Below are 72089 nucleotides of genomic sequence, written 5' to 3'. Positions count from 1 at the left end.
GAAGATAGACTTTGGGGGGAGTGGCCGGTTCCCAGCAAGCTGTGGAGCAATGGAGCACAAAATTCGGACTTTTAAAAGTCTGCTCCACTGAGGGACATTGCTCCAAAGGCTAAGCGGGGGTGGAGCCCTCGCAGGGGCAGTGTGGTTTCAGGTCCTGCGGGACCACAGGAAGATCAGGGGTGTCTGAGTGTAGCAGAGCTCCTGTGTATCAGAACTGAGAAGCCGGTGGCAGAGACGAGCCAAGGAGTGAACTCTCAGCTCAGGGTTACCTTAAACTGTGATCCATGGCACAGTTGGGCCACTGCTCTTTGAGCTGGGCCCCCACAAATGGTAGATCCAGGGAGACTCACGTCCATTCACCAGAAGAGCAGAGCAGGAAGATCTGCCAGGTTTGGAGACTCCAGCAGGGCTGTGTGCCAGAGACAGAAATGTTCAGTGACAGGCCGGGTGAGCTTGGAGCACGGCCAGAGAACAGGAAGATGGGACTGATTGAGTGCTTTTCTCTAACGGCACCCTGAGGAGTGGGGCCCAAAGCTCTTGGCTCCTCTGGGTGGGAGATAGGGAGGCCGCCATTTTCATTCCCATCCTCCAGTGCTCTACGGAAAGCATTCAGGGAACAAAAGCCCCAGAGAGCAAACCTAAGCAGGTTACCTAGCCCGGCCCCTGGCAGGGGCAGCATAATTCTGCCTCCGACAAAGACATTTGAGAATCACTACAACAGGCCCCTCCCCACAGAAGATCAGCAAGAACATCCAACCAAGACCAAGGTCACTGATCAGGGAGAACAGCGGAATTCCAGAGGAGGGGAAAGCAAAGCATGGAATTTGTGGCTTTCTCCCCATGATTCTTTAGTCTTGCAAAGTTAATTAAATTTTTTTATTTTATTTTTTTCTTATTTTTTCTTTTATTTTTTCTTATTCTAATTTTTTTAACCTTTCTTCTTTCCTCTTTTAACATTTTTTAACTACTTTATCTTAACAATACCTTTCTAAAAATTTTTTTTAAAAGATTTTATTTATTTATTTGACAGACAGAAATCACAAGTAGGCAGAGAGACAGGCAGAGAGAGAGGAGGAAGCAGGCTCCCTGCTGAGCAGAGAGCCAGATGTGGGGCTCGATCCCAGGACGCTGAGACAATGACCCCAGCCAAAGGCAGAGGCTCAACCCACTGACCCACCCAGGTGCCCCTAAATTTTTTTTTTAAATCCATTATTATAGTTATATTTTATCCTTCATTGTATCTAACTTTATTTTTTGTATACATATAGGGTTTTTTCTTTCAAGAAATTTTGGGATACAATTTCTTCTAATAGATCAAAATATAACCTAAATCTAGCACAGGGCTTTGCTCTAGTCTCCAGCCTGAGCAAATTCTCTCCACTTTCTTTTTCTTTCTTTTTCCAACCAACTTATTTTATCAATTCCTTTTTTAGAATTTTTTAAAATTTTCATCATTACAGTCATATTCCATCCCTTCATTGTGTTTACCCTTATTTTGTGTGTGTGTGTATATATATATATTATATATTATATATATATTATATATTATATATATACACACATATATTTATATATATAAATATATATGTGTGTATATATATAAATATATATATTTATATATATTTATATATATTTATATATTTATATATATAAAATATATATAAATATGTATTTTTATATATTATATATTTATATATATTTATATATAAATATATATTTTTATATATTATATATTATTTTATAATATATATTATATATATGTATATATTATATATGTGTGTATATTATATATTATATTATATTATATTATATATGTATATTATATTATTATATTATATTATATATGTATATTATATTATATATAATATATATAATATATATATTATATTAATAATATAATATATATATTATATTATATATATTATTATATTATATATTATATATATACACATATATAAATATATAATATATACATTTATATATATTATATATAACACACACATATATAAATATATATAATATATATTTATATGTGTGTATGATATATATAATATATAAAAATATATATATTATATATATACACATATTTATATATGTGTATATATGTGTAAAATATAAAATATATATTTTATATATATTTTATATATATATTTGTGTATATATATAAGTTTTATATATATATTTGTATATATATACATATATATATTTGTATATATATAAGTTTTTCTTTCTAATATATATATATACACATATATATACATATATATGTATATATATGTGTATATATATATATTAGTTTTTTTACACTTCTTCTTACCCCTTTTCTTCTCCCCCCAATTTGGGGTCTCTTCTGATTTGGCTAGTGTACATTTTTCTGGGGTCTTTTCCTCACTTTTAGTATTTTATTCTCTTGTTCAGATACTTTTATCTGGATAAAATGACAAGGTGGAAAAACTCACCACAAAAAAAAAAAAAAAACAACAGGCAGCACCAAAGGCTAGGGACCTAATCAATACAGACATTGGTAATATGTCAGATCTAGAGTTCAGAATGATGATTCTCAAGGTGCTAGCTGGACTCAAAAAAGGCATGGAAGATATGAGAGAAATGCTGTCTGGAGAAATAAAAGCCCTTTCTGGAGAAATAAAAGAAATAAAATCTAACCAAACTGGAATCAAAAAAGCTATTAATGTGGTGCAATAAAAAAATGGAGGCTCTTACTGCTAAGATAAATGAGGCAGAAGAAAGAATTAGTGATATAGAGGACCAAATGATGGAGAATAAAGAAGCTGAGCAAAAGAGAGACAAACAACTACTGGACCATAAAGGGAGAATTCAAGAGATAAGTGATACATAAGATGAAAAAATATTTAAAAAATTAAGATTCCAGAAGAAGAAGAAGAGAGAGGGGGGCAGAAGGTATATTGGAGTGAATTATTATAGAGAATTTCCCTAATATGGCAAAGGGAACAAACATCAAAATCCAGGAGGCACAGAGAACCCCCCTCAAAATCCATAAAAATAGGTCCCCACCCTGTCATCTAATAGTAAAGCTTACAAGTCTTAGTGACAAAACGAAAATCCTGAAAGCAGCCTGGGACAAGAAGTCTGTAACATACAATGGTAAAAATATTAGCTTCGCAGCACACTTATCCACAGAAACCTGGCAGGCCAGAAAGAACTGGCATGATATATTCAGAGCACTAAATGAGAAAAAACATGCAGCCAAAATACTATATCCAGCTAGGCTATCATTGAAAATAGAAGGAGACAAAAAGCTTCCAGGACAAATAAAAACTAAAAGATTTTGTAAACACCAAATCAGCCCTACAGGAAATATTGAAAGGGTTCCTCTAAGCAGAGAGAGAGCCTAAAAGTAGTAGACCAGAGAGGAGCAGCGACAATATACAGTAACAGCCACCTTACAGGAAATATAATGGCACTAAATTCATATATTTCAATAGTTACCATGACTGTAAAAGGGCTAAATACCCCTGTCAAAAAACACAGGGTATCAGAATGGATAAAAAAACAAAACCCATCAATATGCTGTCTACAAGAAACTCATTTTAGACCCAAAGACACCTCCAGATTTAAAGTGAGGGGATGGAAAACAATGTACCATACTAATGGACATCAAAAGAAAGCTGGAGTGGCAACCTTTATATCAGATAAACTAGACTTTAAGCCAAAGACTATAATAAGAGATGAGGAAAGACACTATATCATACTCAAAGGGTCAGTCCAAAAAGAAGATCTAATAATTTTAAATATCTATGCCCCTAAGGTGGGAGCAGCCAACTATATAAACCAATTAATAACAAAATCAAAGAAACACATCAACAATAATACAATAACAGTAGGGGACTTTAACACCCCCCTCACTGAAATGGACAGATCATCTAAGAAAAAGATCAACAAGGAAATAAAGGCCTTAAATGACACACTTGACCAGATGGACATCACAGATATTTTCAGAACTTTCCATCCAAAAGCAACAAAATACACATTCTTCTCTAGTGCACATGGAACATTCTCTAGATTAGATCACACCCTGGGTCACAAATCAGGTCTCAACCAGTACCAAAAGATTGGGATCATTCCCTGCATATTTTCAGACCACAATGCTCTGAAGCTAGAACACAGTCACAAGAGGAAAATTGGAAAGAACCCAAATACACGGATGCTAAAGAGCATCCTACTAAAGAATGAATGGGTCAACCAGGAAATTAAAGAAGAATTGAAAAAAATCATGGAAACAAGTTATAATGAAAACACAAATGTTCAAAATCTGTGGGACACAGCAAAGGCAGTCCTGAGAAGAAATTGTATAATGAACAAGCCTTTCTCAAGAAACAAGAAAGGTCTTAAGCACACAACTTAACCCTACACCTAAAGGAACTGGAGAAAGACCAGCAAAAGCCTAAACCTAGCAGGAGAAGAGAAATAATAAAGATCAGAGCAGAAATCAATGAAATAGAAACCAAAAAAACAGTAGAACAAATCAATGAAACTAGAAGCTGGTTCTTTGAAAGAATTAATGAGATTGATAAACCCCTGGCCAGACTTATCAAAAAGAAAAGAGAAAGGACCCAAATTAATAAAATCATGAATGAAAGAGGAAAGATCACAGCCAACACCAAAGAAATACAAACAATTATAAGAACATATTATGAGCAACTATACACCAGCAAATTTGAAAATCTGGAAGAAATGGATGCATTCCTAGAGATGTATAAACTACCAAAACTGAACCAGGAAGAAATAGAACACTGAACAGACATATAACCAGTAAGGAGATTGAAGCAGTCATCAAAAATCTCCAAAAATAAGAGCCCAGGGCCAGACAGCTTCCCAGGGGAATTCTACCAAACATTTAAAGAAGAATTAATACCTATTCTCTTGAAAATGTTCCAAAAAATAGAAGTGGAAGGAAAACTTCCAAACTCATTTTATGAGGCCAGCATTACCTTAATCCCAAATCCAGACGAAGACCCCATCAAAAAAGAGAATTACAGACCAATGTCCTTGATGAACACAGGTGCAAAAATTCTCACCAAAATACTAGCCAATAGGATACAACAGTACTTTAAAAGGATTATCCACCACGACCAAGTGAGATTTATTCCTGGGCTCCAAGGTTGGTTCAACATCTGCAAATCAATCAATGTAATACAATACATTAATAAAAGAAAGGACAAGAACCATATGATACTCTCAATAGGTGCTGAAAAAGCATTTGACAAAGTACAGCATCCTTTCTTGATCAAAAGTCTTCAAAGTGTAGGGATAGAGGGTATATACCTCAATATCATCAAAGCCATCTATGAAAAACCCACAGCGAATATCATTCTCAATGGACAGAAACTGAGAGCTTTTCTGTTAAGGTCAGGAGCACAACAGGGCTGTCCACTATCACCACTGCTATTCAACATGGTACTAGAAGTCCTAACCTCAGCAATCAGACAGCAAAAAGAAATGAGGAGAACACAGGCTGCAACCTCTTTGACCTCAGCCACAGCAACTTCTTCCTAGAAACATCGCCAAAGGCAAGGGAAACAAGGCCAAAAATGAACTATTGGGATTTCATCAAGATCAAAAACTTTTGCACAGTAAAGGAAAAGTCAACAAAACCAAAAGACAACTGACAGAATGGGAGAAGATATTTGCAAACAACATATCAGATAAAGAGCTAGTACCCAAAATCTATAAAGAACTTATCAAACTCAACACCCAAAGAACAAATAATCCAGTCAAGAAATGGGCAGAGGACATGAACAGACATTTCTGCAAAGAAGACATCCAAATGGCCAACAGACACATGAAAAAGTGCTCCACATCACTCAGCATCAGGGAAATACAAATCAAAACCACAAATGAGATACCACCTCACACCTGTCAGAATGGCTAAAATTAACAAGTCAGGAAATGACATGCTGGCGAGGATGCGGAGAAAGGGGAACCCTCCTACATTGTTGGTGGGAATGCAAGCTGGTGCAACCACTCTGGAAAACAGCATGGAGGTTCCTCAAAACTTGAAAATAGAGCTACCCTATGACCCAGCAATCACACTACTGGGTATTTACCCTAAAGTTACAAATGTAGTGATCCAAAGGGGCACATGCACCCGAATGTGTATAGCAGCAATGCCCACAATAGCCAAACTATGGAAAGAACCCAGATGTCCGTCAAAGATAAATGGATAAAGAAGATGTGGTATATAAATACATTGGAATACTATGCAGCCATCAAAAGAAATGAAGTCTTGCCATTTGCAATGTCCTGGATGGAACTAGAGGGTTAAGCTGAGTGAAATAAGTCAATCAGAGAAAGATAATTATCATATGATCTCCCTGTTATGAGGAATTTGACAGGCAAAGTGGGGGTTTGGGTGTAGGGAAGGAAAAAATGAAACAAGATGGAATCAGGAGGGAGACAAACCATAAGAGACTCTTAATCTCACAAAACAAACTGAGGGTTGCGGGGGGTGGGGGGTAATGGAGAGGGTGGTTGGGTTATGGACATTGGGGAGGGTATGTGCTATGGTGAGTGCCAAGAAGTGTGTAAGCCTGATGATTAACAGACCTGTACCCCTGGGGCTAATAATGCATCATGTGTTAATTAAAAAATAAATAAACTTTAAAAAAATAAAAATATATTACTTATTTTAAAAAATCTTGCTTAACTAGAAACTTTTTGCTGCACTCCCCTTTTAGGATAATGAGGCAAAAGGAAGACAATAAGTTTGTAATATCAGGGACTTATTTAAAACAGGAAATTCCATTTCAATTTTCTGCCTCTAACAAAACTGCACAGAAATTATGTGTATTCTGAGAGCTACCCCAAGATATACCACATGATCCTGAATCAGCAAAATAAAGTTGATTTATGTTTGGCATTTTGTACTTTTTTACTGAGCCAAGAAATTGAAGTGGTTCGGTTTAGAAAGATTTTTCTGAATTAATGGTTAAAACAAGAAGAGTTCTCTTATAAATAGACAGTTAACCAAGAAAATGGAGCATTCTGTGAGTTTGTTATATATTGATACTTTATGGTTCTCTTAACCAGTTTGGTTCAGTATGGTTCTTCTTACTATTGAATTATTGAATTATAGTGTTTGGTGTTTGGATCATGTAGTAAGGACACTTTAAAACTCACCAGCTGTCTTTAAAGGGTTAATTTGTTTTTTTCCTTTGTTTTGTTTTGTTTTTCTTTGTTTTGTTTTTTTCACCACTATTTTGGATAAAGGGATGTTTACATCTTAATGTAAAAAATGAAAATAGGCATAAAGAATGTTTCATGTTTAAAAAAAAGGTACAAATGTATGGAAAGATATCCTGTGTTCATGAATTAGAACTAGCATCATTAAAACGTCCATACTACCTAAAGTTATCTACAGATTCAATGTAACTGCTATCAAAATTCCAATGGAATTTTTACAGAAATGTCAACAAAATCCTAAAGCTCATTTGGAACCCCAAATACTCCAAATAGCCAAACCAATCTTGAAAAAGAAGAACAAAGCTGAAGGCATCATTCTTCAAAATATGTTAAATATTCAATAATCAAAATGGTATGACACCAGCATAAAAATAGAGCAATAGAACAGAATAAAGAGCACAGAAATAAATCAACACATTTACAGTCAACTGACAAGGATGCCAAGAATACATATGGAAAAAGGATAGCCTCTTCAACTAATGGTGTTAGGAAAACTAGACAACCACATGCAAAAGAATGAGATTGGACCCTTATATTACACCACTCTCAAAAATTTACTCAAAATGGGGGTGCCTGAGTGGCTCAGTCAGTTAAGTGTCCATCTTGGCTCAGGTCATGAGTCCAAGGTCCTGGGATGGAGCACCATATTGGGCTCCCTGCTCAGTGGGGAACCTACCTCTCCATCTCCCTCTGCCCCTCCTCTCCTGCCCAAGCTCTCTCTGTCAAATAAATAAATAAATAAAATCTTTTAAAAAAAATTAACTCAAAATGAATTAAAGGTTTTAAACATAAGGCCAAACCATAAAAACTCCTGGAAGAAAGTAGAGGAAAAAATCTTCCTGACTTTGGCCTTGGCAATATGACCAAAAACAGACAACAAAAGCAAAAATGGACAAGTGGAATTACATCAAACTAAAAAGCTTCCACACAAAATGAAAAAGCAACCTACAGAGTGGGAGAAAACATTTGCAGGGCCTCTATCTGATTAAAAAGTTGTTTCCAAAGTATATAAGGAAGTCCTACAACTCAAGAGATTTAAAATAGGCAAGTACTGAATAGACATTTTTCCAAAGAAGACATAAAAGTGGCTGAGAGGTTAATGAAAATTTCTCAACACTAGTTATCATCAGAAAAATGCACATGAGAAAACGACAATGATCAATTCACACCTGTTAGAGTGGCTATTACCAAAACACAAAAGATAAAAAGTGTTGATATGGAGGAAAGGGAACACTTGTGCCCTGTTGGTGGGAATATAAATTGGTGCAGCCACAGTGGAAAACAATATAAAGTTTTCTCAAAAAATTAAGAATAGAATTACCATATGACCCATTAATCTCACTTCTGGAAATCCACCCAAAAGAAATGAAGCAATCTAAATATCCATTGACAGATGAGTGAATAAAGAAAATGTGGTATATTCATAGAATGGAATATTATTCAGTCTAAATAAAGGAAATTCTATAGTAAGTGATATTATGTTATATACTTAAAAGTTTGCTGAGGGTAAATGTTAAGTGTTCTTATCACAAGAAAATAAGAATAATAATAAATAAAGAGGACCAAGGAGGAGGGAATGGATATATTTACAGCATAAATTGTAGTATTTTATGGGTATGTGGTGCAGTGCTTTTATGGATATGGACTTACTTCCAAACTCATTAAGTTGTATACAGTAAATATGTACAACTTTTTATATGTCAGTTATACCTCAATAAAATGGCTTTTAAAAATAAAAACAATAGATAAAGTTAATATAACAAAAATTTGGTTCCTTGAGAATATCAACAAAATTAACAAAGGTTTAACTAGACTAAAGAAAAGAGAGAAGACTCAAATTACTAAAATTGGAAATGAAAGTAGGAATATTACTAAGACCTGATAGGAATAAAACTAATTAAAATAGAATGCTATGAACAACTGTACTGTACAAAATTATATAGCCCAGATGAAATAGACAAAATTCTAGAAACACACAAACTAACAAAACTGACTTAAAAATAAATAGAAAATCTGAATAGATTTATAACAAATAAGAGATTTAATCAATAACCAAAACTTTTCAATAAATAAACGGTCAAGGCCAGATGACATCACTGGTGAAGTGATTTCATTTTAAGTCAAACACTTAAAGAAGAAATAACACGATCTGCAGACTAACTTATAAGACGTTTATGAATATAAATGCAAAAGACTTTTGTAAAATACTAGCAGATTGAATTTAATAGCATATTAAAAGTATTATACATTATGGCCAAGTGACATTTATTCCAGGAATGTAAGTGTGGTTCAAAACAAGAAAGTAAATTAATGTAATACATCACAACACTATATGATGTATTCCATTGATAGATTACATCTATGACTGTGTCAACAAATGCAGGAAAAGAATTTGATAAGATTTGCCACACTTTCATGATAAAAACAATCAAATATGAATAGAAGATAATGTCCTCACCTGACAGTGTGTATTTATAAAAATGCTACAGCTAACATTATACTCAAATAGTGAAAGAATGAAAGATTTCCCCGTAAAATCAGAAACAAGCCAAAGATGCCTGCATTCACCACTTCTAGTCAACATTTTGCTGAAATGTCTAGCCAGAGCAATTATTCAATAAAAAAAGAAATAAAGGCATCTGATTCAGAAATGAAAAAGTAAAACTATCTCTATTTTCAGATAACATGATTTTATATGTAGAAAATCACAATACACAGGGAGGAAAAAAACACCTCAATTTGAGCTAAGAAACAAATTTACAATGTTGCTGGATACAAAATCAGCACACTAAAATTAGACATACAGATGGCCAACAGACACCTGAACAGATACTTAACATTACTGATTATCAGGGAAACACAAATCAAAATTATAATGAGATACCTCACACTTGTCAGAATGGCTAAAATAAGGAACACAAGAAACAACAGGTGTTGGCAAGGACGTGGAGAAAGGGGAACCCTCTTGCAATGTTGGTGAGAATGCAAACTGGTGCACCCACTCTGGAAAACAGTATGGAGGTTCCTCAAAAAAGTTGAAAATAGAGCTACCTTATGATCCAGCAATTGCACTACTAGGTATTTACCCAAAGGATATAAAAATATTGATTTGAAGGGACACATGCATCCCGATGTTTATAGTGGCATTATCTACACTAACAGCATAAATGTCCACTGACTGATGAATGGATAAAGAAGTTGTAGTATATATAGAATAGAATATTACTCAGCCATAAAAAAAATAAAATCCTGCCATTTGCAATAACATGGATGGAGCTAGAGAATATTATGCTGAGATAGTTAAGTCAGTCAGAGAGAGACAAATACCATATGATTTTAGTGACATGTGGAATTTAAGAAACAAAACAAATGAGCAAAGGGGAGAAAGAGAGAGGCAAACCAAGAAACAGATTCTTAACTATAGAGAACAAACTGATGATTACCAGAGGGGAGGGGAGGATGGGGGAAATAGGTGATGGGAATTAAGGAGGGCACTTGTGATGGACACCAGGTGGTGTTTGGATGTGTTGAGTCACTATACTGTACACCCAAAACTAATATTACACTGTATGCTAACTAGTTAGAATTTAAATAAAAATATTTTTAAAAATCTGTTGAGTTTCTATACATTAATATTGAAAAAGTCTAAAAACAAAATTAAGAAAACAATCTTATTGACATAACATCAAAAGAATATTTCCTGGAGTCAGCCTACTGTAGAAAGAGATCTATTAAGTTTTTCACTTAGCCCTAAATTTAATAATTTTCTATAAATTTTCTCTATCTCCTAAGAAAAATGAAAAAAAAAAGAGCCATAAACAGGGTTCTTGTTTCTTCTTCTTAGTCTATTGAGGAACTTCACCCAACATCTATAATTGAAACAGTCTTCAAGGTCTTTGAAACTTACAATTGTAAAGAAATAAATATACCAGAGACTATCTTAAAATATGTGGTAAGATAACGGGAAAAACTGGTTTGAGATGAGAACACAAAGAAGCAATAACTTACCATTATTGTTATTGACACAAATCCCCAGAATAAGGCAGTGATTGACCATGAGGGAAGTAGGATATAAAAAGTTCATGCAAGGATTATCTCCTTGTTTTTCACTGGGAAGTTTCTGTATTATTTTAAATAGCAGAAAAATGTTGCTGATCTCTATTTGAAGACGGGAACTAAATAAACACTATAGAATCTTCCCTTTTGCATCAAGACTTTCAGAATGACCAGGAAATTATTTTTTAAAAATCTATAATGGTGCTCAAATTAAGTGGAAACTCAATAGACCTAGATTTATATACAATTCTTGGGGAGAGATAACCTAAAGAATAAAATTAAATGAGGAAATCAATACCCCAAATGTATACTTAATACCATATATATTACTACTGAAACATATGAGTGGTAGTTCCAAGAATGCTTCAAATTTAGCACAAGGAGAAATCCAAGGGCAAATGGCAGGATAATCACATTCATATCCTAAAGTCAGGTTCACAGATAGTAACTCTAGGGTATCTAAAAGGCTTTAACATGAAAAATTATTGCAGGGTCATGAAAGACAAAACTTCTGAAGAAAATGAAAATTATGAGAGAGAGACAATAAACACAGCAAATTAAACACTTTATACCAAGGAAACACTTCAAGAAGATATACAAGATATATAAAATAACTAAAAGTAAGATATTCAAAGAGACATTAAAGGATATTTAATTAATTTAAAAAACCATAGACCATATAAAAATTTTCCTTGTTGAAATGGAAAACCCTTCAAAATAGTACTTGAAGGGCAAAATGAACACCTTAGAAAAAATATTCTTGACCTGAGAGACATAAAGAGATAATTCTTCCCAAGTACAGTAGATAGGGAGATAACAAAGATGAAGAATTTAAAAATAAACATGAGAGGTACTCATCTAATAGAATTTATAGAAATATTAAATGAGAGAACAGAAGATAAGCAGTAACAGTCATAATGACAACAGATGAGAAATGTCCAGAATTTATCAAAAACATAAATCCTCACTTAGCCTTCATAGCAGGAAAACAGATGATACTCGAAGGAAATAGAATCAAATTGACAGCAGACTTTTCACCACTAACATTGGCAAGAAGAAAATTAGACAAAAATCATTGTTACCTTGACCATACAAGGAGTTCTTAGATGTGACACCAAAAGTACAACAAATAACAAAACAGTCTGCTGGGATGCCTGGGTGGCTCTGTCAGTTAAGCATCTGCCTTTGGATCAGGTCATAATCTCGGGGTCCTGCTGGAGTCCCTCATTGGGCTCCCTGCTCAGCAGGGAGTCTTCTTGTCTCTCTCCCTCTGCCCCTCCACCCTGCTCATGCTCTCTCTCTCTCCCTTTCTCAAATAAATGAAGTCTTTAAAAAAAACAATAGAACAAAGTGCTAAGTTGGATCTCATAAAAATTAAAAACTTTAGTTCTTCAGAAGACACTGTTAAAGATTGAAAAACAATGATTTCTAGAAAATAATTGCACATCACATATCCAATAATAAACTTGTATCCAAGATACATAAAGAACTCTGATAACTCAATTTAAAAAAATTAAAAAGGGACAAAAAGATTTGGATAGCCACTTCCCCAAAGAAAATACAAATTTACAGATGGAAAATGAGCACATGAAGACAGATTTGACATCATTAGTCAGGGAAATGCAAACCACGATGAGGTATTAATACACACTGATAAGAGTGGCTAAAATTAAAAAAAAAAAACTTGACAATGCCACATGTTGACAAGAATGAAGAGCAACCAGAAATCAAAGGCAAAATGGCACCACCATTTGAAAAACAGTTTGACAGTTTCTTATAAACATAAACGAACCACACGACCTAAAGATCTCACTTCTAGATATTTACTCAAATGAAAAGAAAATTTACTATTCACACAAAAGCCTGTGCATTACTGTTTATAGTGGCTTTACATGTAACTATCCCCAATTGAAAGAATCCAAATATTCTTCAAATGACTAATGAATAAACAAGCCATAGTACAACCATACAATGAAATACTATGCAGCAACAAAAAGGAACAACTAATTACACATGCTAATATAGATGGATGAATCACAAATGTATCATGCCACATGAAAAGAAGTAAGACTCACAAGGTTGTATTTTGTATGAATCTACTTCCATGACATTCTGGGAAAGATAAAACCATAGAGACAGAAAACAGAAGGCATGGCAGAAGAGAAGTTAATTACCAAGGGCCATTTTTGTTGTGGTGAAACAGTTCTGTATCTTGATTTTGGTGGGGGTTATACAACTATATGCTTTTGTAAACACTTGCAGAGCTATCCACTAGAAAGGGAAGAATTTTACTGTATTTTGCCTTAGTACAGGTATTTTTTAAAAAAGTAAAACAATAAAGTTTTCAGTAAAAAAAGAGAGCATTTTTCATGATATTGGAGCAAGTTGTTTCTTAAATAGGACACACACACCACTAACTTGAAAAGAAATAAATATAAATTTCCACAATCTGTCCATTGAATGATTCTATTAAGAGAATGGAAAGGCATCCCTCAGAGTGGGAAAAAGTACTTATAATTCACATATCTATAAAGGACTCATATCCAGAACACATAAAGGACTCCTCTAATTCAAGAAAGAAAAGACACATAACTTACTAGAGAACAATGGACAAAAGACTTGGACAAGCACTTCACAAAAGACTGCTCAAATAGCCAATGAGCATCATTGAGGGAAATGCAAATTAAATCCATATGCAATACAACTTCGGACCTAACCAGAGCAGCTAAAATGAAAAACACCTGACACTGCCAAGTGTTGGGGCATATACAAAGGAAACAGATCTCTCATGTTGGGGGAGTATAACTAATATATCAAAATACATGTACAAAATCATCATAATGGCACCATTTATAAAAGCCCCAACTTGAAAATCACCAACACTAAAATGAATCAATAAAACATGACGTATTCAGATAGAGGAACACTCTATAGCAAAGAGAAGGAAAGAACCACAACTACAGTCAATGATACTATAGGTGGATCTCACAAAACAGTACATAAAACAAAAAAATCCAGGTTACAATGTTACAAAAATCAGATTACAAGATTACATACTTCATGATTCATTTACATGCATTTCTAGAACAAGCAAAATATATTGTTAGATATTCAGATGTTGGTTCCCAATGGAGAATGGTACCTGAATGAACATACAAATGGGGCTTCTGGGATGTTCATACTGGCCTCTTCTTGATCTGAATGATAATTACTTGAGTTTATTCATTCTGTGAAATTCATAGAACTGAACAATGGGACTTGTGTACTTGTGTATTTGATGTTAACATTACATTGAAAGTTCTATCTACCATTTGATAATTGTGTGTGCTTTTTGTATACATTATGCTTTAAAAATTAATTCAAGGTGTACTAAAAATCTACCCAAGCAATGAGAAAAATAATTTAAAGTAACCTAAGAAGTTAAGAGGGGGTGCTGGGAATATTTCAGTCTGAATGCATCCCATCCCCTGTCCATTTTTGTTGTTGTTGTTGTTATTATTATTATGTTTAGTTAGCCAACATATAGTAGTTAATCTTGATGTAGTGTTCAACAGCTCATTAATTGTGTATGACACCCAGTGCTCATCACGACACATGCCCTCTTTAATACCCATCAACCAGTTACCTCATCCCCTCTCCCTTCTGTAACCCTCAGTTTGTTTCCCAGAGTCTCTCTCCACTTTTAATTTCAGCACATTCCCTTCTCCTGACAACCCAGCAGGTCTTCACAGAACAGATCAGGCTCTGTAGTGAACCCCATAAAGGAAATTGATGCAAGCCTGTCACTTCTCCATGAGAGAGTTTTCTCAGAGAGTCCCAGGGTGAGGATTAAGTATAGTGTTTTCTACAGAATGCTTGGCTTTCCAGTAACTGTGACCCCACGGATGAAGAAAAGCTCCACTATCTGGCTTGTCTCTTGGGCTCCCAGAATCTGAAAAGGAGCATTGTTGGTTGGCTTTTCCAGAAGCAGACATTGAGACAGCATTGAGGGTGCAAAATATTTATTAAGGATTAATGTCTCTGAGAGGAAGCCAAGTGTCAGGGTTGTGAAAAACAAGATGGACTAAAGGAAGAAGTTGAGCTATGATGCAGGTCCCCCAAAATCTCAGTCATCTTGGTAGGGAAGGCTAGAGCAAGTGTGGACTGTTCGAGTATTATAATAATAATTTGTTCTGAAAATGTTTTCATAGGAGGGATAGAGAATTACAGAAACCACAGGTCCCAATAAACTTATTGGAAGAATGCACTCTTCACACCATCAGAATTTTATTTATTAAAGTGTATTTTTATTTTTAGTATTGAGGTATATATTCAATATCATTAATCACCAATGAAATGCAAATCAGATCAGTAATTAAAGGCAAGAATTTCCTCATTCATTTTTCTATACTCAGAATTGTTTGATGCTCCAAATATCTGTGAATCAATAAGAAGTTCAAATGAGCAGCAGAATATAATGCAGGTAAGAAATTTAAGCTGCTCTCCCATAAAAGGCAATCCATGCATCTTGCCTGGTTCATCAGAAACATATTTTGAAATTGGTAATGGGCTTTGGGAAAGTTGGCCTCAGGAAGAGCCTAAAATGATACTGGTGAGCTCAGTTAATCCAGCAGATAATTACATCTCAGGGAGAAATGACGAGGACTTACCTTTAAGCACTTACATGCAGATAACTGTGGGAGTTCTATGACAGTTGAAACTGTACTGTTGACACAGGTTGGTACACAGATTATAAAAAGAAGTAAATGCCACAGAGTTTATGATGAGAGCAAACAGGATAACTATACAGAGGATTTAATAAATTGTGGGAAGAGGTTGGGAAACGCAATGGGGTTGGGAAGAGAGATTGGTAAGGAAAAATGAGAAGAAGTTAGCAAATGAAAGAACAGGAAATATTATTAAGTGGGTATATTTATTTTGAATACTCTTTCTTTGGAGTTGTCCTCCCACCTAAGACCACTGAGTACCTTCACAGAGAGTACCTAATAAGAGAACAGCAGAGATTGTACAAAAGGAATAAAACACAGCCATTCCTTTCCCCTGATGCGACTTTGCTTTTGTCTTCCTAGATTCCAAGATGGCCGAGAGTACTAAATTTTGGGGTATGGCACCTATCATCCTGAAGATGAGCAAAGACCCCACCAACTTCTACATAGGCCGAGCACTGTGGTTCAGCATTACTTTTCTTTATATTTCAGTTGTGTATGTAGTGCAAAACACCTGGCTTCACCTGGATGTAGACTTCCAGTGCCATGGAAATATCTCCAAAACCTGTCTGGCAGAATGCTACGAGAATCACTTCACGAGGCCTGTATTAGGAGTTTGGTATGTGGTTGGCTTCGCCTTTTCCTCCATTTTTTTTGTGATGGAGTTTTTTGTCTCTCAGACTGTACATAAGCAAACCAAGATATTTAAGAAGGCATCTTTGGAAAAGGAGCCCCATGGCCCTGAGAGAAACACAGACCACGTAGACACAAAGGAAGACGAGATTTTTGACTTATCCCGGGAGAAGCCCCTCCTGATAATGTATCTTGTCTACTTTCTCATTCAGTGGTCTGTACAGGTGATCTTCTTGGTCATTCTCATTCACTATCACCTACCACTGATTAAAAAACCCATTCAGTGCAGTACCCACATGTGTCATGGACCTTATGCATGCGTGCTGTTGGGGACACAGGAAAAGATGATGTCCATCATACTTCTGGCTACACTCTCGGTGGTTATCATGATGCTTTGTATTATGTTTTTCCTGTATACCATTAACACATACATAGTCATGGGACATAAATCGACCTGAGACATACAGAGGCTCTGTAAAATCCTGACAGTAGCCTTGATGATCAGTACTGATGACAAAACACGGAATGATGGCAGAGGAGGCCTGCAGCAGTCTGATACCAAAAAACAGACATTCTGGATCCTTCTTTCACATTCCCAGAACATTCTCATCTTAGAAAAATAAACTCGGAGATGGGACAAGGCTGCTTTCTTCTCATCTGGGTAATCAATTCATTTCCAAAGGAAAAATTGGAATAGGTTTCAGGGTATTTCAAAGGCAGGAATGTGAGGGCATTTTACCCTAGCAGTTTGAAATCCTGTCTATGGTGAAATTTTAAGAACTATTCTTTTTTTTTTCTTTTTCATTTTCATGTGTTTATTAGTTGTTGTTACGTTTTCTTTGGTAAAATGTCTAAGTTTTTTCCCTGCTTTTATTTTTTTTATTAACATAGAATGTATTATTTGCTTCAGGGATACAGGTCTGTGAATCATCAGTTGTACACAATTCACAGCTCTCACCATAGCACATACCCTCCCCAATGTCCATCACCCAGCCACCCCAGCCCTCCCCTTTTTCTCCCTTTATGCCATGGTTCTCAACTTATTGGAGAGGGAAATACCTTGAGCAGAATAAAGTGGGAAAAGAATTCCTCCCTCCTTCTGTTCCAATTCATTTTTATCCCTTCCTGTCTCAGTGAAAGATTTATGGAATCAACACTACCATATTCTGGGAAAAAAGACCAATTTTCTGCTCCCTTAGCTCTGCTGGAAGCTGGAGGGTGCTAGGTCTCTGAGTAGTAGTACATAGAATTTTAGTTTTTTTGTTCCTCCTTCCTCTGTATTGGGCTCAGAGATTATACTTTGTCTCTATGTGAATATGGACAGTTAACATTTACCAACATGTACCTACCTACTTTATCTTATTTTAAAAAAAGAAGAAGACATTTATTTTATTATTTTAAAGATTTTATTTATTTATTTGACAGAGAGAGATCACAAGCAGGCAGAGAAGCAGGCAGAGAGAGAGAAAGGGAAGCAGGCTCCCAGCAGAGCAGAGAGCCCTATGTGGGCCTCTATCCCAGGACCTTGAGATCATGACCTGAGCTGAAGGCAGAGGCATTAACCCACTGAGCCACTCAGGTGCCCCCCCCCCAAAAAAAACTTTTAAAAATGGGGTTATGGTAGGCCAGCAAAGAATGATTCTGACATGTTTGGGTGGGTTAAGTGGCCATTTTGACAACATGGTTTTTCCTTTGGCATGTTTAATTGTGATGTTTAACAGACATCCTTACAGTTTAAGGTGACACTTTTAAACTCTGTCCTAATGATGACTTGAGCCCTGCCCCTTAATGGAAGAATCAGCAGGACCTATAGAATCATATTTGGAATTGACATTCTCTATTGTAATTTTGTTCCTGTTTATTTTTAAATTTTCTTTTTGTTTCACTGGAAAGGAAAGATGATGTTTAGTTTTAGACATTTGTATAAGTTGCTTTGTTATGGTAGAACTAAATGTGTAAAAAAAAAAAACAACCCAGTGGATTAAGAAGATGTGGTGTATATATATATAAATCCGGATACATATCTTGCCATTTGCAATGACGTGGATGGAACTAGAGGTATTATGCTAAGCAAAATAAGTCAATCAGAGAAAGACAATTATCATATGATCTCTCCGATGTGTGGAATTTAAGAAACAAGGCAGAGGATCATAGGGGAAGGGAGCAAAAAATGAAACAAGATGAAACCAGAGAGGGAGACAAACCATAAGAGACTCTTAATCTTAGGAAACAAACTGAGGGCTGCTGGGGAGGGGGGTGGGATGGGGTAACTGGTTGATGGACACTGGGGAGGGTATGTGTTGTGGTGAGTCCCGGGTGTTATAGAAGACTGATGATTCACTGTTATATAAGGTGATGAATCACCCAGAAACAAGTAATACATTACATGTTATATGTATTATTTGTTATATGTTAAATTTTAAACATTATGTGTTTAAAAAGTACATACATTTATACAAATAAAATGTACTAAAAAAAAAGGTACTATTCTACAGAACTACAATGTGCTCCTACAATCTCACTTTCAACTCAGAAGAATTGAAATCAGGATCTAAGATTTTATTTATTTATTTGAGAGAGAGAGAGAGATAGTGAGAGCACAACAGAGAGGAGAGGGAGAAGCAAGGAGCCAGATGTGCGGCTCCATCCCAGGACCCTGCGATCATGACTTGAGCTGAAGGTAGACACTTAATTGACTAAGTCACCCAGTTGCCTGTCATTGAAAGATTTTAAGCAATAGAGTGACATTATCTGAATTTATGTTTTCAAACTTTGCCTTTTGGAACATAAGGAGTCCAGAATGTAAATGTAAATGTAAATGTAAATGTAAATGTAAATGTAAATGTAAATTGAAAGACCTTTTAGAAGACAATTGGAATTTTCCAGGGAAGGTATGTTGATAGCTTGGACTAGGGTAGAGATAAGATATCTTTTCAGGTCTGAGTCAACTAGTCAGTGCTAAATTGGACTGGGAGGCCCAGGAAAGAGGGAATCAAAGATGACTCCTAGGTTTTGGCTTGAATAGCTGAGTATGTGATGGTATCCTTTGCTGAGATGGTGATGAATAGAAAGGAACATATCGAAATGGGAAAGGGAGAGAGAAAGGGAATGTTCCATTAGGGATATAGGAATTTTGAAATGCTCGATAGACAGCCAGTTGGGGGTGTTGAGTAGATAGTTTGGTCCATGAGACTGGAACTTGGATGAACGTCTGACCCAGAAATAAGTCAGTATCTGTATATGGTCTTCCAAGCTATGCAACTAGATGAAGTCACTTGCAGAGAGTTTGTATATGGAAGAGGACCAGAACTGAGCCCTGAAGCCCTGAAGCCCTGAAGCCCTGAAACATTCATTGTTTCAGCAGTGGGGAAGCCAGCCAAGGAGCCAGGGAGAAATTGTCCCAAAGGGAGGAGGAAACCAGGACTATGTGGTGGCAGAAAGACAGTGGGGTCAATATTGAATACAGTTGAGGCCAAGAAAGTCCCCATTGAATCTGGTAACCAGGAAGACAAAAGCAGTTTCCGTGGCTTGGTGGGGAAAGCTGGGGAGGGACAGGGAGATGAGGAAGAAGAGACAGTACGGTTGGAATGGAGGCCCGTGCCGCTCTCTTGTCCTTCAAGGCCCTTGCTGAAGAGGGAGGGCTGGTTTACTCATACAGTGGAGGGAAGGGAATTTCAAATTATTACCTCAACTGCTTTTCTTACTAGGTGATGGGGAGATGACTCGCTTTTTTTTTTTAAATCCATACATTGATAAATATTGGATTGGGCTGTGTACGTGCATATACGGCATGTTGTTCATCATGCTGAGTTCAATTTAGTTTGATCAAATATTCTTTTAACTTTAAAATTTATCTTTAAAGACTTCACCATGACAGTAAACATCTGTTTAGTGCCTGATGAGATTTCTTCTAGTTCAGCTAATGTTCTAAATTGAAAATCATCATAGCCCCATCTTGTGGACTTGTGAAGGTACAACTGTGTCCTCTATTCTCTACGACTCTCTCTGAAAGACACACAAGGCTTTTGTGAACTTACTGGCTATCTGGTAAATGAAGACAAATCCAAACATTTGGCCACTTTGCTTTATTTTTGTTTTGCTTATAATTTCAGAGATTCTATGTTAAACCCCATAACTTCCTGGGAGAAATAGAGGCTCCTGGGCTAGCGGTGATACAACTGTGAAATCCAGACTCATTTCAATGTCAGAAGGCTGCAGCAGTTTCTAGGAAGTGTCAGAATTCTAATCATCCCTTGGCTTCTGGAGGTGAAAGCAGGAAGTGTGGCCCTTCCATGACACAGAGGCAGTTAGGGAATTTTCTGATTGTGTAAATAATTGAAACTTTTATAGAAAAATTTTGGAGATTAAAGTTAGAAAATAAAAATCATTCACCATCCAATCACTTGAAGATAGTTGTTATTACCATTTTTGTATATTCCGTTTTGGAGCATAGGATTTTGGTGCTTATTTTTAAAGCCATTGAGATCATTATATAGAAAGAGCTTTGTGTTTGGTTAAGGTTTGAGGGCTTTGGGGTTATGTAGGAAGTTACAGATAATTTATCCATTTCTGTTTGTGAATCAGGAACACAATGATATTCAGACTGGTTTCTCTAGAGCCAGGCCATGAGGATTCATGTCCTTAGGAGTTTGCAGCAGCCTATTTTGTGCCGTGAGATTGTAATAATATTTTTCTTTCTAACTTCTCATGGCTGCTGGCAAACACTTAAAAGTCTTAGGCAATCAGAGATTTTGACTTTGGTGAGTCACTGTAATTTATGGCCGCTCTGACCACAGGGAAGTGGTTGTTTTAGATGTTGGTCTTGAACTAATGGTGTGTGGTCATGCTGCCTAGCAGGGGCTGGCTTTAGAAGTTGAATTACAGGAAACAACATGTGTTGGAGAGGATGTGGAGAAAGGGGAACTCTCTTACACTGTTGGTGGGAATGCAAGTTGGTGCAGCCACTTTGGAAAACAGTGTGGAGATTCCTTAAGAAATTAAAAATGGAGCTTCCCTATGACCCTGCAATTGCCCTACTGGGTATTTACCCCAAAGATACAGATGTAGTGAAAAGAAGGGCCATCTGTACCCCAATGTTCATAGCAACAATGGCAATGGCCACGGTCGCCAAACTGTGGAAAGAACCAAGATGCCCTTCAGCGGAGGAATGGATAAGGAAGATGTGGTCCATATACACTATGGAGTATTATGCCTCCATCAGAAAGGATGAATACCCAACTTTTGTATCAACATGGATGGGACTGGAAGAGATTATGCTGAGTGAAATAAGTCAAGCAGAGAGAGTCAATATCCTATGGTTTCATTTATTTGTGGAGCATAACAAATAACCTGGAGGACAAGGGGAGATGGAGAGGAGAAGGGAGTTGAGAGAAATTGGAAGGGGAGATGAACCATGAGAGACTATGGACTCTGAAAAACAATCTGAGGGTTTTGAAGGGGCGGGCAGTGGGAGGTTGAGGGAGCCAGGTGGTGGGTATTATGGAGGGCACGTATTGTATGGAACACTGGGTGTGGTGCATAAACAATGAATTCTGTTACATTGAAAAGAAATTTAAAAAAATTTGAATTTCGACAGTTTTATTTTGAATGACACTGGTATTTAATAGCTTTACAGCGTCTCACTGCCTGCAGACAGGGGGCCATCAGAACCTTAGTAACAAGTGCATCTGAGGCAAGGATTCACTCAAAAGGACAAGAGCATCTTGATGGGGGATAATTAAGTGCTGCTTTTACAATTTGATTTTCTTTTTTTTTTTTTTAAAGACTTTATTTATTTGACAGAGAGAGAGAGCACAAGCAGGGGGAGCAGCAGACGAGACAGAGAGAGAAGCAGACTCCTCACTGAGCAGGGAGCCCGATGTGAGGCTCGATCCCAGACCCTGAGATCATGACCCGAGCCGAAGGCAGATGCTTAACAAACTGAGACACCCAAGTACCCCTACAATTTGATTTTCAACCAGATCTGCAGGCCAAGAATTTAATGCAGCTAATTCATGTGGGTGAGCTTGATAACTAGCGTGCAAGTAAAGGGCTTGTGCAGGTGTGGGTTGGCTGCTCTCTTTTTGTGCTTTTTAAAAAGATTTTATTTATTTAACAGAGGGAGAGCACAAGCAGGTAGAGCAGCAGGCAGAGGGGAAGGGAGGGGGAGAAGCTGGCTCTCAGCTGAGCAGGGACTCAATCCCAGGACCCTGGGATCCTGACCTGAGCCAAAGGCAAATGCACAACCAACTTACCCACCCGGGTGCCCCTTTTAATACTGTTTGAACTAAATTCAGAGCCAAGGGAGGAATCTATGGAAGGACTAAGCCATGGATATGCATGGTTTATAAACAGCCTTTAAGATTCATTCCCCACTTTGACATCCAGAGCCTGTAACATCTCAAACCCTAGGATGCATGGTCTCCAGTAGAAATGACATGGGGATTTGTCCCACAAGGCCTCCAGAGGCTCACTTCACCAAAAGCCCCTTTATTTCAGGAACTTGCTGAAAGTGGTTCTGCTGAAATAGTTCTGGGGATGAACATTCCCTGGGAAGCTGGGTTCACAGACCTAAGATGTTCCACAACAAGGAGCAGTCTCCATTGTGGCTCGGGACCAAAAACACCGGTTCCTGGGAGAGAGTGCAGGCCCTGTCACCACGTGGGAGCCCACAACGACACAGAAAGGTGGCCCTCGAGGGGAAGTGGAAACTGAACGGGAAGAGCTGCTTCTCAGGGTCTGATGCCGACTGCTTCCCTTGCCAGTTTGAAGGAAAAAAGAGAGAGAGAGAGACAGGAATATCTCAAATGACAATCCCTGAGAAAAGAAATGAATGACTCCTAGCCCCTACCACATCCTCGTCCCACAAAAGTGGCATATCTCATATTATCAAATTCAACCTCTTTTGAGATGTTCTCCCAAGGGTTTTAAAAATTGAGATATAAAAGGACTCATTTACAAAAACCAGGCTCTGAACTATAGAGAGCAATCAGATGGTTACCAGAGGGGAGATGGGTGCGGGGATGGGTGAAATAGGTGAAGGGGATTAAAAGTGCACTTATAAAATTAAAAAAAAAAAGAAAAGAAAGAGTGCACTTATGATGAGCACTGAGTAATGTATAGAAGTGTTGAATCACTATCTTATACACCTGAAACTAATTTAACTCTATGTTAATTACACTGGCATTAAAATTAAAAAAATAAAATTATTGAAATTAAAAATGAGCCACCCAGGAGCCCGATTGAGAATGAATGAATGACTAAATATATATATATATATATATATGAATAAAATTTATGGTTTAAAAATGTACATATCAGTAATTTTTAGTATATTAACTATCACTATTGCTTGTTTACCATTAACTAAAACCAGTAACAAATTCCAGAATATTTTCATCACACCAAAAAGAAACCCCACATCTATTAGCAGTCAGTCGCATTTCTCTCCACCCCCACCACCTGGTAATCACTAATCTACTTTTTATCTCTACAGATTTGCCAATTCTAGATAGTTCATATAAATGGAATCATACCATGTGTAGCCTTTGTGACTGACTTCTTTCACTTCAGGATAATATTTTCAAGGTTCATCCATATCATAGCATGTAGCAACTCCCATTAGTTTTTAGCAGAATAATTTTTCATTGCATAGATGTGCCACATTTGTTTATCCACTCATCAGTTGATGGTATTGGATTGTTTACATTTATTTTTAGACATTTATTTATTTATTTATTTATTTATTTAAGAAAGAGAGAGACAGCAGTGGGAGGGGCAGTGGGCGAGGGGGAAGGAGAGAAGCAAACTCCCTGCTGAGTGCATAGCCTAGCAGAACTCAGTGTAGTGACCCTGAGACCAGGACCTTAGCTGAAAGCAAGAGTTGGGTACTCAACTGAGCAACCCAGGCACCCCTGGATTGTTTGCATTTTTTTTTGGCTGTTATGCATACTGTTATGATCATTTTTTTTTCAAAGATTTCATTTATTTATTTGAGAGAGAGAGAGAGCATGAGAGGAAAGAGGTCAGTGGGAGAAGCAGACTCCCTACCAAGCAGAGAGCCTGATGCGGGACTCAGTCCTGGGGTTCCAGGATCATGACCTGAGCCGAACGCAGTCGCCCAACAAACTGAGCTACCCAGGTGCCCTACTATGGACATCCTTGTGCAATTCTAATTGGTTTTTGGGGTCATGATCATGGGCCCCAGACAAGCAACATAGGTTGACTAGTAAAGTTGAAAGAAATATTTTTCAGATACTTTTGAGTTTCTATTATGACTTTTGATGACACTAAGTGCTGAGATTTGGAACATAATTATGTTTGGATTAGCTATCCTAAGATTTGGGGATAGTTTTATTTTTGTTAATGTGTAGGTGTGAAAAACAATTGCTGTGTAATTTTATATGCTTTAGATCTTTCATAGTGAGGCTGCTGAGCTGTGTAGTAAGGAAACAGACACAAAATCTGAGGTCCTGAACTGCAGCCACTCTAGAGAAAGACAGTACAGGCTGCAGCTGCTTAAAGAATGAAGACATGGAAAACTCATCTAACTGAAATTGAGCAGAATGAGCAGTTGAGGAGAATGATTATTTAGACTTTAAACTGAAATTTGGGACTTTAATTTCTTGGATTTGTAATGCACAGGGACAGCAGAATTTTTTTTACACTTTAGCCCTTTGGGGCTTCAACTAAAAGATTTTGGATTTTAATTTTTTAAGATTTATATCCTTTAATTATATCACTGGGAAATTAACAATGGGAGGGTTTTTTTAATTGAATTTAGGAGTATCACAGTATGTTGATATATGATTTTTGGAATATTTTAATTTAATTTGGAATATTTGATTTCATTTTAATATTTTATTGTTGTTATTTAACCTCATTGCAGAAACTCTGAGAGGCTATGTTGGGCAATATAGCTAGGCAAAATTTGGAATAGGAAATAGAACAGAAGTGAACGTTCATCTTTAAATTCAGAATGGCCACTGAAATCATTCAATTAATATACCATTCTGTCCCATTTCAGAGCCTAGAGCAAAATCTAATTCTATTAGCAGTAAGAAAGGTCCTAGAAAGTCCCAGAGATCCACAAATGAGTATGGAAGGACAGTTATTTTCTTATAACAAATATTTTCTTCACTATGGTAAATGTATATTAGTTCTATGCTAATAATGCCTCATGGACTAATTTTTAGAAGGTCTAAAAAAACTCAGAGACCTACATTTAGAATAAAATTTTTTAAAAATGCAGCACAAGATAAGTCTTCTATTCAAAGGTAAAGAAAAAATACAAGGAATGATGGTTGTATTATCACTTACTCTTCCATCTGGGGGATGGAAAATTTCTTTTGCTATAGATTTTTTAAGCAGTTAGATTACAGAGACATTCAAATGTGAAAAAAAATAGTTCTGGATTTTCCTCTCCTAGCTGAATCACTGCTACTTCCACTGGCAGGGGTGTAAAAATGGTGATTGGACTTTGGCCCTTCAGTTTTTTTCTCCTTGGGCCAAAGTGGAAGATAAATTTGGCCATTCTTCCAAGTGTGGGCCTTGAGCCCTTTCCTGCCAGCATGGGAAAGAGGCTGGAAACCAGCTATGCTCTTTCTGCCCCTGACCTGTCAGCACTGCGGGTTTTCCAGAATTTTCCCACTGGCTGCTACTTTGCATACTCTTCTCTGGAAAGGGAGTCACTTTTCCATTCCTGGCGTTGTATCTTAATTTGGTGCAAGGTTGTGGTATAAGATTGGACCTTTTGTTTGTTTGTTTCATCATGGAAGACCTGTTCTTTACTGTTTTTATCTTTTAAGTTCATGTCATTCACTTTTAAGAGTGATTTCAAAAGGGATTTCAAGAAGGGCTTCTGGGTGGCTCAGCTGGTTAAGCATCTGACTCTTGATTTCGGCTCAGGTGGTCATCGTATAGGTCGTGATCTCATGAGTTGTGGAATTGGGCCCCATGTCAGGCTCCACGCTCAGTGGGAAGTCTGCTTGAGATTCTCTCTTTCCTTCCCTCTCCTTCTGCCCCTCCTCCTGCTTGCACACACACTCTCTCTCTCTAAAATAAATAAATAAATCTTTAAAGAAAGAGAGAGATTTCAAAAATTTGTGCGTACATGGCCATTTTATCCTATCTTTAGAACATTTAAAAATGTTTCAGTGTCTCCTTTTAAAAAAGTCTGGCATATTTGTTTTGTTTAGTTAATGTACAGACACCATGCAAGGTTCTGAAGCAGAATGTCATATACATTAAAAGCCATCTCTGGAATTTTGAAGTTAGAGAAAAATTCTGCAAAAAATCCCATCTAGCTGTCTAATTCTAGTAGTGTTAGGAAGCTCACCTACTTTTTTTTTTCTTTTTCAAAGATGATTAAATATTACACAGTCAGAATTTCATATTCTACCTGGCATATGGTAAGTGTTCAACAAATGTTGGCTTTTATTGTTACTACTCTTTAATTTGCTCAGCCACATGTGATCACCACACAACGATTTTACCCTATGCTTATGTAATACCTTTTTGCTCTCCTTCTCTCTGCCCTCCCTGGCTCTTTCATCCTTCACTTTTTTTCTTTTCTTCCTGCTGTGGTCAGCTCCACAATCATCCTCTAAATCTGCTACTATTTCTATTCTCATTGTTTCTATCAATAACTCCATCAGGCAAATAGTGCAAATTTGTATGTTTACTTTAAAAAAAGATTTTATTTATTTATTTGAGAGAAAGAAAGAGAGCACATGAGTGGTGGGAGTTGGGCTGAGGGAGAGGAAGAAGCAGGCTCCTGGTTGAGCAGGGAGCCTGATGTGGGGCTAGATCCTAGGACCCTGAGATCATGACCTGAGCTAAAAAGGCAGATGCTTAACTAACTGAGTGACCCAGGCACCACTGTATATTTATTTCCTAGTCTTATAAAGTACAAATGTGTATCTTCTTCTTCTTTATTTTTTTAAGATTTTATTTATTTATTTATTTATTTGACTGAGAGAGACAGCAAGAGCAGGAACACAAGCAGGCAAAGTGGGAGAGGGAGAAGCAGACTTCTTATTTTCTTATTGAGGTATATTATTAAATTTAAACATAAACTATTTAAATTACTATATCAACTTCCACTAGGAGGTCCTATATGTTAGTATAAATGCAGACCACCCAAATATTATTGCTTATGGGGCTATGCCTTTAGTCTTTCATGGACTGATGTGAAGTACCAGATTGCATTTATAATGCAGGAGAAGGCCTGCTTCTGCTTTCCATGGCACCATTTTGTATTCAAAGTAAGGCTGCTTGTTAGTTAGCTCATGGCATTTTCCTTTGGTCTAGTCTATAAGATGTGGGGCATTTGGGATGACATTTTGGCTCATGCTCATTTTATTTCTTTGGTCACTCCAGACATTTCTGGGAAGAAGGATTTTAACACTTCTTATAGCATTATGTTTTCTGGAAGTCAACCTATACTATCATGGACTCTTCAAAAATCAAGTCATATGTTGTTTCTAATGCTTGGAATCATCTCTCAAAGGCATTTGTTGATTACCATGTTAATGCCTAAAAAATGTTTTGAAGCTCTTTTCCATGAATGCATTACCTTAGCATTCAGAATTAAGATGTGTCTCTGATTCAAAAATCAAAGTATAATCATGGAAGCTACTTTTTCAGGAAATTAGATTTTCCTGGCTGAGATAGCAATAAGTCTGATTGTCAAGGAAAACTCTCCACATGAACAATATTCTAAAGGAAGAATAAAGAGGTTTTATCTGGGAACTTCAGAACACTGAAGGAAACAATTGTTTAAGGGGGGCCTGATTTTGGCAATGATTCTTTAATATATTGAAAAAGTGCGATAAAATTTTTATTTTTACTTCTTTGTAACCACAAGATGGCACGAGTTCCCTATTTTTAAAAGTTTGACAATGCTGTTTTTCATTTTTTATGGTTTTTTAAAAAGATTACAAGCTGTTTGGGGACATTTGTTTATAACTTTCCCTCAAATACGGGCTCGTAGACTATAAGGCTAGAGTTACGGCATTAAATGAGAATTTGTAGGTGGAATAAGATTTATAATATACATCACTTATAACAAAGCTTCAATGTGGAGAGAGTAACTCATGAATAAGGAGGGGTACTGCAGTAACTTTGTCCACAAATGTTAATTTATGGAGTAAGTTTCAAACTCAAAACCTCATACTGGCAATTTTATGAGCATTTTCTCATACAAAGTCACATAAATGAGTATAAACCAGCAACTAAAATGCAATAAATACCAGAAATCTATATACATGCTTTGAGATCTGGCTATGTATAGGTCTTGTCTTCGTTACCAGAATTATAATGCATTTGTGAGTTTGAATGGCCAAGACCAAGAATCAAAACAGATTGTATCTGATTGCTACCCCCTAGTTTTTTCTAGATTACCCTATAAATAGAATTTAGATTTCTCAAAATGACTACAGAATAGATTTTGGCTAAACATCCCATGGTCACACATTTTTTGTGATGTCGCCTTGAAATAACTTGAAGTTGAACTTGTGAGACTCTAAGCCCTGGCGAGTCTGGGATAGGTCCCAGGAATGATGAGATGACATTGATGATGCGTGTCTGTTATAATCGCTTTCCACATTAGTTTACAAGTGTTAGAACTGTTCCAAAGGACTTAAGGCTAAGTTTATTTTATAAAGGGTCAATCCATTATATTAACATGATGACTGTGCTTTTCTTGTGGAAAACTTGGAAACAGACTAATAATAAAATGTCCCCCTGCCCCCCACTATGAAAACTAGATTGCTTTAATTTGAGAGAATTGATCATAGTCTTACAATGACAGTTTCTACACTATTTTACACAGAATTCTCAGTGTATTTAACATTTACTTTGACAGCAAAGCTGTGGAAAGAAAGGTTCTGACTGAGTGGTTATGAACGAAAAACCAGGTAAGAAGCCTGACTTTAAGGAATAATTTCTACCCTGTTGATTGTCCTATGGGTCTTAAGGAAATGAGATAGACAATAATCCACTCTTAGTGGGCTAATGAGGCACAATGTCTGAAAAGTTAGCACGTATATTGGAACTTCCTTGATGATGAATGATGTCCAACATCTTTTCAAGTACCTGTTGGCCATCTGTATGTCTTCTTTGGAAAAATGTCTATTCAGAGCCTCTACTCATTGTAAAATCAGATTGTGTTTTGTTTTGTTTAGCTATTGAGTTATATGAGACCTTCATGTATTTTTTTTTAATTTTCTTTATTTATTTGACAGACAGAGATCACAAGTAGGCAGAGAGACAGGCACAGAGAGAGGAAGGGAAGCAGGCTCCAGGCCAAGCAGAGAGCCCAACGCAGGGCTCGATCCCAGGACCCTGGGATCATGACCTGAGCTGAAGGCAGAGGCCTCAACCCACTGAGCCACCCAGGTGCCCCTCTTCATGTATTTTTGATATCTGCTCTACTCTACTCTACTCTACTCTAAAAAGTCCTATTTCCATGTTCCCTTTTCCTTGACTAGCACCACCACTCATTTGGACAGGCTAGTTTATCTCTCATCCTATCAACCACTGAATTCTGAAATTTTTACCTTCAAAACATCTTTTGAATTCTTCTATCAGTTTCCACCAGAGTCTGAACATTTTTTTAAATGTGGAATACTGCATTATTAGCCTTAAAAATGGCTTTCTTGTATGCAATCTGACCTTCACTCTGGCAGAATAACCCTTTCAAATATGAATCTGTTGATACCATTGCTTAGACAAGACACTTCAGAAATTCCCCTTTACGTTGAGGATAAAGACTCTATTTCTAAACATAAGTCACCAGTGCCTGTATGATCTGGCCCCTCCCTCAGACTCTGGCTTTCTCCTGCACCACCTCCCTCACTCCTCTATGCTCCAACCTCTCTGGCCATGTTCTCTCTTGCCACAGAATCTTCTCACATGAAGCTCCTTCTGTCTGGATCACTCTTCTACCTCTCCACTACTTACCAAGTTGTCTCCTATCTTCCCGCAATATAAGCTCAAGCTTTAGCTCCTCAAGTCTGCCTTTGTGGACCTGCTTTGCAACTCTTTCTTTGCGCTTATCACTGATAATTTTACATTTGCTTCTATTATTATTCTTAGCCAATAATGCCTGTCTTCCCTACTGAGCTCAAGCTCTACAAGGTCATGACTTATGTCTGCCAATCATTAATTCCGTAATCCCAGGTAAGAGAATGTAATAGGAGCTCAATAAATAGTTGTTAGATGAAAGATTGCTTATATTGCTTTACAACTTACTTTTCTATCTAAAAGAAAGCGGTGTGTGATTACTGTTAGGTTTGGGCTGTCTTGAGCATTGTTGTGAAGTGGCCAGCAGAACCTTCAATGGCATACATGAAAGGGATGTAGCATGCTACTGTGTATTTTCTTTCAGAGGAGGTGGATAGAGTAGCCCAATTTCTCAGAAGAAATAGATGTTGCTTCCACCTTATTTCCTCTCTAGCCACGTAAAAAGCAAACTAAATGGAGCAAGTTAATTTAGCACAGTTTCAGATGAAGTCTCACACTATTCCTGGGATGGGATAGCATTATAGGATAGTCAAGGTGGTCTGAGATTGGCTGTGGACCGTTGCAATTGGTGTTCTTCCATACACGTTGGGAAGCATGTCGAAGTTTCCAGAAGTGTTACCCTAAATAAAAATCTTGTTTGCCTACCTAAAAGCTGTTCCCACCTTTTCTTGGGATGTAGAGCCTTTATTGCATTCCAGTGTGTAACCCTAACTCATGCACCTTGAGAAAGATACAGTATCCAGACCCCAGCAAGAAATTCTAATGGATCTAAGCCGGTCATTGTGACCCAGTTCCCTTGTCAGTTATTGAATCTGATGCAGACATGCCACTGCATATGAGAGGCCTTCGTGTTCTTGGAGAAAAGGCTTTTCTCTTGTTATCAGAGGCACATGGATAATCAGTCCCCCTCCTTCTGCTCAATGCTGTTGTGTCTGAATGGGGTGCTGAGAAGGCTGCAGCCACCTTGTGACATGGGAACTAGTCTACAGATGAGAGACACGCTAAGCATGGCAGAGAGGCAAGGTAGAAAGCTCTGAGCTGCAGGCTAGTTCTCCAGACTCCGGCCTCCAGACTGCCACCAACCCACCATCTGTCTAAAATGTTTTAATGTAATAATTGTATTCCCCTGCTTTCTTGTCAGTTTCCTGCTGTAATATCCATTTGGCCTCTGCCAACCATTTTTCTGTTCTCATCTTTAAATATGGCACCCCCGGGACGCCTGGGTGGCTCAGTTGGTTAAGAAGCTGCCTTCGGCTCAGGTCATGATCCCAGCGTCCTGGGATCAAGTCCCACATCGGGCTCCTTGCTTGGCAGGAAGCCTGCTTCTCCCTCTGCCTATGCTCGCTCACTCTCTCTCCCTCTCTCTCTCTGACAAATAAATAAATAAAATCTTAAAAAAAAAAAACTGCACTGTAAATATGGCACCCCCTCTGAACCTCTACTCCGCTTGTTTCTTGGCATTTAAAGTCCTGTCATACAAGATGGCTTGCAGTTTCTGAGTGCTAAAACCTGTTATTTCATGGCTCTGTCAGATTGTTTATGCTTTATGTTCCCTGTGGTTTAGAAGTCCTATTCTCTGTGATGCCTCTCTTGACTTCTGAGGTAGCAGAATGACCTAGACCTAGACCTGACCTAGACCTAGACCTGGTAGCAGACCTAGAACCTCCTTTTTCCCCTTTTTTTAAAGATCTTCTTTATTTGAGAGAGGGAATGCATGTGACCAGAGGAGGAGCAGAGTGGGGGAAGGAAAGAGAGGGGAAAGAATCTTCAGCAGACTCCTTGCTGAGCTCAAGCCTGATGTTGGGCTTGATCCCATGACTCTGAGATGATGACCTGACCTAAAACCAAAAGTCGGATGCTTAACCGACTGAGCCACCCAGGTGCTCCCAGACCTAGAACTTCTAACATAATATCAAAATGATTTCAAAAAATTAGTTATTTATTTATCTCTCCCCAGTAGACTAAGAACATTCTGATCATTGGTTATTTATCTTTACATTTTCACAACCTATACAAGTCCAAGTTTGTAAAAGGTACTCAGTAAACATTTAATAAATTAATGAGGTTTTTCCTCTAGTAGAGATAAAGGAGTGTGAACATCAAACCATTGGAACTCTAAGTCCACATGCGACCGACTGTTTTCCATATAGTGTTCTTACAGAGAGTTTCTTTATTAATCAATGGATGGAAGTGTAAGTTCCAGAGTTAGTTTCCTTGCCATTGATTAAGTAATTTATTTTTGAGTCTTAGTGTAACTCTTCTGATGGTCAACAAAAACTAGAAATTCTAGAATTTTTGAAAGGATTTTTTTGTAAGTGATCATTATATTATTGGGCAGTGTTATCTATATAGCAAGTCAGTACTGATGCCTTGTTTGTGTATTTAGGAGTTCCTGTTGCGGGACAGGGGATCAGATGTTGAGAGTTTGGACAAACTCATGAAAACCAAAAATATACCTGAAACTCACCAAGATGCATTTAAAACTGGTTTTGCGGAGGGTTTTCTGAAAGCTCAAGCCCTAATGCAAAAAAACAATGGTAAGTTGATTAGACACCATCCATATTTGGGAAGAATAAAAAGGAAGTCATAGTCCTACCTTGAAGTGGTTACACATACTTTTTCTAACACATATGCACCTTTTCATTGGTTATATTCCATTATATTTGTAAGTTAAGCTGTGTCAGAATGGAAATACCTGTTGACACTCTCCCTTTTCTCAAATGAGAACCTAAGTCAAGGACAGAAGCATGAGTGCCTTCATGAGGTTTTTGATAATAGGGTGCTGAAAGGAAATCATGGCAATTATACAAAAGAATGCCAGGTTCCAAAATTGCATTTGATGGAATATGATTACCGTCAATAACCTAATTCTTGCTTTTCATCAAGGTGTCATTTGTCATTGTTGTTATTCGATTTAAGTTTTTTTTTCTTTTCCTCCTCCAGATTCTCTGAGACGAACTCATCTGATTTTCTTCATTCTGCTGCTGTTTGGCATTTATGGACTCTTAAAAAATCCATTTTTTTCTGGTAAAGGCTCTTTTTATTTATCTGACTTTTATTTTTAATCTTTTAAATACTCGGCTTTTTTTCATAGTCTGCCTTAGACCGGAGAGAAGAAGCATTTCCTGTTTTGTTTTTGTTTTTTAAAGATTTTATTTAGTTGACAGAGAGAGAGAGATCACAAGTAGGCAGAGAGGCAGGCAGAGAGAGAGGGGAAAGCAGGCTCCCTGCCGAGCAGAAAGCCTGATGTGGGGCTCAATCCCAGGACCCCGAGACCATGACTTGAGCCGAAGGCAAAGGCTTAATCCACTGAGCCACCCAGGTGCCCCAGCATTTGCTATTCTGGTGTCTAGGCCTTTCTTTCCTAAATCAACACTTCACAGATGGGGTCAATTTGAGGTGGTTTTTTGCATTGAAGTAGAAAAGTTTTAATCTGTTATGGTTACATGCCATCTGCATTATCAGGGCTCATTATATTTACTTTGTTTTGTGGGTTACAAGAAAAGTTCCTTCAGACACTGTACGAATTTCAAGTTTTATTTTGAGAAAATAATTAATATTTTGTTAATGTTCCAAGGATTATGTTATAGCAAAAATGTTAGCTTAGCTTCTGTTAATGGTTGGTTTTCCAGATTTTTAGAAAGTTACACCTGTCCAATTATAAAATTTAAAAACAGGTAGGATAATATTATTTACAATAACAATACAAAGTGAAATAGTCCCCATTTCAAAGACACACTAATAAATTTATGGAAAATTTGTATATAATACATAAATATATAAAAATTTGGGGTTCCTGGGTGGCTCACTTGGCTAAGCAACTGCCTTTAGTTCACATCATGATCTCAGGGTCCTGGGATCGAGGCATCTGCACCTTCCCCCACTTGTGTGCTTTCTCTCTTCCCCTCTCAAATAAAGAAAATCTTTAAAAATATATGTATATATATATATGTATATATATATATATACACACATATATAAATTTAGCATGCAATTAAGAATTGCCTCAAGTCATTCTCATAGTTCTCAGTTTGCCAGTCTAAAATGAAGTAATAATGCCCCTCCTATGTAGTTCCTGTTGCTTTCTCAGCTATTCAGTTTTTACCTCGTGTTTTCTATGTTCTTTATGATTGGTTACCTTGAGAGAAAATACTGATAACAATGAAAAAATAACAGTTGGTCTGGATCAGGACTTCATCCCAGAACTTGCATGTAACCCCAGATATTTTAAGTTTTTTGTGTCATCAAACCATAGATGAGATTTTAACATCTAGGAATATTCTTTTCTTTTTTTTCTTAAGATTTTATTTATTTGACAGAGAATGAGTGCAAACATGGGGAGCAGCAGGCAGAGGGAGAAGCAGGCTCCCCGTTGAGCAGGGAGACGGATGTGGGGCTCAGTTTCAGGACCCTGAGATCATGACCTGAGTGGAAGGCAGGTGCTTAACTCATTGAGCCATCCAGGTGCCCCCAGAATATTCTTTTTATAGTTAAAGTCACCTTCTTTTGTCTCCTCATTTTCAAAACACAACCAGTGTAGGGACACCATATGATTGATATTGGAGGGGTGGGATTAGTTCTGGCTATTATTTTATGTTTCTTAATTTCTTATATTAAACAAAAATATATATCAAAATATGAAGTGCATTGCCTTATAATTTCTTATAAGGTTCAAGTGGTTTGGCTATAAATTTAATTTGCATAATTTATAAAGTCCCTCTGTGTAGATCCTTAAATAAACAATTTAGTGGGCTAAAACTGTTAGTGTCCAATGTAGAATTACTATACTACATTTACTCTTCCAACTTGTATATTCTTGGTATGTTAAGTGTTTTCAACAAAACTCTAGTTTTGCTTACTCATTTTATTTTTTGCATCTAAATTTCTGTCTTAAAGACACTATTTTTGTCTTCTTCTGAGGAGATTAGAAATTGCTCTATTTACTCACTTACATCTGTTCAGTAGGGAAGTTTAACCAAAGGGGAGAGATTTTAAGAAAGTTTTGTAATAGTTCCCTATAGCTGATCTGAAATATTTTACTGTCTCCAAGCTTTCACTGTCTTTCTTAATGATGTCATTACCGATATATATCATCTGAGGGCAAGTAATAACAGTTGCTAGAGGAGGAAGCAGCATGAAAAGTGAAATAATCTCTTTTAAGGTTTACCCTTTTTAAAAAAAAATGTTAGTGCCAGTTTTTATGCTAGGTTTAAGGCAGTGTATTTTGTGGTGTGCATCCCTGACCAGTTGCATCAGGATAATTTAGGGTGATGGTAAAAAATGCAAACTGTCCTGGGCCTTTTTCTAAAACTACAAACCAGAAGCTCTGGGCCATGGCCTGGGAACTTGCATTAATACCTTTCTCAAGTGATTTTTATGCAGAGTTGAGTCTGAGAATGATTGGTTTAAATTTCTCTTGTTAGATATTATAGGGGAAGAAGGAAATAATTTTTCATTTTAAAACATTTATTTATTTGACAGAGAGAGAGAGATCACAAGTAGTCAGAGAGGCAGGCAGAGAGGGAGGGGAAAGCAGGCTCCCTTTCTGAGCAGAGAGCCTGATGCGGGGCTCGATTCCAGGCCCCTGAGATCATGACCTGAGCCAAAGGCAGAGGCTTAACCCACTGAGCTACCCAGGTGCCCCAATTTTTTATTTTAATTGGAAGGTGTAAAGATGTTATTTTAGGGGCACCTGGGTGGCTCAGTCGCTAAGCGTCTGCCTTCAGCTCAGGTCATGATCCCAGAGTCCTGGGATCGAGCCCGCATCAGATGCCCTACTCGGGGGAAGCCTGTTCCTCCTCTCCCACTCCCCCTATTTGTATTCTCTCTCTCGCTGTGTCTCTCTCAGTCAAATAAATAAAATCTTTTTTTTAAATTTATTTATTTGACGGACAGAGATCACAAGTAGGCAGAGAGACAGACAGAGAGAGAGGGGGAAGCAGGCTCCCTGCCGAGCAGAGAACCCGATGTGGGGCTCGATCCCAGGACCCTAGGATCATGACCTGAGCCGAAAGCAGAGGCTTTAACCCACTGAGCCACCCAGGCGCCCCAATAAAATCTTTTAAAAAAATAAAGATGTCATTTTAATGTGAGTCATTTATTCCTTGAACATGGTCTAGGAATCTGGAAGATGTAGTTTCTATACTTCACTATGAATTAATATATGTAAATGTAAATATAATTTTCTGTACTTTCTTACATCTGAATAATAGGGTGGTTGAAATTTTATGAAACTATCAAATATATAGACAATAGTTTTTTTCTCTTTAGTCCGCTTCTGAACAACAACAGGGCTTGACTTTGCAGTAGATCCCATCCAGATGAAAAATGTCACCTTTGAACATGTTAAAGGAGTAAGTTAAAAAGTTTACCCTGCACTCTTCAAATATTATCTAATTATATAAGGCCAATATTTGATTTTAAAAGTATAAAATAGAAAATATATATATTGGTCTCTACCTCCAGTTCCAGGTGTTAAAACTCTTGTAATTCCCTAAATGACAAGAGTACTAAGTACATCTTTGCTTCTGCAGTTTGGTCTTTGATGCTGATGTCTGACACAGGGCTTCTAAATCCCTAGGAATTTCCTGGGTGATAGCACTGTCATTTGTATGAGGCCACTCTGGTGGGCTCTTGGGTGGGGCTGGACACTAGAGAAAACGAAGCCATGATTAGAACCTTGGAAGTTTTAGCTTCACTGCATTTTCTCCAGCCCTCTTTTAGGTATTGGGACAGAAGAAATAAATCTCTGCTGTCATTTCTAACAGAAACTAAACCATGATATTGCATATAAGGAAATAATAGAGTATGTTCAAATGTGATGAAGTATTATGGGAAAAATATGGAGCAGCATGAAGAAGATTGAGAGTTTTGAGAGAAAGATCACAATTTTAAATGGGGATATTCAGTGTCTGATTGAGAAGGTGACATTTGAGTGAAGATTTGAAGATGATGGAGTAAACCATGCATGTTGTTGTTGTTGTTTTAAGATTTTATTTTTAAGTAATCTCTACACCCAACATGGGGCTCAGACTTGCAACCCTGAGATCAAGAATCACATGCTCTACTGACTGAGCCAGCCAGGTGTGCCTAAACCATGTATGTATTTGAGCAAAGGACACTTCTAGCCAGAGGAAGAGAGAGAGCAAAGATCCTGAGAATTAATGTGCCTGACTTGTTTGCTGACCAGTCAAAGGCCACTTTAATATGGAGTAGAATGAGAGCTCTTACTCTTTCCACACTCTGTTCCCTATCTATGCATAAATATTTTTCACAGCCTCGAGTATTAGGGAATAATTAGTAATTAGGGAATAATTAGAATCAGGAGTCACTATGATAATTTTATACCAAGTAGTCCTTCCCTTCCCTTGGCAATTTTTAAAAAAGATTTTGTTTGTTTATTTGATGAGAGAGAGATCACAGTAGGTAGAGAGGCAGGCAGAGAGAGAGGGGGAAGTAGGCTCCCCGCTGAACAGAGAGCCTGATGCGGGGTTCGATCCCAGGACCCTGGGATCATGACCTGAGCCAAAAGCAGAGGCTTAACCCACTGAGCCACCCAGGCTCCCCTCCCTTGGCAATTTAAATAGCTGTGAACCCTGTCAGAATTGCGAAAAGAGAATAATTGAGGAAGAGGTTGGTGCGGTGAGTATTTGAAACTTATTAGAGCAGAGGGCCCTGCCCATTTTAAGATGCGCAGTCAGCCTGCTCTACATTGAACCTGTTCCGAGATTATGGTCAGCAAGGCATTCTTACTTTCTCCCTGCAGTGTATATACTTCACTACTCAATATACTACACTTCTTTTGGAATGAGTCCAATTCTGATTATGAAGCTAAAGAAGACATATTGATAATACTAGAAAGGGGTCATCACAAATTTGTAGATTATCACAAAGTTTTCTGAGCTAATCTAAACAAATATTATAATTACTGTTACAATTTTATATTGCCATCATCATTATAGAATCTAAATTTATATAGACCAATGTAATTTACAACATTTACCAAAATAGATGGGTCAGTAGGTGGTACCTGTGATCAGTTTTACATACTCTCAAAGAGCTAATATAGGAATTTCATTTCCTTGCCTAGAATTTCTGGTTCTGTAGGAATAATTTTACATATAGTTGCCATAAAAATACTAGTAAGGGCTTTTATAACTTCATTCATTGTCTTGATCCCTCAACTCTATTCTATATAGATTTTATATACATTAGTTGGGAATTTTCTTGACCCAGAGTCTGGGTAGAGGAAATGTAGCTTTAGTAGTAGATGAAATCTAATCTGTTTCCCTTTTTCCTACAATTTAAAGTTATTGATTACCTTGACCAAATGTCTTTTGGCCTTCCTACAGTATATGGATATCTTTGAATATTTAAAAAATGTATTTTAATAGATAAAGGGCTAGATCTATTTTTATATACATAATTTTTTTTTATTTTGGGGGGGATGCTATTTTTTTAAAGATTTTATTTATTTATTCAAGAGAGAGAGCATGTGAGAGAGCACAAGCAGAGGGAGAGGGAGGAGCAGGCTCCCCGCTGAGCAGAGAGCCTGATGTAGAACTTGATCCCAGGATCCTGAGATCATGACCTGAGCCAAAGGTAGCTGTTTTACTGACTGAGCCCCCCAGGTGCCCCCAGATCTCTTTATAAACGTAAATTTTGAAGTTTAGCATTCACACAAAACTGTACAAATCACAAAGCTGTACCTTAGTAAGTTTTCACACAGTGAACTCAGTATATTATTGGCACCCAGCTCAAGAAATGAAATATTACCAGAAACTTCCTAGTGTTCCCCTCTTCCCACCGCGAGCATACTGTTGTTCTGACTCATAACATACATTAATTGGCCTATGTTTGAATTTTACATAAACATAATACATGTAGTGTATATGGCTTCTTTCATTCAACGTGATGTTTATGAGATCCATCCACGTTTTTGCACGAAGTTTTTCTTCATTCATCCCCATTGCAGATTATTCTATGAATCACAATATTGTGTATTCTCCATTAGGTAGACACTGGGTTGTTTCTAGTTTTGGCCTAAAGAGTGCTCTTGTGAATATCTCTTATGTTTCTTGGTGAACATATGTATGAATTTCTCCTTAGGGGTGGACAGAACTTTACTTACAACTGTTAACTTCACAAACATTTTATTAAGTTTTAATAATTTAATCAGTAACTTTCGAAAACCATTCTAAGCCTAATAAAAAAAAACTCGTTTACTCTTTAACGATTGTATACTTCCTAGAGAAAGTCCTAGAAAATGATCTAGGAATCTAAGAGAGTCATGAGTTTAATTCTAGATTTTCATAATGCCCTTCAGCCCAGAGATGTTTCATGTTTGAGTACACTTCTTGTCAGGTAGTTTCTTTTTAACCCTGACCAATGTACTTGAGTTCTTTTTTTCCCCAGTGAGAACTATTTAACCACTGAGCCACCCAGGCGCCCCCCCCCCCCACTGAGAACTATTTAAAGTTGTCTAATACAGGGTTGCAAATTGGCTATAAACATATTATTAGGCCAGTGTAATTTAAAATAAATACATGAAAGTACACACATAAATGTGCTTTTAATTTAAATTGATAGCTAACATTTTTAATGATGTCTGTTGAATTCTTGACAAATCCACAAAAATTTCCTGTGCTTGGAGGTAAATTTCCAAAAGGTAAGGTACCTTCTCTTTACCATGACTTGACATTAAAAAAAAAAAAATACAGTAATCCATTGCTAATTTAATTTTTACTGATTTAAAAGCTTAAGGTTTAGTTCTTAATGGCTATTTTACAAATAAGTCTTCATTCTGAACATACCATTGTATAACCTTTTTTTGAGAGGAAGAGGATTTTGAATTTTATTACAATTTCAGATTTTAAAATGTGAGAATAGTGCAGAGAACTCTCTGTACTCTTAACCAAACTCAGTAGTTTTTTAGCACTTTGTCCCATTTGCTCATTTTCTTTACATAAATGTATTTTTTAACTGTTTAAGAGTAAATTGTGGATATCATGCTCCTTTAACCCCAAATACCTCGTTATGTATCTCCTAAAAAATAATATTCTATTACATAACTCCAGTATAGTTATTAAAGTCAGGAAATTTCACCCGGTTCCAGAACTAATTATGAAATTTAGTTATATTCAAATTTCTGCATTTCTCTTATTAATACCTTTTGTAGTGAGGTCCTCTCATCCCCCACCCCAAATCCAGGTTTAGGACTCAATCCAGGTTTACACATTTAGATTTTTCTTTAATCTTTTTTTAAAAATTATTTTAGAGAGAGAGAGGGGAGAGCAGGCAGTGGGGAAGGGCAGAGGGAGAGAGAGAATGAGAATCTTCAAGCAGATGGATCATGACCTGAACCAGAATCAAGAGTTGCTGCCTAACTGACTGAGCCACCCAGGCACCCTTAGATTTTTCTTCAATCTGAAAAAGTTCTTTAGCCTATTTATTTATTTATCTATTTATTTATGTATTTGAGAGCAAGAGAGAGTGAGCACACATGCAAGTGCAGGAGCCGGTCAGCGGGAAGGCAGAGGGAGAGAATCTGAAGCAGACTCTGTACTGAGTGTAGAGCCCCATGCAGGGATCAGTCTCACCACCCTATCATGAAGTGAGCCGAAGTCTAATGTTTAACTGACTGAGCCACCCAGGCTCCGCTCCTCACTCTGTTATTATGAGAGAGGGTGTGGATCTTTCATGACCTTAAAATTTGTGCAGTATACACACTAATTTGTGGAATAGTCCTGTTTGTCTTTGACGTTTTCTCTTTTAATGACTGTTGTGATTTATAATTAGAAATACATATTTAGGGGCACCTGGGTGGCTCAGTGGGTTAAAGCCTCTGCCTTCGGCTCAGGTCATGATCCCAGAGTCCTGGGATCGAGCCCCACATGGGCTCTCTGCTCAGCGGGGAGCCTGCTTCCCTTCCTCTCTCTCTGCCTACTTGTGATCTCTGTCTGTCAAATAAATAAATAAAATCTTTAAAAAAAAGAGAGAGAAATACATATTTAGTCTTAGTCCCATTTCTTGTAGTTTTATAGTGATGACAGGAATAGATTTGTCTTCTGTTAATGAGTCAACTTTTGGGGCACACCTAAGGTTAGCAGCTGGTTGCCAGGAGAATCAACCATGTGATAAGAGGGCTGGAACTTTCCACAAGTTAGTGTGTATTGTGCAGTCTTTTGGGACGAAGTCCTTAACTTACGGTATTTGATGCTATCTCCAGGTGGGTAGCATCAGAATTGATTTGAATGTTAGGGTGCCCAACTGGTGTTGGAGAATTGTTTGTTGGTGTGAGGGAAAACCATCTGCTAGAATTGGGTACAAGATTATAATGACTTTGTGGTGTCCTTGGACCAAATGATCATGCTATGCTGTAATCACTTACATTAAACTTTTATGGTTTCCAATATTTTGTGGTTAAAATTAGCAGTGTGAGGGCTGGGCAAAATGTATGAAGAGGAAAGAGAGAAACATGCTTTCAGTTGTCGAATGAGTAAGTCAGAGGAGTAAAAGGCATAGGAAATACAGTCAGTGATGCTGTAATAGTGTTGTATGGTGACAGAGGGTAGCTACACTTGCGAGCACAGCATAATGTTTAAACTTGTCAAATCACTATGTTGTACACCTGAAACTAATGTAACTGTGTGTCAACTATACTCAGACATTTTTAATTAAAATAATAAAATCAGCCCTGTGATGATCATCTTATTATCTCAAGGCTTTGCCTACATCCTTAATTATCTCTTTAGAATAAATTCTAGATTTACTCATTTATTTATTCATTATTCTGGGTTCTAATTCTAGAAATGGAATTGGTCAGTTAAATGGGGCACTCATATTTAAGGTTTGTTTCTATACTGCCCACTATCTCTACTGACAGTGCTCAGCAGTATATAAAAGTGTTGGTATGAATCTCTGCTAATTTAGGATTCATTTATTAAAATCAGTACTATAACATCAGAAAGTTTAAAGTTTAAAGTCATAGAATAGTTAAACACTTTTCTTTCTAATCACAAGAGATATTTTACAAAATTGTGGGAAAATTCTCAGTTACAAAAATACATTCTACCTTTTATTTTTTTTTAAGATTTTATTTATTTATTTGACAGACAGAGATCACAAGTAGGCAGAGAGGCAAGAAGAGAGAGAGAGGAGGAAGCAGGCTCCCTGCTGAGCAGAGAGCCTGATGCAGGGCTGGATCCCAGGACCCTGGGATCATGACCTGAGCCGAAGGCAGAGGCTTTAACCCACTGAGCCGCCCAGGCGCCCCCATTCTACCACTTAAACCAGTTAAGAATAACAATAACATGGCAATACAAGGGGTAGTCTTAAGGGTATTCTTCAACAACTTTCCTTTAAAAATAGTTTTTTATGTTAAAATATAGCATTAATAAAGGGTTTTTTTGCCTTTTTAAATGAAAAATGAAAAGTTGTGGAAACCAGAGAAATCTGTTATTCCAACTTATGAAAAGGTACTGCTGTTATGAAAGTTTTCTAACATAGAAAAAGTTACAAAGCTGGAGACATGAACTGCTTTACCTCTACATACTTTGTTATGTGTCACCTAAGACTAAGGACATTATCCTAAAGAGAATAATTTATTCTACCAAATAAAATGAAATACTGTTTCCTTAATATCTTGTATTCCGGAATTTTTTCAAATTTTCATCAGCTGTCCAAATCAAATTTTCATCAGAGTTTCTGAAATATGTTTTTTATGGAAGAACATGAAGTCAAGGGTTCATGTGTCACATTTGGTTGTTTAATCTTTTAATCTGTGCTTATGTGAATTTTATCTTACTTGTTTAATGACAGACAAGTTTATTATGTTCCATTCTCTCAAGATATGAATGGTAGAGGGAAATTAGTTTTAAAGAAGCTCCTGAAGTGAATCATTACTAGAGACATATGTTTTGCTTTGTTTCAAAATAATACTCATGTGCTTTCAACCTCAAAACTATGTATGCATTAATTAAAACTATTTGTTTCATAGGTTCACATCAGGTTTTATTTTTATTTTTTAAGTTGAATCAGTGAATTTGTTTCTCTTTTAGGAATACTTTTAGGAATACTTTTCTCTTTTAGGAATACTTTTAGTTTACTTTTAGAATACTTCTGGATCAGAATTTGATGAAATGTTTGTGGGTGTGGGAGCCAGCCGTATCAGAAATCTATTTAGTACATTTTAATGTATCTTTCATACAATACGAAATTTTGTTAATTTTAGGGGAAGAGGGATTCTTACCCTTTATTTCCTATTCAATTATGACTGATAGCTGACCTCACCATTGTGGGGTTTTGGTTTTAGGTAATTTAATGTGTGACCTAAAACAGAACTGTACTTTCCCAAATAGAGGAGCTGGAAGTGTTAGGTGAGGTTGGGGCCTTTTGAAAAGCTGGGTTTTCTGTTGTTGTTGTCCTTTTTATCTTATTCATTAATTCAGTAGTATGTAATTAAGAAATAGCCTCAAATCTGACTGTGGCTTGTACAGTCAGAAGAATGAATACTTGGTTGTTTTTATTATATATCATTTTGTATGGTACAGTTTTTTTCCTGGGGCTACCGTTCTTAAATCAATTTTAAAGAAAGAAAGAGATCTCATTTTATGTACTTTCTCCTTAATGAATGTCTTTTGTTGCCTTTGACAGTCTTACAGGTTTTTAATACTTACATGATTTTGTTAAAAAAACATTGATTTCGTTAAACTTATTTGTATCTTTTCTCTTTTCCTAGGGGAAGCAAAAGCAAATGCTCCCTGTGTTATATTTATTGATGAATTAGATTCTGTTGGTGGGAAGCGAATTGAGTCTCTAGTGCATCCATATTCAAGGCAGACTATAAATCAGCTTCTTGCTGAAATGGATGGGTAATTGAATCTTCGTCTGTCTTTGGGATATGGTAACATATTTGGGAACATTCGAGAAATAGCGGGGCATCTGGCTGAGTCAGTGGAGCATGCGGCTCTTCCTCTCGGAGTTGTGCATTTGAGCCCCACGTGGATATAGAGATTACTTAAAAATAAAATCTTAAAAAAAAAATAGAAAGAAAGAGGAAAAAATGTAGGCAACAGAGTAGTCCCTGTGCATGAAGTCAAGACAAGCTGCATTCTCTGCATTGTGTTCTTTCCATTACTAATGGGGTGACTGAGGTATCAACTCTTAATTGGTGATCTCTATACCTTTTTTCATTGATTGTATCATGACAGGAAAGTGATGATTCCCATTGAGAATACTAGTCTGTTTGGAGACGTAAAGAGTGTTTGCTGGTTCCTGCACAATTTGTGACTTGCTTTTAGCGTTGTGGTAAATTAAAAGTTTGCATCAGTTTTTATAATATAAAGAGCAAGAAGTGGGGTTGCTTTGGAAGAAGGAAGGACTTCTTAAAACCATGTATGACTTTTTGGAACCAAACAGGAAGTCTAGGAGCAAATAATTTGAATTGGTAAGCTTGAGAATAATTTTTCACAAATTAGGTTCCGTAGCCTTTTCTGTTAGGTCATGTCTTCCTAAGTAGAACAAATACCATGAAGGCATGTAATCATAGATGACTTTGTGATGTATTGTTAGCAGTTTTATTGAAGTGTACTGGCCTAGTAACATTTGTTCTTTTTAAAAAATAATAGGGATGTCTTATCACTTTGGGTATAAAAAGGATCAGTCCCTTTTCTTTACTGTTACTAAATTTAATGATAGTTTCGTGTAGAGCATTTCTATATGTGTATTGTTTTAATTTTCAGTGAAATGTTACTTTCCTTCTTTTTAACTAGCTTTAAACCCAGTGCAGGAGTTATCATAGGAGCCACGAGTTTCCCAGAGGCATTAGATAAGTACGTATTAAAAGACTGTTTTTACAAGTACTGATACATACTGAAATGTGGATGAACTTTAAAAGAGAAGGAAGCCCATCACCAAACATCACATATGATTCTGTTTATGTGAAATGTCCAGAATAAGCAAATCGGTGGCAACAGAGAGTAGATAAGTGTCTGGCAGAAGGAGGGAAGAATGGAGAGTGACTGTTGGTGGCTATGGGGTTTCTTTTTGGAGTGGGGGAATAAAAATATTCTTAAGTTAGATTGTTGGTAATTGCACAACTCTAGCTATATTAAAAACCACTGGATTATCTACTTTGAAATCTGTGATGTGTGAATTGAGTTTCAGTAAAGTTGTTAAAAGAACCTTCTGACAACTTTATCTCACAAAATTTTGGGGAGGGTGGAGAGCATGTTTAAAATAAAATTTATTACAGTTTTAAATTTTTTATTTTATCAAAGAAGCTATTCATCTTTTAATTTGATCTAATAGTTTTTTTTAAATCTTTGCCTAAGTCTGTGGTTTAACATTCTGTACTTAGAGCAGTTGTGATAGGAAGCTATCACAGTGTGGCTTTCATAATAGACTACTGTAGAATTATTGTTCCTAGAGTGATTAGCTTGCGTGTTTTTGTTTATGAGGGTTGCCTACTATCTATCTCTATCAACCTTTGTTCTGCCTTCTGGTTATCGAAACTGTTACTTGAGCCATGTTTTACAAGGAGTTCTCTGAATATTTATATTCAGAATTCCAGTGTAGGGTGGAATAGGTGATGGGGATTAAGGAGCGCACTTGTGATGAGCGGTGGGTGACGTGTGGAATTGTCGAATCACTGTACTATACACCTGAAACTAACATAGCACTGTATGTTGGCTGTCCTGGATTTGAAATAAGAAACAAAACTCCATCCAAGATAATAATCCTTCACAAATATTTAATGTTAATGGATATGAGAGGCATTAACTTGCAACATTTAATCACATTTACTCTTCCAAACATGAAAATATCTATCAAATAATACTAGAACTTTTATTTTTTTTTAATTTTTTATTTTTTTAATTGCTTTTCAGTGTACTAGAGTTCATTGTTTATGCACCACACCCAGTGCTCCATGCAATACGTGCCCTCCATAATACCCACCACCAGGCTGGCCCAACTTCCCACCCCCCACCCCTTCAAAACCCTCAGATTGTTTTTCAGTGTCCACAGTCTCTCATGGTTCATCTCCCCCTTCAATTTCCCTCAACTCCCTTCTCCTCTCTATCTCCCATGTCCTCCGTGTTATTTCTTATGCTCCACAAATAAGTGAAACCATATGATAATTGACTCTCTCTGCTTGACTTATTTCACTCAGCATAATCTCTTCCAGTCCCGTCCATGTTGATACAAAAGTTGGGTATTCATCCTTTCTGATGGAGGCATAATACTCCATAGTGTATACGGACCACATCTTCCTTATCCATTCGTCCGCTGAAGGGCATCTTGGTTCTTTCCACAGTTTGGCAAACGTGGCCATTTCTGCTATACACATTGGGGTACATATGGCCCTTCTTTTCACTCCATCTGTATCTTTGGGGTAAATACCCAGTAGTGCAATAGCAGGGTCATAGGGAAGCTCTATTTTAATTTCTTAAGGCATCTCCACACTGTTCTCCAAATTGGCTGCACCAACTTACATTCCCCTTTCTCCACACCCTCTCCAACACATGTTGTTTCCTGTCTTGTTAATTTTGGCCATTCTAACTGGTGTAAGGTGGTATCTCAATGTGTTTTTAATTTGAATCTCCCTGATGGCTAGTGATGATGAACATTTTTTCATGTGTCTTAAAGCAAAAGTATTTTTGTTCTAACAAACATATTTTTCAGCATTAGGCACTTACAATTTCATAGTGTCAGTAGATAACATAATACTAATTTAAAAACCATGAGAGACTCTTAACTATAGGAAATAAACCAGGGGTTTCTGGAAAGGAGGTGGTTCGGGGATGGGGATTAAGGCAGGCACTTGACATGATGAGCACTGGGTGTTATACACAGCTGATGAATTATTGAACTCTACATCTGAAGCTAATGATATATTGGTATGTTGGTTAATTGAATTTAAATTAAGAAAACAAAATAGGTAGAAGTATTAAATATATGTATATATACTGAACTAAAGGAAGATCTATAATCTTAGTAAAAATTTAAAAGCAAAGTTCAAATTAATGGATATAGTATGATCCAATTCTTACAAAAGTAACATAATCTATATATATATTACATATCCTACTTTATGTATTATCTACAAATCTGTATAGCTATAGATGATATATGTTTGTACATATAGAAATCAAAGTTGTGGCTATCCAAGTGCGTGTTCGGAATCTTAACGTTTTTTATATGCCCCCTTATGGTTATACTTGTCACTGAAAACATGTAATACCTTTGTGATTTAAAAAAGTAATAAAGAAAATAAAAACAATTATAAGACAGAGAACAAAAAAGTGAAAAAACAAAAACAAACCTCCATCCAACTTCTGGTTGTCGTTATCTTTCCATCTTGTCTTCAGAGTGTCAGTCCTATTTAACTTGACTTTCTGTACTCGGATTATTAACTTATATTTTCTTCTCATATTCTCCCTTTAGTGACTTAATATGTCCTGGTCATTTTGACATGCAAGTTACAGTTCCAAGACCAGATGTAAAGGGTCGAGCAGAAATTTTGAAATGGTATCTCAATAAAATAAAGTTTGATTAGTGTAAGTCTAATTCTAGTAACAAACTTTATTATTATCTCTATGTAATGGTAATATTTTATTCCGCCCTATTTGTGGTCCTTACTTGATAAATGTCTCAGAAGACCAGTTTTTTCTATGTCCTTTTTTCTCTCCATTTGTATTTCCTTTTAAAAAAGTTTATTACTTGATAATTCCATATGTAGAACATTCTGTCATTTGAATCCCCATTCTAAAGGATGTTTTCTTGGGGTTCCTGGGTGGCCCAGTTGGTTGAGTGGTTGCCTTTGGCTCAGGTTGTGAGGGTCCTGGGATCAAGTCCCACCATCAGGCTTCCTGCTCAGCAAGAGAATCTGTTTCTCCTTCTCCCTCTGCTCCTGCTCATGTGCTCTTTCTCACTCACTCTCTCAAAAAAGTTTACAAATTTAGAAATAAGTTTAATTAATAGATTAAATAAATAATAAATTAAAATGATTAAATATAAATAAATTATTATAAATATAAATGAACTAAATAATTAAATATAAAATAAGTTAAACATAATTAAAAATAATAAATTAAATTTAGTAAATTTAGTTAATAAATCTAAATTTTTATTTATTTATTTATTTTTAAAATTTTTTCATAAACATATAATGTATGTTTATCCCCAGGGCTACAGGTCTGTGAATCACCAGGTTTACACATTTCACAGCACTCACCATAGCACATACCCTCCAAAATATCCATAACCCCATCACCCTCTCCTGCCCCCCCCGCCCCCCAGCAACCCTCAGCCTGTTTTGTGAGATTGAGTCTTTTATGGTTTGTCTCCCTCCTGATCCCATCTTCTTTCATTTATTCTTTTCCTATCCCCCAAACCCCCCACGTTGCTTCTCCATTTCCTCAAATCAGGGAGATCAAATGATAGTTGTCTTTCTCCAATTGACTTATTTCACTAAGCATAATACCCTCTAGTTCCATCCACGTTGTCGCAAATGGCAAGATTTCATTTCTTTTGATGGCTGCGTAGTATTCCACTATATATATATATATATATATATATATATATATATATATATCACATTTTCTTTATCCATTCATCTGTTGATGGACATCTAGGTTCTTTCCATCGTTTGGCTATTGTGGACATTGCTGCTATAAACATTTGGGTGCACGTGCCCCTTTGGAGCACCATGTTTGTATCTTTAGGGTATATACCCAGTAGTGCAATCGCTGGGTCATAGGGTAGCTCTATTTTCAGCTTTTAAAGGAACCTCCACACTGTTTTCCGGAGTGGTTGCACCAGCTTGCATTCCCACCAACAGTGTAGGAGGGTTCCCCTTTCTCTGTATCCTTGCCAGCATCTGTCATTTCCTGACTTGTTAATTTTAGCCATTCTGACAGGTGTGAGGTGGTATCTCATTGTGGTTTTGATTTGTATTTCCCTGATGCCGAGTGATGTGGAGCATTTTTTCATGTCTGTTGGCCATCTGGAGATCTTCTTTGCAGAAATATCTGTTCATGTCCTCTGCCCATTTCTTGATTGGATTATTTGTTCTTTGGGTGTTGAGTTTGCTGAGCCCTTTATAGATTTTGGATACTAGCCCTTTGTCTGGTATGTCGTTTGCAAATATTTTCTCCCATTCTGTCAGCTGTCTTTTGGTTTTGTTGACTGTTTCCTTTGCTGTGCAAAAGCTTTTGATCTTGATGAAATCCCAATAGTTCATTTTTGCCCTTGCTTCCCTTGCCTTTGGCAATGTTCCTAGGAAGAAGTTACTGCAGCTGAGGTCGAAGAGGTTGCTGCCTGTGTTCTCCTCACGGATTTTGATGGATTCCTTTCTCACATTGAGGTCCTTCATCCATTTTGAGTCTATTTTCGTGTGTGGTGTAAGGAAATGGTCCAGTTTCATTTTTCTGCATGCGGCTGTCCAATTTTCCCAGCACCGTTTGTTGAAGAGGCTGTCTTTTTTCCAGTGGACATTCTTTCCTGCTTTGTTGAAGATTAGTTGACCATAGAGTTGAGGGTCTATTTCTGGGCTCTCTGTTCTGTTCCATTGATCTATATGTCTGTTTTTGTGCCAGTACCATACTGTCTTGATGATGACAGCTTTGTAATAGAGCTTGAAGTCTGGAATTGTGATGCCACCGACTTCGGCTTTCTTTTTCAATATTCCTTTGGCTATTCGAGGTCTTTTCTGATTCCATATAAATTTTAGGATTATTTGTTCTATTTCTTTGAAAAAAATGGATGGGATTTTGATAGGGATTGAATTAAATGTGTAGATTGCTTTAGGTAACATAGACATTTTCACAATACTTGTTCTTCTAATCCATGAGCATGGAACATTTTTCCATTTCTTTGTGTCTTCCTCAATTTCTTTCATGAGTACTTTATAGTTTTCTGAGTATAGATTCTTTGCCTCTTTGGTTAGGTTTATTCCTAGGTATCTTATGGTTTTGGGTGCAATTATAAATGGGATTGACAAAATTTAAAAGTTTTTTAAAAATTCCTTTTTTAAAAAAGGAATGTTTTCTTGACAGTATTCAGATAATACTTGAAGATAAATATAAGTGGTTTTAGATGAATGTAAAATATGAAATAGTAGAAAAAGCACATAAAATATCATCACTTTGGACCCCAAAGAAGCAAACTTTACAACAAAACATATGAAAATATTATGGACCCACTTGAGTAATAAATGCAGCTATTAAACTAAGCTGTAGTATTTTCAAGGATAGGTGAATCAATTTATAAAAGCTGATACGGTGGGTCGCCTGGGTGGCTCAGTTGGTTAAGCGACTGCCTTCAGCTCAGGTCACAATCCCGGAGTCCCAGGATTGAGTCCCACATCAGGTTCCCATCTCCATGAGGAGTCTGCTTCTCCCTCTGACCTTCTCCCCTCTCATGCTCTCTCTCTCTCTCCCAAATAAAAACAAATAAAATCTTTTTTAAAAAAGCCTGATATCTTTCCTCTAATGGGGGAGTTTTATAAATGTACATATAATACTAAATACTTAAGTATAAAGTATTTCAAGAGGAAACTCAGAAAACAAAATGTTGTCTATGAGTATACATTCTCAATTGTGCTTAGGCTAGTAACAGTTTAGGTCATAATTTGAAGATTTATAAATCATGTCTGGCAACTCTGCATTTCTTTATTTTTCACAAAGTTATTTAAATTTACAAATTTTGTGATGTGTCCCAATGGGATTTTAATGATCTATTTAATGGCAATTTTGGTTTTCCTTTAGAAAAAGTAAGTTTATTTTGTAGTTACAGTGATATAAATATTTTAAGTTCTAGTTCAGGATAGCTGTTTTCTTTTTTCTTTTGGAATATGAGTCATTTGTGAAGAGTTGTTTTGGAATTTTAATATTGTGTTTAATCTACGTAGCTGTGGATCCAGAAATTATAGCTCGAGGTACTGTTGGCTTTTCTGGAGCAGAGTTGGAGAATCTTGTGAACCAGGCTGCATTAAAGGCAGCTATTGATGGAAAAGAAATGGTTATCATGAAGGAACTAGAGTTTTCCAAAGATAAAATTCTAACAGATAGGTTTTTTTTCTCTTTTTTGTTTTCCCTGTCTTACACTGTTCATTATGTTAGAGAATAAATTCTTTTTGAGAAAAATGTTATAAGAAAGGAAGGTATAGGAGCAAGAAAATATTTACTCAAAAGTAGCCACACAACTGGGCCTTTTACAGAACAAATATAGTTTATATGATTATACAGTTTGGGGGAAGGGGGTGCCCATGTGTTTACTCTTGTCTGGTATAGCTGATAAAAGAATAATTGTGCTGATAAAAGAAAAATTTTGCTAATTTTCAATATTTGATTTTAAATCTTGAATTGGCTTCAGAACAATTTCGTTGTGACATTTCTTGTTTAAATTTATGTTCTGGAAATAGAATTAAACTTTCCTCATTGATAGTAAGGAGTAAGAGGACAGCTCTTACAATTTTGGTTGTCAGTTGGCAACTTATTTTGGTTTAAAATAACTTATTAATGATATTAAGTCATGCCACTCTAAGAATTACTTAAAAACAAGTGGGTTTCATTCATCTAAATATACCTTCCTAACGGAATAATTTTATTCAATTAAATTTTTATCCCTAGGGCCTGAACGTAGAAACACGGAAATTGACAATAAAAACAAAACCATCACAGCATATCATGAATCCGGTCATGCTATTATTGCATATTACAGTAAGGATGCAATGCCTATCAACAAAGCTACAATCATGCCAAGAGGGTCAACACCTGGACATGTAAGTATCTTGTTTTTTTCCTTTTCCTTCAAATAACAATCTTCAAAAGCTCTTGTAGGAAACTGTTGAGGAAAATAAATAAAAAGAAAATTCAACTAAGTTCTAAGCTCGCTAATAACTTTCTTTAACGTTCTGAACCACTGTGAGATCAGATACACTCGTGAAACTTATCTGCTAATAAAGAATACTAATAGTTCAAATATTATATATTAACATGATGAAATTTAAGTCTGGAATGACAACAAAGTATCATTCTTAAATATGTCATTGCTCTTTTCCCTCCTCAAAGAAACTGGGTTAGTGGTTCCATAGTCTTTCTAAGATTTTTCTCACTGAGTACAAGTTTCATTTTCTTATCTTTCTTTTTTTTTTTTTTTAAGATTTTATCTATTTATTTGACAGACAGATCACAAGCAGGCAGACAGGTAGGCAGAGAGAGAGAGGTGGAAGCAGGCTCCCTGCTGAGCAGAGAGCCTGATGCGGGGCTCGATCCCAGGACCCTGGGATCATGACCTGAGCTGAAGGCAGAGGCTTTAACCCACTGAGCCACCCAAGTGCCCCTCATTTTCTTATCTTTCTAACGATAGACATTTTAAGACTTTCTTTTTTGGCACCTGGGTACAAGTCCATCCTATTGCAGCATTATCCTATTGCAGGATTATATAGCTATGACACATAAAATGAGCTTTTGCTTTATAAAGAATTTTTCTTCCTTTGCATAATACCAGTTTTGTCATTAGTCGCCCGAGACCATCTCTACTAAATGTCTTTGAGCTGTCAGCATCATGACATTAAGTGCTCTAGCAAGAGCCAGATGATAATTCTGATCATTAATGTAAATATTTCCAACTGTGTCTGGAGTTTTTCTTTGTTTCCAATTGTCTAGGTGTCCCTCTTGCCTGAGAATGACAGATGGAATGAAACTAGAGCTCAGCTGCTTGCGCAGATGGATGTTAGTATCGGAGGAAGAGTGGCTGAGGAGCTTATATTTGGAACTGACCATATCACAACAGGTTGGCTGTAAAGAATGGCTTTAGTTCAGATTGTGCTTGCTGATTTAAAAATATTTTTAAATATTGAGACTATGTATATTTTTAAATTTTAGGTGCTTCCAGTGATTTTGATAATGCAACCAAAATTGCAAAGTGGATGGTTACCGAATTTGGAATGAGTTGAAAAGGTAATAGCTGATTTTACCCCTCCCTCATGTATCAAATGATGATTTGCCAAGTGTCCCCTTATGAGACAGGGTTCTTTTTTTTAAGACTTTATTTTTTTATTGGAGAGAGCGAGCATGAGAGGGGGGATGGTCAGAGGGAAAAGCAGACTCCCAGCTGAGCAGGGAACCCCGTGCAGGACTTGATCCTAGGACTCCCAGACCGTGACCGGAGCTGAAGTCAGTCTCTTAACCCACTGAGCTACCCCAGGCACCGTAGGAGAGAGGGTTCTCCTTATAAATTGGTAACATTTACTTTCCCCCTGTCTCATTCCGTCTAGATTTGTCACAGCTCATTCTAAAGTAAACTTTTTTTTTTTTTTGAGCACTAAAATATAGTATTCACTTTCCATTCTGGCTGCTTGGACAATAATAGTATGTCATGAGTTAAGCAAATGATAAGATATTCTGTTTCTGTTCATATGACCTAAAACTTCTGTTTGCCGAGCTTGCTTACTTTACCCTTCCCACGTATTTCACTCTCCTATGTTATCACTGTGGCTTCACACAGCACTTCTAATACACTACATTGTGGATTTCTGGATTTGGAATAGTGGCAAAGGTTTTCGAAGAAGGTACTCAGAACCACACTTAGGATTTTAAAATTTCTCTCTTGTTCATACTTTTTAGTCTTACACTTTCAGAAGAATGATGAAATTTCTATACTGAATTTCTTCCTTGCCCTTGATGAGTATAGGATAGTACTTCCTCTGTTAACATTTATTAGTGGTTTGGGGTGTTTCTGTTCAATTTCTTTCTTTTCGTTTGTTTTAGCTTGGAGTTAAGACCTATAGTGATACTGGGAAACTGAGTCCAGAAACTCAATCTGCTATTGAACAAGAAATTAGAATCCTTCTAAGGGTAATAATTCCGGTTTTCTGTGCTTATTCATCTGTCTAGTCATTAATGTGCCTAAATAGTTAGGTGCTACCGGAAGATAATGGTTATCCCCTGTTTAGAACTGTCACGATATATAATCAAGAGAATGAGTGCACCGTTGAAGCCATGATTTCAGTATGTAGTTGGGAGCCTCTGGTCATAGATGGAATCCTTATTTTATTCTGGCCATAGGCTAGGAACAGTTAATATCAGTAATTATAAATATTCTACTTCAGCTGTAAAACCATAGTGTTGTTAGAATAGGGGGGATATTTGATTATTTGAGTCTTTATTAGTTTTTCATTCTGACATATATTTTATTCAATAAATATTAGTTGCTTTGTGCCTCGCTGTGTACATATGCTGAGAATGAAGCATAAAGGTCTTTGAAAACAAAAGTCTTTTGGATTGTAGGGTCCAGTACAGAATATGTGAGCATTGATTCAGTGAGATGAGTTAGTAGGTTCTGTGGAATCTCCTTAAGGCACAGCAGATGCTTGGATTAGGGCAATGAGAGGGGAAATTGAGAAAAATGAATGCATTCAAGAGATACTGATCTAGTGGAATCAAATGCTTTTCTGATGTTTGGGTGAGAGAGCAGCTAAATTAAGTAACAAAGCTGTGTTCTCCATTTCTGCCTGGTGCAGCCATCTAGTTGTGTGTGTCGTTGACTGAGAAAACACTGATGATGGCCTAAGGTGGGGATGTGTGTAGATTATGAGCTGAGTTTTATACATAATGAATTTGAAGTGTTTTCTTTTTTTAAGGTTTTATTTGTTTATTTGAGAGAGAGCGAGAGAGCGTGATCATAAAGTGAGGTGGGTGAGGGGCAGAGGGAGAAGCAGACTCCCGGTTGAGAAGGGAGCCTGATGTGGGGCTCAACCCTGGACTCTGGGATCATGACCTGAGCTAAAGGCAGACACTTAACAAACTGAGCCACCCAGGCACCCCTGAATTTGAGGTGTCTTAGTGAAGATTTCAAGTTGGGAGGGATACGTGGGTCTGGTGCTTAGTGCAGAGGCTAGATATGTGCATTCCATTTGGATGTATATGAAGGCAGGTTTTGGAATGGAAAAGACTGAGCTAAATGGCAGAAAGTCTAGTGAATGAGAACTGGAATTAGGGTTGTAGATGGCAAAATGAAGGACATTGAAGTCAGATGGTGTAAACTTCAAAGGAATCATGCTTTATAGAAGAGGGTGTTCCCCTCAGCAGTGAGGGGAACAAAGAGCTCACCTCTTTACCCTGAAATATCTGGGATAGGAGTGAATCAGTAGCTGTCACTTGAGGGATTCAGAGTCTCCCCAGGAGGGCCAGGTTTTGATTAACTCAAGGAGGTAAAAGCTTTAAAGTCATTAAGTTTATGAAAAGTTTATATGATGGAAAGGTTTAGAAGGTGTATCAGAAGAGGAATTCTTTCTCCCTTGCCTGAATCTTCATTCTCTTTTTTTTTTTTTTTTTACTATTTATGTTATTTTGAGTAAATTATCTCTTCTAGTATTAGAGCATTGGAAATACTCTTTCTTTGCTCTTAATACTTTTCTGAAATGTTAAGCTTGCGAGGGCGGTAGGTGCTCTTTTCACTAGATGGCACACTTACACTGTTATTAAGGAAAACAATGATTCGCTAGTATACATTTTAGGTTCAAAAGTACATGAAACTTAAAGATATAAAAACCTTATCATAGTCTTACATGTTACGGTGTAAGGGTTTCATTCCAATGGCATTTTTAAAGTTAATACTAATTCATCCTTGGTTATTAGTTTCAGTATTCCATGACATATTTATAATACTTTATATGTTATCTTTAATTTTATATTTCACTTGACCATAACAGTTTTGTTCAGAATGTCTAATGATGTTTATTTTTAATAATTGTGTTATTTTTATATGACGTATGCTTCTTGGTGTTGGTAAACTCATTTTACAGTGGTATAGTCACTGACTGACAGGTAAGTTGTTACCAAATAAGAATAGAAAAGTAGATCTTTTCTCACCCTTTAAAGTGAATAAGTTGGTGAAATCTCACAAGGCAAAAGGAGCAAACCTGCCTTTTCTTTTTAACATGTATATTGAATAGAGAAATAGATTTCTTTGTTCGCAGACCTTATTTAAAAAGCAGATAAGTATAGCATATACTTATATATCTTTAAGTATAGCTGCCTAAGTAGTCCTCACTTACCCATTCATGTGATACATTTGGAGGTTGAAAATAGAACGTTTGCAAGTATGAAACTAATCTTGGAGAACAAAGCTCGCCTTATCAATCAATCAATCAATCAAGTAGGCTCCATGCTGGGTGTTGAAAAGCTCCATGCCTTAAGAGACTCTTAATCTCACAAAACAAACTGAGGGTTGCTGGAGGGAGGAGAGGGGAGGGATGGGGTGGCTGGGTTATGGACATTGGGGGGGGTATGTGCTATGGTGAGAGCTGTGAAATGTGTAAGACTGATGATTCACAGACTTGTACCCCTGGGGCAAATAATCCATTCTATGTTAATTTTAAAAAAGAGCTTCATGCTTTTATCTTTTATAAATAGAAACGAATATAGTTCACATTTTTTAAGGCATATACATTTTTTTTAATTGATGATTTTTCTTCTACTAAGTTTTCTGCCTCTTTGATACCTCCTATTTTTCATTTCAGGACTCATATGAATGAGCAAAACATATCTTGAAGACTCATGCAAAAGAGTGTAAGAATCTAGCAGAAGTTTTACTAACCTATGAGACTTCGGATGCCAAAGAGATTCAAATTGTTCTTGAGGGAAAGAAATGGGAAGTGAGATAATAACTCTTAAAATGGACGCATTGCTGGTTTTGCTGCAGGAATATGTAAGTAGCATTTTGGTAGTTTCCTTTTGCAATGCTTTTCTCCCATTCTTGCCTTGGTATCACTCAAGAGTGTGAAACACTTTGTCTCTCTTTTGTCACATTTAATCTAATTCTGGTTATTCTCATGATGACACCTATGGCAAATTATCTGCCCATAGCAAATATGTTAAAGAAAATAAAGAACTGTTAGGATTGGAAACAGCTTATTTGAGAAATGTTAATAAGTTATTCAGTTGAAAATAAGTAGTGATTTTATGGTTGGTTCCTCTACTAAATGTGAATAAAAATTGTGCCTTTAGCTCTTGGGAAGTACTTTTACTTGGCAACGTAAAATTATCGAAGGATTATCTTTGTTTTTAGATAGTGCCGTTTATCTTTGATGAAGAAGTGCTGCCATTTGGCTCAAGTGAAGCGTATTTCTATATAGGTCAGTGGAAACTTCATTAAGATGCACTTAATTATTATGCTCCAGATTGTCCATATATAAAATAGTTCTGTTTTTGTCTATCTAAGAGAGAATTATAAATGTACAGGTTTAATCAGAATCTAAATGATTACAACCTTTTAGAAATGCAGCTTACATTTTCATGGTCTTTTTTTTTTTAAAACATCATCATTCTTACTAATGAAATTTATTTCAGAGCAGCAAATATTTTGTTAAATAAAAAGTGAGTCACTTCAAAATCTGAATAATTATATAATTATGGTTGGTATTAGAAGAAAGATTAACCCCAAATCTCAGTCCTTTCAAAGTGAACTTTGAATTACCCTCCTGGTTACGGAAAGTCATGTTTGTTTTTCATTCAGATTTTGTGAATATGAACATGTTGTTACAGGATTTACAGATGACTTTATTTAACTGAACAGAGAATTATTTTAGACCTCATTGTATTGGCTCTACAACCAAATTATATTCTTGAGGTGACTTTATTAAAATTACCTACAGTTTTCTAAAACTGTAGATGGTCTTCATTGAAGAAGTTGATAGAGGGAGTTTGCTATACAGTATCTTGCCTCTTTTTTGTAGCTTTAAATTTTGATCTAATTTCAAACTTACAGAAATGTTACTTGAATAATACAAGGAACTCCCGTATACCCTTGGTCCAGATTCATTGTCCCATTTTTTAATTGCCCACTTCCCTTTCCCCTTTCTCTCCTCCTTCATCCTTCCCTGTCCGTCTCTCCTTCCTTCCTTCTCCCTGTGAGTATACATGTCTTTGTGTGGATGCATGTTTTTATTTTTCCTAGATAGACTTCTGGGATTGAAATTGCTGGGTCATGTAGTAAGTTTCTGTTTATCTTTTTACGGACCTGATGACATGGATCATTCTCTGTATCTTCTACAGTATATTCTTAGAGTCTTTTTGATAAAGTCATTCTGGTGTGAATGAAATAATATCTCATGGATTAACATACATTTATCTACACTAGTGATATCCTCTCCCGTTTTATTGGCCATGTGTATATTTTCTTTGGAGAAATGTCCATTCAGAGCACCCTCACCGTCACTTTTGGGTTGTCTTTTTATGCAGTATAAGAGATCATATATTCTGAACACAAGGTCTTTATCAATCTTGCTTTTTTAAAATCCAATCGACAATCTCTGTTGAGTGGAGTGTTTAGTTAATTCAGATTTAGTTTTGATATACTTGTTTCTACACCTCCCATTTTGCTTTTTGTTTCCTGTTTTTCTCATATCTCAAGAGATTCTTCTGTTCCTCCTTTTTTGAGTTACATCTTAGTGATTGATCTAGGTATGACTGTGTGCATCTTATCAGTCTACTCTAATTCTGGTCAAATGTAGGAACTTTGTTTCAGTATAGCTCATTTTCTTCTCTGTGCTCCTAGTGTCCTATGTTATATCTGTGCATGTTACAGCAACTCAACAATATAGTGGCATAACTAGTGCTTTATATAATCTTATTTCCACGGTCTTTCTCTGGGAATGCCATTTATTTTTGCCTTTGTTTTTTTAAGAATCGTTTTGCTGGATATAGAATACATGGTTGCCTTTTTTTAAATCTTTAATCATTTAGATTATGTTATCCCATAGATTCCTAGCTCCCATTATTTTTTTGTAAGAAGTCAGCTGTTAATCATAATTTTGGTCTCCTTTTGTGATAGGTTGGTTTTTTTCTCTTGCAGATTTCAAGGTTTTCTTTTTGTTTGCTTATCCTTATCTTTTAGCAGTTTGACCCCATGACGACGTGTTTAGGTGTGGCGGTCCTTGTCTATTTCCCAGTTAGGATTTACTGGGCTTCGTGGATCTGCAGATTAGGTTTTCATCAAATTTAAGCAATTTTTGGCAATTACTTCTTCAAATATATTTATTAACCCTTTTCTGTCTTCCTTCTGGGGGTCTCCTTACATATGTGTTGGTACACTTATCGTTGATCTGATCTCAGGCTTTGTTCATTTCTTCATTTTTTTTTTTCTCCCTCTCTGCTTGAGATTGAATAATTTCTTTTACTTCTTTAAGTTCACTGATTCTTCTGTCACCTCAAATCAGTTGAATTTTCCATTTCGGGTACTGTATTTTTCAGCTGTAAGTTTCCATTCAATTCTTTAATTTACTTTGTATCTTTTTATTGAGACTCTTCATGTGTTGTGTCATTTTCATCATGGTTTTCAACACTATTTCCATTAGACTTTGACCATGTCCATATAGCTGCTTTTAAATCTTTGCTGAATCTACCATCTGGAAATACTCAGACAGTTTCTGCTTAATGCTTTTTGTAGTAAGGGTCACCTTTCTTGTCTCTTTGTTTTATAATCTTGTTGAATTTCAGGCAATGTAGCAATTAGGGGTTCTGATTTCCTCCCCAGGAGGTTGTCTTGTTTTGTTTAGTAACTTGCCTCCTGTAAATTTATGAAGTCTCTCTCTACCGCAGTGTGCAGCCATTGATGTCTCTGTTCATTTCTTAAATTTTTAAATCTTGCTTCCTACGTGTTGCCGCTGTGCCTGCATCCTTTAACATTTAGCCAAAGATTGGGTAGATGGTAGATGTTGTGTGCAGACCCCATTATTCATGCTTTCTCCTCTGCTGATGGATCTGTGTGGGCTTATAAGTCCATTCAACATTTGAGTCATTTTCAAGGCTGCCTGGTTTTTGCTTTGTAACAAGCTTTTTGCTTCTTTGTGTGTATGCGCATGCCTTGGCAACGATGGGTATGTGGGTGGCTTGAACCAGCTTCAGTTTCTACTGTGCATGTCTCTGGCAAATCTGGAGTTTATGTGGAGTGCTTATCACATCCAGATGGCTCTCTGACCTCTCAGAGTTTACAGTTAAATACCTTGCTACTCTTATCTTGTTTCCCCCAAATAGCATTGCAACCTTAGCCTAGAGAACTCTGTGTGCTTAGCATGGAGGCCACCTCTTTGACTTACTCTGCCTCAGGTCAAGCAAGTCCCTTCTCTAAGTGACAAGTTCTGGCATGGGAAGTGAGAGCACAGCACAGACTCACACAGCTCTAACCAAACTTCAGTGATTTTCATGAATAAACACTTCTTAGTTTGTTGTAGGTCTTCAGAGTCTTTAAAATAATTTTATCCAGATTTATAGCTGCTTTTTTAAAAGTGGGGATGATTTGTCAGCCTCCTCACCTCATCATACTGAAAGCGAATTTCCCTCTCTTACTTTGAATCATACTCCAACCAAAGCAGTTTAATGAGAATAGACCTAGAGAGGACTGGTAAGGTTCCAGAAGTATCCATTCAAGGCTCCCAGAATGCCACAGTTTGACATGTAACCTTTATCTATTAAGTTGATTACTTTTGGTAATGGATACATGTTTTATTTTTAGATATTCTTTGTGTTTATTTATATTCATTTTAAAGTAAATACTGAGTTACTTCAGTCCAGCTGGTTATGAGTATATTTCTTAATGTAAGTACATAGTATTTTAATAAAATATGTTGGAATGTAGACTTGATCTTTGGATTGAAAAAAATAACACCTAGTCATATACGTAAGAATTGGGAGTCGATATACTTGAACTAAGGACTTTATTTCAGTGCAAATTCTCTCCTGCCCCCATTTTGTCACAGGTGAATCCCCATTCTTTTAGGCAAGAATGTGGGTCCCCGCCCCATATAGACCATGGACTTTAGTTGTATATAAATGGTATGTTGACTTCAGTCTTGCATCATACGGTAATATAATGGGTTGGTAATCTGTTATGAATTTGAGAATGCATTTAATGGGAAAGAAAGCTAATTACAAAGCTGCCAAAGTGGGAGGGTGAGAAGGTACTATTTTTCATAAAACCTAGTTTGGAGAGCTTGATATGAATCTCTTGCAGTTCTGGAATTATAAATGTTTGGCTTATATTCAGGAAACCTGGAACCTGCAAGGACTGGTAAGGTGCTTTGCCTAATAAAGGGAGAAGTCTAATGTTAGTTGAGACTGTTCTGCACACGCAGCATTTGGTTTGACAAAAAGTGCTGGAGTGCTTATGAAGGACCAGATGTTTGTCAAGTGTGGGGAGTGGGCCCTTGTGGGGGAATCCATTTTAGATACTGTACAAAAGGGTTGCTTAGAGGTACAGGGAGGCCTCAGAAGAAGACAATCCAAAATGGATCTCTGAATTCCTTAAGAGTTAAGAAGAAAGAAAGCCCGACAGAATGGATTGCGTTCACTCAGGCAAAGGAGTTGCTGGGGCGAACAGCCATGGGTACAGAAGTGCCCGTGAGAGGAAGTCAGCATGAAAATAACTGCTGGGCACCTGGCTGGCTCTGTCAGTAGACCATGTGACTCTTCATCTTGGGATCATGAGTTTAAGCCCCATATTAGGTGTGTAGCCTACTTTAAAACAAAAACCTAAAATAATAAAATGATTGCCAAATGCAGCCTGTTCCAAAGCATCGTAGCCAGATAAGAACTCAGTCACCCCCTATAGTTTTAACTCTGGCAAGGTCAAGCCATACACAGCCAACTGAGAGGAGGAATGGAATTAGTCAGGAAAGAAGAAAAGGACCATGCCGGCCTTCTAACCCTTCTGCAGATGGTTAGCCTGTAGCCTGGCCTGGCTTATGAACTCTTGACGTTTGGTGTTTTTATAATTTTGTGGGGCTGACATTCTGTTTTAGTGCCTTACAAGTTCAAACAACTCGATGGACTTTCTATTAAAGTAAGCTTTTTCAATCTGGATTGGTAGAAAAATATCTGAATATTTAAGAGACTAGTGGGAGATGATTTTGCTGGGTGATTTTATCCCGTGAGTTAAAAAAATTGGTTACAGGGGCACCTGAGTCGCTCAGTGAGTTAAAGCCTCTGCCTTCGGCTCAGGTCATGATCTCAGAGTCCTGGGATCAAGCCCTGCATGGGGCTTTCTGCTTAACAGGGAGCCTGCTTCCTCCCTCTCTCTCTGCCTGCCTCTCTGCCTACTTGTGATCTCTGTCTGTCAAATAAATAAATAAAATCTTTAAAAAATATAGTGGTTACGTATATTAAGATTTTTGGGGTGCTTGGCTGGCTCAGTCAGGAGAGTGTGATTCCTGATCTTGGGGTTGTGAGTTCAGGCCCCAAACTGGATGTAGGGATTACTAAGAAAAAAAAACAAATAAACTTTAAAAAAAAAAAGATGTTTGAGCAATTTTTTTTGGTGCTATAATTCCACTGATGCGATTATTCAAAACCTGAAATAGTTTTGTCACAATTATGTATGGGATATATATATGAATATATGTCACCGTTAACTTTTTAAGCAAAGCTTTATTGTTTTGGTATATTTAATATGATCTTTTATTGTACTATATTACAGTTTCATATTCTTTCCCCTTAAAATTGCTATGAAGTTTTGTTCTGTTATCTTCCCATAATTTTTACCAGAATTAATACTGTTAATACTGAAAGAGCTAATCCAGGAATTTAGTAGAATCATCTATTTTTATTTTTATTTTTATTTTTTTAATATTTTATTTATTTGACACACAGAGAGAGAGAGAGATCACAAGCAGGCAGGCAGGGGGTGGGGGAAGCAGGCTTCCTGCTGAGCAGAGAGCCCGATGCGGGGCTCCATCCCAGGACCCTGAGATCATGACCTGAGCAGAAGGCAGAGGCTTAACCCACTGAGCCACCCAGGCGCCCCTATCTATTTTTATTATTGCTGAATTAATAAGGCAAGAGAAATCCTTTCTGATGATTGCTTTTAGTTGGTCACAGCTCTTATTTCCCCCTTCATTCTGTTGATAACACTTCTGTGATTTTGTTAAAAATTCAGGAATTATCTTGTGGCATACTTCTTTGCTTTTTAATATTGGTAAACTCTGATGTTATTTCTTTGGGTCTTTCAGCTTCTCTCCATTTTCTTGTCATCTAGATGCTGTTGATCTCTTAGTCTTTCTTCCCAGCCCTTCTGTTAAGGCTGTATGTCCCCCTGTTCTCTGTTTCTCCAGAGCACAACACCTGTACTTTAGCAATAACCTGTCCTCGAATTTATTCTGTGTCGACCTCCTGCCACCTGATGGTGAGTTCTAGGAGCAGTATTGAACATATTTGTATCTCTAGGGCTAACTGAGGTGCTGTATAGGTAGTCAGCTAATAACATTTTCTGTGAATGAAAAAATACTAGTCATTCAGTAGGTTCTAGAGCACTAGAATAGAAGGTTCAGATTCTCCATAGAAAGTTAAATAAAGCTGTAGAGACTATTATGTGACTGTCATTCCTGAAAATACCCTAGTGAGTAGAACAGCAACAGGAGATACCCTTTATGTGACTGAAATGTCTTCTTGTAGAGGAACATCTGATTTCTTTTTTAAAAGATAAAAAATGCAAGGTCGGATTGTGTGCCAGGTTTATAATGTATCTGATATGCAGAAGGACCTGTCAAAAAGAAGAAGACATCTAGCATATGAAATTCTTTAAGGTATTTTGGATTTCATATAAGATGTGCTTTATCTTGGGGTGCCTGGGTGGCTCAGTGGGTTAAAGCCTTTGCCTTCGGCTCAGGTCATGATCTCAGGGTCCTGGGATTGAGCCCCGCATCGGGCTCTCTGCTCAGCAGGGAGCCTGCTTCCCCCTCTCTCTCTGCCTGCCTCTCTGCCTACTTGTGATCTCTGCCTGTCAAATAAATAAATAAAATCTTTAAAAAAAAATAAAAGATGCGCTTTATCTTTTGGTCAACCAGTTGCTGCCATTAATGTTCTAAATTAAGTGTCTTAACATAAATTTATTATTAATGAAAGTCTCTTAAAATTCAACCTCAGGGGACAGAATTTCATGAATCTTTCATATATTTGTTTGTAGTGCTGGGAGATACCAGACATCATTTTAAAAACTAGAGCGGGTGGACTTAGAGAGCGGGCAGAGGAAGAACAGGTGAATGAAACTCGAATTTAAAGATTTCCTCTTTACAATGTGAAATTATACTTCATCCCTTGGGTGACCTCTACAGTGACCTGCCATTTCCTGAGATCATTATGTAGCAGAAAGGATTAACAATTATTATTTTAGACACTGAGCCTATTCCGTTTCATATAGACAAATATTTCCAAATTGCCCTTCATAGGGAATATACCAATGTTTATGCCTACAAAAACCAGTCTATTATTAGGTTCAGTTGGCTATGAGTAGTACATCATTAATTTTTGATGTAGTGTTCGGTGATTCATTAGTTGCATATAACACCCAGTGCTCATCACAACACGTGCCCTCCTTGATACCCATCACCCAGTTACCCCATCGCCCCTCCCCGCTCCTCTCTGAAACCCTGAGTTTGTTCCTGGAGCCCATAGTCTCTCACAGTTTGTCTCCCTCTCTGATTTCTCCCCCTTCAGTTTTCCCTTCCTTTCCCTTTGGCTCTCCATCTTATTCCTTATGTTCAACATATAAGTGAAACCATGTGATATTTGTCTTTCTCTGCTTCACTTATTTCACTTAGCATAATCCCCTCCAGTTCCATGCATGTGGATGCAAATCCTTTCTGATGGCTGAGTAATATTCCATTGTACCACATCTGCTTTATCCATTCATCTCTTGAAGGGCATCTTGGCTCCTTCCACAGTTCAGCTATTGTGGACATTGCTGTTATGAACATTAGAATGCATGTGCCCCTTCTTCTCACTACATCTGTATCTTAGGGGTAAATACCCAGTAGTGCAATTGCTGGGTCATTGGGTCGTTATTTTTAACATCTTGAGGAACCACCATATTTCAAAACCAGTCTTTAGAATGTTGATCTTTTTATGTCAGATTTTAAAAGACGTACTATAATGGAGCTGTAATTGGCATTTTCATTAATTAATACGGAGTGAAATTAAATATCTTCTCCTATATTAAAAAAAAATTCTCTGGTAGTTAATCACATCCTTGCCAAATTCTTTACTCACCATGCTTGCACAAGTAAAAGCCACAGGTTCCATTAATTATGTGTTAGGACCATGTAAAGTGGGTGACCTTGTTCTCATATTCCCTTAGGAAGAAAGTATTGAAGCTGAGTTTTGTTTACTGCACACATCTAATGGATTTTCAGTTGAATTGTACCATTAGTAATCAGATGCAGTCATTTTTGGGAGTTAAAAATAATGAAATAGATTATTTGATGTTACAAAGAAGTGAAAAATCTCCCATTTTCCAGATCCCTTGTTTCTCCTATATTATCCTGTGAACTTACCAAGTGATCAGATAAATCAGGATGTTTTTGTGAATAGATGGGCATCTCCTGAATAGGTCCTGAGTACAAACAGATGTGGTCAAAATTCCAAAAAAAAGTATGTGTGGGACACCTGGGAGGCTCAGTCAGTTAAGCGTTTGCCTTTGGCTCAGGTCACAATTCCCGGGTCCTGGGATTGAGTCCCGCATCGGACTCTCTGCCTGCTGCTCCCCCTGCTTGTGCTCTCGTGCTCTCTCTGGCAAATGAATAAATAAAATATTTTTTTAGCAAGTGTACATCACATGAACTCTCAAGGAAACAGATGTATAGTGAGCCTCTCTGTAGCTGCCATCTTACTGCGTTTAAGTGGATACATTTCACTTAATGAGCTTATCCTTCGTGTTTCATCCTTCCTGTGCTGCAGAAATGATTTTAGGCTCTCACCTCAAATTTCGCCACCCTTCACAGTCCTGAAAGTAGGCTAAAGACCAGCTGTTCTTAAACCTGAGATGTTATGTCTCTGTAACTCCTCGAAATTATGAACTAGGTGATGACAAAGACAGAGGTGTCAGAAGTAAGGAAATGAGACAAAATAGAAAGGTATTCAGAGAACTTGGTTGCTAAAGGATTTTCAAGAAGAACAAAAGAGAGACTCTTGTTTTTTATTATTTTGAAATAATCACAATTAGCTAAAAAACCATAATCAGTTGTAAAAAATATGAAATGACAGCGATGATAAGAAATTTGTGGTTCAAGTAATGTGAAGCCTGGTGTAAAATCTTCATGGATGTGGAAACACAGCCCTCACTAGTTAGAATGGCAAATTGCCAGTATTAGTTCCGCTATGACAAAGGTTCAATTTTTAAAAATTTTGATGAAAAATCATGTTTCATGCTACTATAGCAGAAAACAACAGATTTCAGAATTTACGCAGCTGATATCATATACTTTGATTACTATATAACCGTTTTTTTTTCCTGTTTGGGAAATTAGGCAGATGTGTTTCCCTGTACCCTCTCTCCACATAAGCTAATGCCTTTTGTATACCTTTTAAAATTTTTGTTAGATTTTAAGATGCTTAAGTTTAATGCTTCTTGGTGTTATAAAAGGTCTTCAGATCTCCTTATATAAAATGTAAAGAGTTTTTGGAGGAATAAATAGAAGGAAAAAGAATGTCTCTTGGTTAGGCTTCATAAAAATACACTATTTCCAAAAGTGAGATATTACTATGTGCCTATCCCAAGTCCCGGATTTAGTTTTATCCACCAGAGCTTTTGGTTTCTTAGAACGGATTATATTGTTAACATGTTTTATCAGTCACATGTGATACAAAAGCGGTATCTTGAATTTGTGCTTAATTTGGGGGAAGTATTTCTTTAAATGGATAACACTGATTTGTTTTTTGAAAAGATTTACATAAATTGTAACAATGGGGAAGATTTTTTTCACAAGGACTTTCAGACTGTTTCCTAGGTACCTAATAATATTTGCATGAAGTAATCCATATAACGGGTAAATATGATGATCTGTAAGGTGGTGAGTATATCAAGATTCCAGTGGACTAAATTATGACAGAACTAAAGGGCAAATGTCTTGAGGTAAGATGATGAAGTTGAACCTACTGTCCGGATCAGGTAAGAGAAGAAGGCTGGTACTCATGGTTAATTTGCGAACTGGTTATATCTTGTGATCATTTACAAAAAAATTTTAGTTCCTTTATTATAAACAAATAATGTTTATCATTCATGCTAATCCTTTTTTTCTATATTTTCACTTATATTAAGCGTATTCGGTCACAGATTTTATGCGGCCAAATGTATTGATACCTTCTTTTATAGCTTCTGTTGTTTGAAAAATCTGTCACTCATCAGTAATACCACTCATATATGTTTTTTTCTGAAATATTTAATGGTTTAATGGTTTCGTTAAAAGGAGTAAACACTTTTACTAATAGGGTTTATTTTGGTGTATGTGTTGAGCTGTGTAGGTAGGTTCTGCTCACTAATTTTTTTCTAGAGTATTTTTATTTTCCATCGATTATTCTTTTGTAGACAACATAGCATTTAATAATTACATTTTTGGCCGCCGCCGCCGCTGCCCTTTTCCCGGCCGGCGGCCGCCGCTGCTGGTGCCGCCGCCGCCACCTCCGAGTTGCAAGCGGAGCGGAGGCCGGGACGGAGCGCGAGCGCCGCCCGCCCCGCCACCCCGCGGGCAGCTCCAGGGCCCGGCAGGCTCGGCCGGCGCCCCCCCGCCCCGTACCCCCAGCCGCCCGCCCCCGCGGGCCCAGCCTGGCGTGACCGCCTACCGCCTCCTCTGCCCGCCGCTCCGCGCCCCCCGCCACGCCGCCGCCCTCTGCGCCCCGCGGCGCACCCCCCCCCCCCCACCATTCCGCCCGCCATGCCCGGCCCGGCTGCTGGCAGCAGGGCCCGGGTCTACCCCGAGGTGAACAGCCTGAGGAGCCGCAAGTACCGGGGCTATGAGGCTCAGGTCCCGAGCTGGGGTGATCAAGATGATTACCAACTGGTTGGAAAACTTGGTCGGGGAAAGTACAGTGAAGTATTTGAGGCCATCAACGTCACCAACAATGAGAGAGTGGTTGTAAAAATTCTCAAGCCAGTGAAGAAAAAGAAGATAAAACGAGAGGTTACGATTCTGGAGAACCTTCGTGGTGGAGCAAATATAATTAAGCCGATTGACACTGTGAAGGACCCTGTGTCAAAGACCCCAGGTTTGGTATTTGAATATATCAATACTACAGATCTTAAGCAACGTTAGCAGATCCTGACAGACTTTGATATCCGGTATGATAAGTATGAGCTACTTAAGGCCCTGGATTCCTGCCACAGCCAGGGAATCAGGCCCAGGGATGTGAAACCTCACAATGTCATGATGGATCACCAGCAGAAAAAGCTGCGACTGATAGGCGGGTCTGGCAGAGTTCCACCATCCTGCTCAGGAGTACAATGTCCATGCAGCCTCCAGATATTTCAAGGGCCCGGAGCTCCTTGTGGACTATCAGATGTATGATTACAGCTTGGACATGGGGAGTTTGGGCTGGATGTTAGCAAGCATGATCTTTCGAGAGGAGCCCTTCTTTCACGGACAGCACAGCTATGACCAGCTTGTTCGCATTGCCAAGGTTCTGGCTACAGATGAGCTGTATGGGTATCTGAAGAAATATCACATAGACCTAGATCTGCGCTTCAACGATATCCTGGGACAACATTCACGGAAACGCTGGGAAAACTTTATCCATAGTGAGAACAGACACCTCGTCAGCCCCGAGGATCTAGATCTTCTGGACAAACTTCTGCGATAGGACCATCAACAGAGACTGACTGCCAAAGAGGCCATGGAGCACCCGGACTTCTACCCCGTGGTGAAGGAGCGGTCCCAGCCTTCTGCAGACAACGCTGTGCTTTCCAGTGGCCTCACGGCAGCCCCCTCGCGGACTTGGAAGGCGATGGGTAATGCGGCATTGATGCTTGCCAATAAAACCGACCAACCAAACCCAAATCTTGAAGGAAAACTACAATGTGATAAAAAGAAATTCTAGTCATTCCTTCTAAACGCAAAGAAGAGTAAAGTCCTAACTGTCTGTCAAAAAGAAAGAAATGCCCCAGTACTAGTCTACAGGGAGCTGCCATTATGGCGGCAGGACGATGCCCAGAGTTCAGGATCTTTGGAATGCATGGGAGAGGAGAGACTCGGAGTTGTTGTCCATTTACCTTTATTTAACAGGAGCCCACTGTTGAATTAACCCGTTCAGTCAACAAGCTCTGAATATCTGACTTCCTGTCTATTCCACTGTGGTCTGGGTTTCCTTTGGCGTGAGATTCAGGCTCAAGATTTAGCAAAACGTCAGCAGTCTATACTGACACACCAGCCTCATTGATGAAAAGGAGATATTAAAACAGAGACAGTATTTTTTTTAGGCTCTTTTACAAATTCATGTTTTATGTATTTTTTGGTGACATGAGCTCTCTGGGAAATGGACCTCACCCCTGCAATTTTCTTCTAAGTGTATTCATTTGGGAGCAAACTGCAGGCACTCAAAAAAGGCCCCTTTGCCGTCAGCAGGCATCACTTGAAACCTTGTGACGCTGTGAACAGGTCCCTCTGTCTCATCAAAAGTTGGATGCGAAGTGCATAACTTGGAGCTCACTGTAACCTTTATTGATTTGCCTAACCATAAAATCTTGTTGCTATTTTTTCCGTGTAGCCTTTTTTTTCTTTTTGCAGCCTTGTAAGGAAAACCTCACCATTTCCCAGCACATACATCCCTATGTGTGCACCTGTTTTCATGCACCTCTCTGAAATAGAGACTTTCTGGTCATAACCATAATGAAAGCTGGAAAGTCGGTCTTCAGGCAGGTTGGGGAATGGGGAAACATCCTATTAGAATGTATTTAGGAAAAGACTTATTGAGTGAGAAAAATGTACTCTTCTCCCACTCCCCACCCTTTTTGCCTTTTTATCCCCATGAGAAGCAATTTCCTTTATAATCAGGGTAAGCTGCATTTGGAAGCTCCAAGAGGTCATATGTGAACATGATGGCAGAGGTGTCCTTCTCACGGGCAGGGACTGGGGTCGTGTGTGCAGGTCCAGCCCGTTCCCCAGTGACTGAGCAATCATCATCTGGGGGGGTCTGGGGGGTTAGTTGGAGCTCCTGGAGCCAGTGTCAAAGCTCAGGATCCATTGTGCCAGCCTTCGTGTTAGCAAAGGAAGCTAGATTCTGCCTTAAAAAGTAAACAGGCTGATTTCATTTTGGGGACTTGTCACCAGTCTGGTTTGCAAGCAGTCTCCTCCCTCAGCTGCAGAGCCATGCCACAGCTGTGGGGACTTCAAGCTAGGCTAGAGCTTGAGGTGTCAACCCACATCAGAGCGTAGGATTTCTTTGTTAACTATTTAATAATGCCACACATTTTTATAAGGTTAGATTGTTTGTTTGAAAACATCTGTTTACATCCCGTATTCCAATAAAATCGTGTTGGTATTGGTCGCAAAAAAAATTATATTTTTACATTTGTGAATTATATATTTTATACTTTATTATCTAATGCTGAAAGCTTCATTTGTTAATCTTTAAACATATTTATTTTTTTAAGATTTTTATTTGAGATAGAGCGAGAGTGAGTGAGAGAGAGAGTATTGCCGGGAGGGGGGGGCGGATAGTGGCGGGACAGAGGGAGAAGGAGAAACAGGCTCTCCACTGAGCAGGGACCCCAACATGGGGCTTAATTCCAAGACCCTGGGATCTTGACCTGAGCTGAAGGCAGACACTTAACCGACTGAGCCACCCAGGTGCCCCAATCTTTAAACACATTTAAAGCTATTTTATTGTTTTAACTAGAAACAAATTACTATGTGCAAAGCAACACACAATTTATCACTGAAAAATCAGAAAATATAAATAAGAAAATAAGTATGTAGTGGTATTAATCCCTGGAAGTCTCCCAACATTGGCTTCCCAACATGCAAGGATCTGAGGGGTGATGCTAAATTCTCACCTATCTCCTTCCCATTGGAGGGCTTTTGAGTCCCCACTTGAGTCCCAGGTTGGAGACTGAGCTACTTAATTTGCTTATGTTGAAAAAGTCTGGCAACAAAGAGGATACCTATAACAACTCTCTGGGCACCAACTCCTTATGAAATTTGGTGCCAACTCCTATGTTTGGCACACAGATTCTGGGACAAATAAAAAATATTTTAAAATTTAATGAAGTAGAGATGCCCATTCATTTTTCTGTTGAAAATAGGAAGTTCATCGAGTGATCGACTTTAGTCATGAGAAAGTGTACTACCAGCATGTACTTTCCCCTATAGGAAAGAATGACATGAGTGGGAACGGTTTGAACCTGCACAATGCTCTATACCCTCATGGTGGAGGGGGTCAGGCACACAGGCTTTGCCCTGAATTCTGTAGGGCAGACGTGTGGAAGTAAAATGGAGAACCAAACTGAAATATTAACTTGCATTTGTAATCTGAGCTTTAATGTTTGAAAGTTACGAAGAGGAGTTACAAATGTCCCACTCTGCCTAAGGAATCTCAGAGTCACAGATGGTGTCTTTTCTGGATAGGTGGGGGATATGGGAAGAGTGGGTGCAGAGATGGTTAAAAAAAAACTCCAACTTGAACT

General features: G+C 37.4%; 2 pseudogenes across 2 annotated transcripts; both read left to right on the top strand.

Annotated features, from left to right (window-relative positions):
* The first annotated feature begins 17247 nt into the window (after positions 1 to 17247).
* LOC308347150 (ATP-dependent zinc metalloprotease YME1L1-like) lies at positions 17248 to 57312 on the top strand (annotated as a pseudogene). Its single transcript has 11 exons — positions 17248 to 17277; positions 43754 to 43823; positions 44380 to 44512; positions 45413 to 45472; positions 48087 to 48199; positions 51553 to 51708; positions 52274 to 52425; positions 53312 to 53438; positions 53531 to 53605; positions 54416 to 54502; positions 57169 to 57312. The product of its transcript is annotated as an ATP-dependent zinc metalloprotease YME1L1-like (transcript).
* An 11034-nt stretch (positions 57313 to 68346) lies between these two features.
* LOC308347149 (casein kinase II subunit alpha'-like) lies at positions 68347 to 69505 on the top strand (annotated as a pseudogene). Its single transcript has one exon. The product of its transcript is annotated as a casein kinase II subunit alpha'-like (transcript).
* Positions 69506 to 72089: the final 2584 nt, after the last annotated feature.

This window comes from Martes martes (assembly GCF_963455335.1).
Source record: "Martes martes genome assembly, chromosome: 8".
NCBI classification, from domain to species: domain Eukaryota; kingdom Metazoa; phylum Chordata; class Mammalia; order Carnivora; family Mustelidae; genus Martes; species Martes martes.
This window is presented reverse-complemented; position numbering and strand designations above follow the sequence as displayed.